Source organism: Taudactylus pleione, unplaced genomic scaffold, assembly GCF_031769625.1.
Source record: "Taudactylus pleione unplaced genomic scaffold, aTauple2 ptg000305l, whole genome shotgun sequence".
Classification (NCBI taxonomy): Eukaryota; Metazoa; Chordata; class Amphibia; order Anura; family Myobatrachidae; genus Taudactylus; species Taudactylus pleione.
This window is the reverse complement of record NW_028284706.1, coordinates 156,851-228,939: the sequence shown is the minus strand read 5'-3', so window position 1 is coordinate 228,939 and position 72,089 is coordinate 156,851. Positions and strand designations below refer to the sequence as shown.

Sequence of the window (72,089 nt, the reverse complement as noted above, 5' to 3'; positions counted from 1 at the left end):
TATGACCCTCAGGTTTTTTGGGTTTCTAGAATCCTGGCCCTCCTTCAGGCTGTATTAGATCTGGGACTCTGCCTGGCCTCTCTGAAAGTGAATGTCTCTGCTCTGTCTGTCTGGTTTTGGATCTTGATCTTTCTTCGTGTTTTGGATCTGTATTGGTTTTTCCATGTTTTGTGTTCTGGGTTTTATATTTTGGATCTGTATTTTTTTGGAAAAAAGCATAAAACACCTAAAATCACAGAATTTTGTTTTTGTTTGTTCCTACACTATTATTAACCTCAATAACATTAATTTCCACTCATTTCCAGTCTATTCTGAACACCTCACACCTCACAATATTGTTTTTAGGCAAAAAGGTTGCACCAAGGTAGCTGGATGACTATGCTAAGCGACACAAGTGGTCGGCACAAACACGTGACCCATCTAGGATTGGCATTGCAGTGGCAGACAATTTGGCAGTTTGAAAAACTAGGCCCTAAAGAGTACAAACTTGGCGCTGCTACTTTGTTGATGCATGTGTGACTAACGCGCACACAAACACAGAAAAATTTAAATATGTAAATTTTTTGGGGCACTTTGGAGGTTACACTGCCCTTTAACAGACCAGCCGGCCTTTGACATATGACACAGGCGCATGCTTGGTGCTGCTACTTTGTTGATGAACGTGCGGCTAATGCGCACACAAACACAGAAACGTAAACACTTTTTAAATGTTTACATTTTTGGGGGGGTTACACCACCCTTCAACAGACCAGCTGGGAGCACCCCTGATGGACAGAGCACCCCCTGGACAACACACAGCTCCTATGGACAGCACAGCCTCTATGGGACAGCAGCACTGCAGAGCCCCTATGGACTTTGGACAGAGGGCCTTATTTAGACCCGCTCGCAAGCGCTATGGACTCGCAAGCGGGTCGATGGTGTGCCAGTGCGCACGTGCAAGCCCCGGAGCGAGCGCAAAAAGCACTCACTCCAGCGCTCGCATCCAAAAGAGACGGCTGTCGATGTTGATCGACAGCTCGTCCCGTTTGGAAGGCGGGGAGGGGGGTGGCTGGGCAAATGGAGGCATTCCTGCAGGATCGCCTGCCGTTTGTGGGCGGCCCTACTGACATCACTCTATTAGAGCAGGAAGTCCACTGGGGCTCTATTAGAGCAGGAAGTCCACTGTGGTAACCCACAGCTATGCGAGCGGCCAAGAGACCGCAACTAAAAAAACAAGCGCCCGCTCTGATTCAGAGCGAGCACTCGCTTTTTGCGAGCGCCTCTGAATCAGGGCCAAAGCCCCTATTTACAATAACAGCACAAGCACAGCAACCCCCACCCTCCCTCTATGAACAACACAGCCTTTATGGGACAACAGCACTGCACAACACAGCCCAGCCAGCCCCTATGGACTTTGGACACAGCCCCTATGGACAACAGCAGCACCAGCACAGCAACCCGACCCTCCCTCTTCACTGTCCACAGCCGGAGTGAAAAATGGCACCCACACGGGGACCTTAAATAGAATCCAAAACCTGTGAGAATCCGACAGCGCGAGGATGACGTTTTGCCTTGTTCCGGGAACCGAGTCTAGTGGGAAAACCCGAGCCGAACTCGGTTCTCGGCTTGGATCGGGGGGGTTCGGATTTCTTAAATCCGAACCTGCTAATGCCTAGTTCACACCTTCCTTAAGGGTGTCCTATGTATTCAACCTCCCTTTGCCCCTCCAGTGGCTTTGTGGGATTTGTCAGTGGTTCTCCTTGCACTTCAGGGGTCTCCGTTTGAACCCCTGGAATCAGTAGACATCAAATGGCTCACTACAAAGACTCTCTTTCTTTTGGCTATTAAGTCTGCCCGTACGGTATCGGATTTGGGAGCACTTGCCTGTCACTCCCCATTTCTGATCTTTCATCAGGACAGGGCCGTCCTTCGAACTCGTCCTGGTTTCCTTCCCAAGGTGGTCTCTCGTTTCCACCTTAATGAGACCCCTCGGCAGGTGAGGCTTCCTTGGATATGGTCCGTGCTCTGAGGATCTACGTGGACTTTACTAGTTCCATCAGGAAAACAGATTCTCTCTTTGTCCTATATGGATTCTAAAAGAAGGGCTGGCAAGTTAATAAACAAACTCTGGCTAGATGGCTTCGCATGACTATCTCACAGGCTTACACGCAGGCTGGCCTTCCTGTGCCGGATACCGTGTCTGCTCATTTTACTCACTCTGTGGGTCTCTCGTGGACTGCTCGACGTGGCGTGTCTGCTGAACAACTATGAAAGGTGGCCACATAGTCTTCCACATGGGATTTCTTACGTTCTATGCCTTTGATACATTTGCCTCTCAGTATGCTTCCTTCGGACCCCGGATTCTCTTCTCAGCTCAGCAGCGTCCCTGCCCTTGAACAACTGCTTTGGTACATCCCCAGTGTCTCTCTGTGGAGCCCTATGGACCCTGAAGAAGAAAAGGAGAGTTATTGTAAAACTTACCCTTGTTAACTCTCATTCTTCGAAGTCTATAAGGTCCACAGGGCACCCGCCCTGACATTCCTAGCTTCTATGGGTTTCTTCTCTTGGTTACCGGTTTCCTTCTCTGTGTGAGAGTGTGATTCTTCTGTGTACCAGTCTTCCTTCTCTCCTATCCTGTTTCTGCCTTGGGATTGTTGACAAAACTGAGTGCCTTCAGGCTCTGTGCGGGGTATAGGGGGAAGGACCAGAGGATCCTGGGACAGAAATATCTTTTCTGTCCCAGGATCCTGGCTTCTATGGGACAGAAAAAGATTTCATGTTGGTGTCTGATCCTCCAAGTACCACCTCCACCCCCAATGTCTCCCTGTGGACCCTATGGAGTTCGAAGAAAGAGAGTTAACAAGGGTAAGTTTTACCATAACTCTCCTTTTTGCTTGATCTTGGTTATAATTTGCTCAGTCACATGTCTTGCCATGCTGCATATCCTGCTGGCAATAATGTAATTGGAAAGGGGAATTATATCAGGCTAAGCAGCAACACATTGCCCCAACATAATATAAACTATTTTTTTTACACAAGGTAGGGAAAAAAAAGCTTTGATGTGGGGTTTACCCAGTTTGACTATCCATTTTGACACATTAAACAAGACTTGAAGTACTTTTAGCACAGTTATCTCGCCCTGTAGTTCTCTAAACTTTGGTTGAAAAAAAAACGAGCAGCTTATTGTAGATTGAAGATAATAACTGAGATTTGTTTGTAGGTGTCTGATAATTTTTTATTGTTTTAAGCTCTCTTTATCAAGAACTTTGCCACACACTATGGTCATGGATCTTCCTTCGAGCCAGCTCAGGTAGAATCATATTTTGGATAATATTTCCGATTTCTTGCCTTTTTACTGGTATTCAAATTTTCACTAGTAGTCTGTTTTTGGCTGCAAGTGGCAAATATCTCACCATTGTTATTCTGCTATCCAACATTTTTTTTGAAGTAAGTGGTCCATTTTACTCGATTATGTGTAAACTTTGTAATCTCAAGTTATAAGCCTGATACTGTACCACAGGGCCGGCTCCAAGGTTCTGAGCACCCTGTGCTGGCTCTTGAGAGAACGCCCTAAGCTTGCGCACGACCGAATTTGGGGGCATGGCCTAATTACCATAGGTCATGCCCCTGTGTGACGTTATTTGGAGGCGTGCCCACATGGCACACCTCCAAATAACGTCAGGCTGGGGGTAAAGCCCAGCACTCCGTCACTTGCTGGGCTTCCCCCAGCCCTCTCCCGTCAGTGAATGGTTGCTCCGATGGGGGTCCCCAGCCTCCCGATTTGACCACCCGCGGGCCACTTCAGCCCGCGGGTGGAACAGCGGGACAGTACTGTCCCGCTGAAATCGGGATGCTGGGGAGGGGTGCCGCCCTCTGAGGGCTGGGGAGACCAAAATGATAAAAAATAGTAATCTAATGATTGAACAACAATGGTTCAATTTCCCTTTACATGCCATCAGACAACCCCACATATCAAAATGTTCACAAAAAATCATCACAACTCTTACCTCACTTGTGTCCAGATGGTCTGACTCTAAGTTTGAATCAGACATCCCCATGACATCAGACATCCCCACATAACCACTGCATGGTAGCAGACATCCCCACATACCCCTTACATGGTATCAGACATACCTTCATCAGGGCCGGCTCTAGGGGTGTTCGATCAGTGCGGTCGCAGAGGGGAACCACCCGTAGAGGGCGGCACCCCTCCCCAGCATCCCGATTTCAGCAGGACAGGGCTGAAGTGGCCCGCGGCTGGTCAAATCGGGAGGCTGGGGACCCCCACCGCCATAGCTGTGCGGCAGTGCCAGACCCCCAGTCTGAATGGATGCCGCTGATGGGAGAGGGCTGGGGGAAGCCCAGCCAGTGATGGAGTGCTGGGCTTTACCCCCAGCCTGACGTTATTTGGAGGCGTGCCATGCGCCTCCAAATAACGGCACACTGGGGACGTGGCCTATGGTAATTAGGCCATGCCCCCAAATTCCCTTTACATGCCATCAGACAACCCCACATATAAAAATGTTCACAAAACTCATCACAACTCTTACCTCACTAGTGGGCAGATGGTCTTACTCTAAGGGGTATATACAATTACCCACGGAGTTTACCCCGCCGACTAATTGTTGCACTGGTGGTGAGTCAATTAACGGGGACTCCACGCGCGGGAGTCTACGAGACCCCGCGTGCGAGTCCCCCGCTGTCGTGCTTTACCTCGCACCTCCTGTAGGTGCGAGGTAACAGCTGCACGAAGCCGCCCTTGTCAGCCTCGCACGCGTCGGAAAAACACACTGTTTCCACACTTCTCGTGGAAACAGTGTGTTCCCGCGAGCGAGGGCACATTTACCGGCGCGGGGAAAAAGCTATTTTATTGAATAGCTTAACACCGCGCCGCGGGACTTTCGAGCCCCAATTACTCGCAGGAGAAGTCCCGCGGGTAATTGTATATACCCCTAAGTTTGAATCTGACATCCCCATGACATCAGACATCCCCACATAACCACTGCATGGTAGCAGACATCTCCACATACTCCTTACATGGCATCAGACATCCTCACATACCCCTAATATATCATCAGATCTGCCCACATGTCCTTCCCCCAGCTATCACATTATATGCATCTCTGCCACCTGGGAGCCAAATTTAATAATTAATTAATGCGACACCATCACAAGGTGGTCGTGACCCACACTTTGAGAACTGCTGGTTTATAGATTACAAGAGACACAGGGACATTTTTTTCTGCTTAATATTTTGCGATTACTTTAATTACTTTAACACATTTATTTTTTTGTGTGTCTGAAGTGTTATTTCCTAATTACCTATGCCCCTCCTAGAGTATAGAAAATGCCAATTATTCCCCACAAACTATGCTTTTGTCACCATATTTTGAAATGTTCTTATTTCAAAATGGTGGGATTCCTAATGGGTCTCTAAGGTGGTTTTACCAAGTTTCCCTGCTTTATTTGCCTTTGGGACATCAGGGACATCAAGGCACATTACAACAGATGATACTGGCCACAGTAAACAGAGTTCTGTGTGGAGACGAATAACGTCAAGTGGGAGCCACAGCTGGACTCCAGGAAGGTGCTAATGTCTCCACTACACATCAAGTTGGGCCTTATGAAACAATTTGTTAAAGCTCTAGGTAAGGATTTATCAACCTTCAAATACCTTCAAGACTTCATCCCTAAACTGACTAAGGCAAAGGTCAAGGCTGGTGTTTTTGTGGGACTACAGATTAAGAAGTTCCTGCAGTGCAAGGAATTCCCAAAGATGCTCGCTCAGAAGGAGGAAGCTGCTTGGACCAGCAGTTCAAAGCTTCCTGGGCCATTACAAGGCCAAAAACTAAGTGGAGTTGGTCGAGACTTTGGTGATGAACAGGCACAATGGTGTGCAGGATGTCTCTCAAAGTCCATATTCTTGATGCTCATATTGTTCCAAAAAAGAAAGAGTGTATCTATTAGCGCTTATTGTAGAAACCTATTAAAATAGGATAATGGATAAATTACCCAAAGTGTGAAAAACAATCATTTATTACACACTTAAAATACAATGAAAAATGTATCACATACAATATCAAATTTCGTATACCAATATTGGCACATAAAATAGGGGTTCCAGAAAGAGCCTCTCACCAGAATAAGGTGCTGCGGTGGGCAAGTGCTAGTTAACAACAAAGGGTCCTGGCCTCAATAGCTCGGCACCACCGCAGGGAGCTTATAACAATCCCAGGATAACTGGATTCCCGAATTTCAAGTTCCTTCTTATTCCATAAAACACCTCCTGCAACGCATTTCGGATCTTCAATGATCCTTCCTCAGGCAAAGGTGGCTTGTGTTGTGGACATAGTGTCTAATTTATACCCTCTAATAGCTCCTCATTGGTCCTTCAATTCCCGCTGAAATGCGGGCACACGCGGCGATTACGTCACTTCCGGTGCTTACCAAAAGTCATCTGCGTTCCACCGATTACAACTTCCTCTATGACCGGAAGTTGTATGCGTTCCATAGGGCGGAAGTTGTTTTATTCATTCTAGTTTCACTAGGGAATGAGTTGGACTTCAATCGCCGCCATTTTGTAAGAGATTTCTTTATTATCCAGCTGGATGTTGTATTGACATTCTTACTTCACTAGGGGATGAGTTGGACTTCAATCGCCGTCATTTTGGAAGGGATCCGGTTGGATGGCAGGGAAATCCCTTCCAAAATGGCGGCGATTGAAGTCCAACTCATCCCCTAGTGAAGTAAGAATGTCAATACAACATCCAGCTGGATAATAAAGAAATCGCTTACAAAATGGCGGCGATTGAAGTCCAACTCATTCCCTAGTGAAACTAGAATGAATAAAACAACTTCTGCCCTATGGAACACATACAACTTCCGGTCATATAGGAAGTTGTAATCGGTGGAACGCAGATGACTTCCGGTAAGCACCGGAAGTGACGTAATCGCCGCGTGTGCCCGCATTTCAGCGGGAATTGAAGGACCAATGAGGAGCTATTAGAGGGTATAAATTAGACACTATGTCCACAACACAAGCCACCTTTGCCTGAGGAAGGATCATTGAAGATCCGAAATGCGTTGCAGGATGTGTTTTGTGGAATAAGAAGGAACTTGAAATTAGGGAATCCAGTTATCCTGGGATTGTTATAAGCTCCCTGCAGTGGTACCGAGCTATTGAGGCCCGGAACCCTTTGTTGTTAACTAGCACTTGCCCACCGCAGCACCTTATTCTGGTGAGAGGCTCTTTCTGGAACCCCTATTTTATGTGCCAATATTGGTATACGAAATTTGATATTGTATGTGATACATTTTTAATTGTATTTTAAGTGTGTAATAAATGATTGTTTTTCACACTTTGGGTAATTTATCCATTATCCTATTTTAATAGGTTTCTACAATAAGCGCTAATAGATACACTCTTTTTTGGAAAATTCTGTTTTGGAAGTTTGGTATTACTTCTATTTTGTGTTTTCTATAGCTGCAGGATTGTTTTTTGCGCAAATTGGTTTAACTCATTTTTTGATTAATGATGCTCATATTGAGAAATTCAAGGAGAACATGGCAGCGTACTGGGAGGAGCAAGGTGAGCGCTTCCACCAGGATATACTGGAGCTTAAACACTGCTACCAAGACTACATGAGGGGGGTGATTTTTGAAAGTGATGTATAATCGTAAATCTTGAAAAGCTACTCACTTCTAGTTCCTTGGTAGTCATGTTTGTATAACTTTATATTTTAATTTTCATACATACGTTGATTTTTTTTCTCACATTGTGTAAAAGAAAATGCTAATTTACCGTGTTTTCATCTGAAATAGGTATATTTCAAAGTATAAAATGTCCAGGTCACAAAAGCAAAGTTTGAGGGGAATAAATACCATTTTCTGTACTTTTGAGACATAAGCAATTAAGAAACAGCACTACTACCCAAGGACAAAAAATGTGTTACATAGTGTTATCTACACAATTTAATGTTCTTTGTAAGAAACATATTATGGACTAGGGGTGAGCGGGTTCGGATTTCTGAAATCCGAACCCCCCCGAACCCCCCCGATCCGAGTCTGATCCGAGTCAGGCTCGACTTTTCCCGCCTGACTCGGATCTGAACTCGAGGCAAAACGTCATCATCCCGCCTTCCGAGTCTCGCGGGTTTTGGATCCTATATAAGGTACCCGCGTCGGCGCCATTTTCTCACTCGGCTGTGGACAGTGAAGAGGGAGGGTGGGAGTTAGGGCTGTGTAGTGTAGTGTAGTGTAGTGCTGCTGTTGTCCACTACTTCAAAGTCCATAGGGGCTGGCTGTGTTGTGCTGTGCTGCTGTTGTTAATAGGGGCTGTGTCCACTACTTCAAAGTCCATAGGGGCTGGCTGGACTGTGTTGTGCAGTCAGTTCTCCATAGGGGCTGTGTCCACTCCAAAGTCCTGTGCAGTGTCCCAGTCCTAAAGGAGTGCTGTAGTGTTGTCCAGGGGGTGCTCTGTCCATCAGGGGTGCTCCCCCCAAGTGCTAAAAAAATAATATATTTTCTGTGTTTGTGAATTGTGTGCGCAGTAGCCGCACGTGCATCAACAAAGTAGTGCCAAGCGTGCGCCTGTGTCATAAGTAAAGGGCCGGCTGGCTTGACCGTTAAAGGGTGCTGTAACCCCCGAAAGTACACTCCAGTCCAAACCAAAAAAAAATTATTTTCTGTGTTTGTGAATTGTGTGCGCAGTAGCCGCACGTGCATCAACAAAGTAGTGCCAAGCGTGCGCCTGTGTCATAAGTAAAGGGCCGGCTGGCTTGACCGTTAAGGGTGCTGTAACCCCCGAAAGTACACTCCAGTCCAAACCAAAAAAAAAATTATTTTCTGTGTTTGTGAATTGTGTGCGCAGTAGCCGCACGTGCATCAACAAAGTAGTGCCAAGCGTGCGCCTGTGTCATAAGTAAAGGGCCGGCTGGCTTGACCGTTAAGGGTGCTGTAACCCCCGAAAGTACACTCCAGTCCAAACAAAAAAAAAAATTATTTTCTGTGTTTGTGAATTGTGTGCGCAGTAGCCGCACGTGCATCAACAAAGTAGTGCCAAGCGTGCGCCTGTGTCATAAGTAAAGGGCCGGCTGGCTTGACCGTTAAGGGTGCTGTAACCCCCGAAAGTACACTCCAGTCCAAACCAAAAAAAAAATTATTTTCTGTGTTTGTGAATTGTGTGCGCAGTAGCCGCACGTGCATCAACAAAGTAGTGCCAAGCGTGCGCCTGTGTCATAAGTAAAGGGCCGGCTGGCTTGACCGTTAAAGGGTGCTGTAACCCCCAAAGTACACTCCAGTCCAAACCAAAAAAAAAATTATTTTCTGTGTTTGTGAATTGTGTGCGCAGTAGCCGCACGTGCATCAACAAAGTAGTGCCAAGCGTGCGCCTGTGTCATAAGTAAAGGGCCGGCTGGCTTGACCGTTAAGGGTGCTGTAACCCCCGAAAGTACACTCCAGTCCAAACCAAAAAAAAAATTATTTTCTGTGTTTGTGAATTGTGTGCGCAGTAGCCGCACGTGCATCAACAAAGTAGTGCCAAGCGTGCGCCTGTGTCATAAGTAAAGGGCCGGCTGGCTTGACCATTAAAGGGTGCTGTAACCCCCGAAAGTACACTCCAGTCCAAACCAAAAAAAAAATTATTTTCTGTGTTTGTGAATTGTGTGCGCAGTAGCCGCACGTGCATCAACAAAGTAGTGCCAAGCGTGCGCCTGTGTCATAAGTAAAGGGCCGGCTGGCTTGACCGTTAAGGGTGCTGTAACCCCCGAAAGTACACTCCAGTCCAAACCAAAAAAAAAATTATTTTCTGTGTTTGTGAATTGTGTGCGCAGTAGCCGCACGTGCATCAACAAAGTAGTGCCAAGCGTGCGCCTGTGTCATAAGTAAAGGGCCGGCTGGCTTGACCGTTAAAGGGTGCTGTAACCCCCAAAGTACACTCCAGTCCAAACCAAAAAAAAAATTATTTTCTGTGTTTGTGAATTGTGTGCGCAGTAGCCGCACGTGCATCAACAAAGTAGTGCCAAGCGTGCGCCTGTGTCATAAGTAAAGGGCCGGCTGGCTTGACCGTTAAAGGGTGCTGTAACCCCCGAAAGTACACTCCAGTCCAAACCAAGAAAAAAATTATTTTCTGTGTTTGTGAATTGTGTGCGCAGTAGCCGCACGTGCATCAACAAAGTAGTGCCAAGAGTGCGCCTGTGTCATAAGTAAAGGGCCGGCTGGCTTGACCGTTAAAGGGTGCTGTAACCCCCAAAGTACACTCCAGTCCAAACCAAAAAAAAATTATTTTCTGTGTTTGTGAATTGTGTGCGCAGTAGCCGCACGTGCATCAACAAAGTAGTGCCAAGCGTGCGCCTGTGTCATAAGTAAAGGGCCGGCTGGCTTGACCGTTAAAGGGTGCTGTAACCCCCGAAAGTACACTCCAGTCCAAACCAAAAAAAAAATTATTTTCTGTGTTTGTGAATTGTGTGCGCAGTAGCCGCACGTGCATCAACAAAGTAGTGCCAAGAGTGCGCCTGTGTCATAAGTAAAGGGCCGGCTGGCTTGACCGTTAAAGGGTGCTGTAACCCCCAAAGTACACTCCAGTCCAAACCAAAAAAAAAATTATTTTCTGTGTTTGTGAATTGTGTGCGCAGTAGCCGCACGTGCATCAACAAAGTAGTGCCAAGCGTGCGCCTGTGTCATAAGTAAAGGGCCGGCTGGCTTGACCGTTAAAGGGTGCTGTAACCCCCAAAGTACACTCCAGTCCAAACCAAAAAAAAAATTATTTTCTGTGTTTGTGAATTGTGTGCGCAGTAGCCGCACGTGCATCAACAAAGTAGTGCCAAGAGTGCGCCTGTGTCATAAGTAAAGGGCCGGCTGGCTTGACCGTTAAAGGGTGCTGTAACCCCCAAAGTACACTCCAGTCCAAACCAAAAAAAAAATTATTTTCTGTGTTTGTGAATTGTGTGCGCAGTAGCCGCACGTGCATCAACAAAGTAGTGCCAAGCGTGCGCCTGTGTCATAAGTAAAGGGCCGGCTGGCTTGACCGTTAAAGGGTGCTGTAACCCCCAAAGTACACTCCAGTCCAAACCAAAAAAAAAATTATTTTCTGTGTTTGTGAATTGTGTGCGCAGTAGCCGCACGTGCATCAACAAAGTAGTGCCAAGCGTGCGCCTGTGTCATAAGTAAAGGGCCGGCTGGCTTGACCGTTAAAGGGTGCTGTAACCCCCGAAAGTACACTCCAGTCCAAACCAAAAAAAAAATTATTTTCTGTGTTTGTGAATTGTGTGCGCAGTAGCCGCACGTGCATCAACAAAGTAGTGCCAAGCGTGCGCCTGTGTCATAAGTAAAGGGCCGGCTGGCTTGACCGTTAAAGGGTGCTGTAACCCCTGAAAGTACACTCCAGTCCAAACCAAAAAAAAAATTATTTTCTGTGTTTAGCCGCACGTATATATCAAATCGATATAACATAAATGGAGGACCAAACTTTCTCCGATAAAAATAAAATAGAGAAAGATCAAGAACCACTTCCTCCTAGTGCTGAAGCTGCTGCCACTAGTCATGACATAGACGATAACATGCCATCAACGTCGTCTGCCAAGGCCGATGCCCAATGTCATAGTAGAGGGCACATACAATCCCAAATGGCAAAGTTCAGGAAAATGACCTTGAAAAAGACATTTAAATCAGCTGAAGAGAAACGTAAACTTGCCAATATGCCATTTACGACACGGAGTGGCAAGGAACGGTTAAGGTCGATCCCTAGTATGTTCATGACTAGTGGTTCAGCTTCACATGACGATGGAAGCCCTCCTCCCACTAAAAAAATCAAAAGAGTTAAGCTGGCAAAAGCACAGCGAAGAACTGTGCTTTCTAAGAAGATATCACAAATCCCCAAGGAGAGTCCAAGTGTGGTGGTGGTTGCGATGCCTGACCTTCCCAGCACTGGACGGGAAGAGGTGGCTCTTTCCACCATTTGCACGCCCCCTGCAAGTGCTGAAAGGAGCACCCACAGTCCACTTGCTGATATGCAAATTGAAGATGTCACTGTTGAAGTACAACAGGATGAGGATACTGGTGTAGCTGGCGCTGAGGAGGAAGTTGGCGAGGAGGATTCTGATGGTGATGTGGTTTGTTTAAATCAGGCTCCGGGGGAGACAGTTGTTGTCCGTGGGATGAAAAAGCCCATCACGGTCATGCCTGGGCAGAAGACCAAACATTCCACCTCTTTGGTCTGGCAATATTTCTATCCAAATCCGGACAACAACTGTCTTGCCATATGTACCATATGTAAAGGTGAAATAAGTAGGGGTAGGGACGTCAACCACCTAGGAATATCCTCCCTTATACGGCACCTGCAGCGCGTTCATAAAAAGTTACTGTCAAGTTCAGAAACTTTGGCTAAGACCGTAAGCAGTCCAGGGACACCTAAATCCCGTTGTCCTGTTGTATCCAAGCGCCTGCAAACCACACCGTCAACTCCCTCGTCAATTTCCTCCTTAGTCAGGATCGGAAGTAGTCCTGCAGGCCATGTCACTGGCATGACTGACTCTCCTATCCGGGATTCCTCTGGAGGATCCTGCATTGCTTCGCCTACTGCTGCCGCTGCTGCTGTTGCTGCTGCTGGGAGTCGTTCATCATCCCAGAGAGGAAGTAGGAACACCACTACTTTTACTAAACAATTGACCCTCCAACAGTCCTTAGCGAGGAGGATGAAGTACGACAGCAGTCATCCTGAAGCAAAACGTATAACTGAGGCCTTGACTGCTATGTTGGTGTTAGACGTGCGTCCGGTATCCGCCATTAGTGCAGTGGGATTTAGACAATTGATGGAGGTAGTGTGTCCCCGGTTCCAAATCCCGTCTAGATTCCACTTCACTAGGCAGGCGATACCGAGACTGTACAGAAACGTCAGAAAAAGTGTCCTCAGTGTCCTGAAAAATGCCGTTGTACACAATGTCCACTTAACCACGGACATGTGGACAAGTGGAACAGGGCAGACTAAGGACTATATGACTGTGACAGCCCACTGGGTAGATGTATCACCTTACGCAGCAACAGCAGCAGCGTCACCAGTAGCAGCATCTCAGAAACGCCAGCTCGTTACAAGGCAGGCTACGCTGTGTATCACCGGTTTCAGTAAGAGGCACACCGCCGACAACCTCTTAGAGAAACTGAGGGAAATCATCGCCCAGTGGCTTACCCCACTTAGACTCTCCTGGGGATTTGTGATATCTGACAACGCCACCAATATTGTGCGGGCATTACATCTGGGCAAATTCCAGCACGTCCCATGTTTTGCTCACACAATAAACTTGGTGGTGCAGAATTTTCTGAAAAGCGACAGGGGCGTGCAGGAGACGCTTTGGGTGGCCCGAAAAATTTCTGGCCACTTTCGCCATTCAGCGACTGCGTGCCGAAGACTGGAGCGCCAGCAAACACTCTTGAACCTGCCCCGCCATCACCTGAAGCAAGAGGTTGTGACGCGGTGGAACTCAACCCTCTATATGCTTCAGAGGATGGAGGAGCAGCAAAAGGCCATACAAGCCTATACATCCACCTATGACATAGGCAAAGGAGGGGGTATGCACCTGACTCAAGCGCAGTGGAGAATGATTTCCGTGTTGTGCAAGGTTCTCCAGCCCTTCGAACTTGCCACACGTGAAGTCAGTTCAGACACAGCCAGCTTGAGTCAGGTCATTCCCCTCATCAGGCTTTTGCAGAAGCAGCTGGAGAAAGTGAAGGAGGAGCTAAGACGGAGCGATTCCGCTCGGCATGTGGGACTTGTGGATGAAGCCCTTCATTCGCTTTGCCAGGATTCCAGGGTGGTCAATCTGTTGAAATCAGACCACTACATTTTGGCCACCGTGCTTGATCCTAGGTTTAAAGCCTATGTGGTGTCTCTCTTTCCGGCCGACACAAGCCTGCAGAGGTGCAAAGACCTGCTGGTGAACACACTGTCAGCTGAAGCGGAACGTGACACGTCAATGGCTCCTTCTTCATTTTCTCCCGCAACTGGGGCTGCCAGGAAAAAACTTAGGTATCCTAAGCAACCCGCTGGCGGTGATGCAGGGCAGGCAGGACCAAGTTTGGACATCTGGTCCGGACTGAAGGACCTGGCAACAATTTCTGACATGTCTACTGTCACTGCATATGATACTGTCACCATTGACAGAATGGTGGAGGATTACATCGGTGACAGCATCCAAGTAGGCATGTCAGACAGTCCATACCTGTACTGGCAGGAAAAAGAGGCAATTTGGAGGCCCCTGTACAAGCTGGCTCTATTTTACCTGAGTTGCCCCCCCTCCAGTGTGTACTCCGAAAGAGTGTTTAGTGCAGCCGGGAACCTTGTCAGCGAAAGGCGTAGGAGGTTGCTTCCACAGAATGTGGAGAAGATGATGTTCATCAAAATGAATTATCAGCTCTTCCAGGGAGACCAGCCTCCAGAAGGTACAGAGGGACCTGTGGTGGTGGATTCAAGTGGGGACGAGTTAATACTTTGTGAGGATGAGGATGTACACACTGAAGAGGGTGAGGAATCGGTGGATGAGGAGGATGAGGATGACATCTTGCCTCCGTAGAGCCAGTTTGTGCAGGGACACATTAATTGCCAGCTTGTTTTGTGGGGGCCCAAACGAACCAATCATTTCAGCCACAGTTGTGTGGCAGACCCTGGCGCTGAAATGATTGATTTGTTAAAGTGTGCATGTCCTGTTTATACAACATAAGGGTGGGTGGGAGGGCCCAAGGACAATTCCATCTTGCACTTCTTTTTTTTCTTTGCATTATGTACAGTTTGGGGCCTAGTTTTTCTAACTGCCATCCTGTCTGCCACTGCAGTGTCACTCCTAGATGGGTCACGTGTTTGTGCCGCCCACTCGTGTCGCTTAGCATAGTCATCCAGCTACCTCGGTGCAACCTTTTGGACATGAAAACACTATTGTGAGGTGTGAGGTGTTCAGAATAGACTGGAAATGAGTGGAAATTAAGGTTATTGAGGTTAATAATAGCATAGGAGCAGAGAAACCAACAAATTCTGTGATTTTAGCTGTTTTTATGCTTTTTAAAAAAAAAATACAGATCCAAAACACAAAACCCAGAACCCAAAACACGGAAGGGTGGTTTTGGCAAAACCAATCCAGATCCAAAACACGAAGAAAGATCCAGATCCAAAACCAAAACACAAAACACGAAAAGTGGCCGGTGCACACCCCTAATATATACACACACACTACCGTTCAAAAGTTTGGGGTCACCCAGACAATTTCGTGTTTTACATGAAAACTGACTTTTATTTATCAAATGAGTTACAACATGAATAGAACATACTGTATAGTCAAGACATGGCAAGGTTAGAAATAACAATTTTATTTAAAATAATAATTTCGTACTTCAAACTTTGCTTTCATCAAAGAATGCTCCTTTTGCAGCAGTTACAGCATTGCAGACCTTTGGCATTCTAGCTGTTAATTTGATGAGGTAATCTGAAGAAATTTCACCCCACGCTTCCTGAAGCACCTCCCACAAATTGGATTGGCTTGATGGGCACTTCTTGCGTACCATACGGTCAAGCTGCTCCCACAACAGCTCAATGGGGTTGAGATCTGGTGACTGCTCTGGCCACTCCATTACAGACAGAATACCAGCTGCCTGCTTCTTCCCTAAATAGTTCTTGCATAATTTGGAGGTGTGCTTTGGGTCATAGGACCTCATTCAGAGGCGGTCGTTAGTTGCAAGCGGTCGCACTGAATCAGGGCGGCCGCTTGCATCTTGAACAACTGCCTCCTTGTCGATAGCTAAGCTGTGGGTTAACACCCACAGCTCTAGTGACCAACATGGGTGATGGTCGCGATGGTCAAGACCATTGCGACCATCGGGGCTTACGACCAGACCCTAAGGTTGGGTCTGGGCACTCTTAAGCCCCAGGGAGCTTCCTGCTCTGATCGAGCAGGAAGCTCCCTACTGATATCAGCAATGATGTCAGTGGGGCCGCTCCCAAATGGCAAGCATTCCGGGGGGAACACCTCCGTTTGGGCAGGTACGCCACCTGCCTGCCTCCCAAACGGGGCGAGCTGTCACTCACCAGCGAAAGCTCGCCCCGTCTGCTGTGAGACTCCTAGCGATGGAGCGTCCGTCGCTAACCAGGTCTCGTGCATGTGCACGACGGAGCCGGCTCCATCGTGTGCATGCCCAGTGGGGCAACATCGAGTCGGTTGCGAACGCTCAGCGCTTGCGACCGACTCTGAATGACCCCCATTGTCCTGTTGGAGGTGGAAATTGGCTCCAATCAAGCGCTATCCACAGGGTATGGCATGGCGTTGCAAAATGGAGTGATAGCCTTCCTTATTCAAAATCCCTTTTACATTGTACAAATCTCCCACTTTACCAGCACCAAAGGAGCCCCAGACCATCACAGTACCTCCAAAATGCTTGACAGATGGCGTCAAGCACTCTTCCAGCATCTTTTCACTTGTTCTGCGTCTCACAAATGTTCTTTTGTGTGATCCAAACACCAGTGGCGTAACTATAAATTTTGCTCCCCCCTGCCAAAATATTTCTGGCGCCCCCCTCCCCTCATAAAAAAAAAGAAGACGACGTAATGTATAAAGATTACATATTTGTTATGGTTAAGAACTAAGTAAATTTAAAAACTTTGCAAGCCCATACATTATGATGCCGCTGGTTGGAATAGTAGTGGGAGGCAGGGGGCAGGTTGGGAGTAGCAGTGGGAGGCAGGGGGCAAGATGGGAATAGCAGTGGGAGGCAGGGGGCAGGATGGAATAGCAGTGGGAGGTAGAGGGCAGGATGGGAATAGCAGTGGGAAGAATTGGAGTGGAAGGACTCGCTGGGAAGGTCACACACAGTATGCTGAAGGAAAAGCTATGGGGGTCACCTCATCTCTGCTGCTCCCAGATCCCAGCCGCTATCTCTCTATCCATGAACAGTGCTGACTGCAGCAGCCGCCCTCACACAGAACAGCCAGTGTGAAAGGAAAGCAGCACCTGGCGTTTACTGCTTCTCCCATCCACACCGCAGCATGCCAGCTCCTACCCCTCTCCTGAGTCTCCTCCCCCTCTGCTCCTTGCATGGTTCAGCGGACCTCCAGGGAGCAGCTCTAGAGTACAGCGTAGACAGTATTACCTCCCCAAGTAAAAAACAAATACACCCTTCCCTATTGAATAAGTATACCATCCCCCTAGGTCTGATGGGCAATGTCGCTGACAAAGAGCAGGCGCATGCCTCGTCAGTGACATAGCGGGTACTAGATATTAAGTTTAGGGAGGGAGAGGTTAGGTTTAGGCACTACGGGGAGGGTTAAGTACCTGGGGGGAGGGGGAGGATAGGTTTAGGCCCTAGGGGGAGGGTTAGGCACTAAGGGGGGAGGGTTAGGCACTATGGGGGAGGGTTAGGCATAGAGGGGAGAGTTAGACACTATGGGGGAGGGTTAGGGTGCAGGGAGGGGGAGGTGAGATTTAGGCACTGGGGAGCAATGGTTAGGGGTAGGGAGAGGGAGGATTAGGATACTGACTGGCAGGTGTAGGTATCCTATCCCTGTCGGGATGCTGGCATCAGGATTTTGACCGCCAGAATCCTCAGAGCTGGCATCCCTTACTCATCCCAAAGGAAATGCTAGGTTAGGTAGGCAAGACATAGTAATGGGGAAAGGGAATGAAAACAGAAGTCCGCACAGACCAGGCAGTAAGGACAATGCGAATAAGCCTTGAATTTTATATAAAAAACATAACTGACAATATTTATTCTCCAGGAGCAATTAAAGAGATTTCGTTTAGATAACTTGGTAAAACAATGCACCACTAAATAGGGCGACCCTGTGACTGAAATTACACAGCCATCCGAGAGATAAAGCATAGGGAGAACACAGCCCCTGCGGGCACATGTATAATGGACACACACACACAATGAGGCCCATTTATTAATGATCGCATTTTGCAATGCGATCAGGGAATCCAGTACCGCCCATGATCGCATTGCAAAATGCGATCATAGTGGCTGAATGTATTATCCGGCACATGCTGGGGCTGCGGGGCTGCTGTGCCTATGAAACCTATTGGAAAGGCGGCTGCCAGCGGCAATGCAGGGATCGCAGTAGCTCCCTCCTTCATACATCCGGGGGATACTTAGTATTTGAGGTAAACCCCCTGAAAACAGGCGTTTTCGGGGAATTTACCTCAAATTAACTTTGATAACTGTGCCCCAATGACAGGTAATGCTCCCCCCCCCATCTCCCCTCCTCCTTCCTGAATTATTTACTTCCCATTACACAGTCACCTATACATCCATAATAGACAATAGTTACTGTACTCACTGCAGTGCTGTCTCCCATTCCCTTCTCTCCATTTTCCCTGACTGGGAGCCAGAGGTCAGGAGTCACGCTGGGAACAAGCAGGGACAGTGTACAAGCTACTTGCCACTATTCAAGTGTAATCAACAGTGTGTTAAATTGAATACACTTGTAAACTGGCATATATTTTGCAGACTGTGCCTGCTTGTTCCCAGCGGCAGCCTGATGATCTTTAAAGCAGGGAACAGGAAGAGAGGGACTCACTGAAGAGAGAGAAGGAGTAGACGCTCAGCTGCCATCCAGGCATCCAACCCGGCGCTTCAGTTCAGGCTGATCGTCTTACAGGTGCTGTAGCTAGTCAGCCCCCTGCCTCTGATGCCCCTTCACATGGATGGGACTGAATGAAGAGTGCTGCTCAGCCGCACTTTTCTCCATAGTAGGCTGCCGCTGGCTGTTTCACTGTGACAGGCGCAGTAGCAGCCAGCAGAAAACAAGAATTGTATCAGCAGCTGCTGCAGGGAGAGCGCCTCTCCTGCCTGGTGCCTCCATGCAGTGCAGGACCTGCTGAGCGGTTTGCACTGTCCCTGGCCCTGCGCCTCCCACTCTTAATCGCCCCCAAGCCACAGCAGGGTCTGCGTGGGCTGTTGTTACGCCACTGCCAAACACCTCAAACTTCGATTCGTCTGTTCATAACACTTTTTTTCAATCTTCCACTGTCCAATGTCTGTGTTCTTTTGCCCATATTAATCTTTTCCTTTTATTGGCCAGTCTCAGATATGGCTTTTTCTTGGCCACTCTGCCTAGAAGGCCAGCATCCCGGAGTCGCATCTTCACTGTAGACATTGACACTGTCGTTTTGGGGGTACCATTTAATGAAGCTGCCAGTTGAGGTCTTGTGAGGCATCTATTTCTCAAACTAGAGACTCTAATGTACTTGTCTTCTTGCACAGTTGTGCACCGGGGCCTCCCACTTCTTTTTCTACTCTGGTTAGAACCTGTTTCTGCTGTTCTCTGAAGGGAGCAGTATGCACCATGGTAGGAAATGTTCAGTTTATTGGCAGTTTCTAGCATGGAATAGCCTTCATTTTTAAGAACAAGAATAGACTGTCAAGTTTCACATGAAAGTTCTCTTTTTCTGGCCATTTGGAGAGTATAATCAAACCCACAAATATGATGCTCCAGATACTCAACTAGCTCAAAGGAAGGCCAGTTTTATAGCTTCTCTAACTAGCAAACCCGTTTTCAGCTGTACTAACATAATTGCACAAGGGTTTTCAAAGGTTTTCTAATAATCCATTAGTCTTCTAACGCGATTAGCAAACACAATCTACAATTAGAATACTAGAGTGATGGTTGCTGGAAATGGACCTCTATACACCTATATAGATATTCCTTTAAAAAACAGACATTTGCAGATAGTATAGTCATTTACCACATTAACAAAATATAGAGTGCATTTCTGATTAATTTAATTTTATCTTCACTGAAAAAAACAGTGCTTTTCTTTCAAAAATAAAGTTATTTCTAAGTGAACCCAAACTTTTGAACGGTAGTGTATATATATATATATATATATATATATATAAATATATATATATACATACACAGGGACCTAGTCATGTGACCAGCGGCCACAAGGTCACCGATCACAAACCCGACAGCGGAATGCCGGCTAGGGAATTATTATAGGTGTCGAAATACTGCAGCCTATCATAATCCCAACGCTGACACGCCGAGGATGACATCCCGAATGAAGGGGGCACCCTTAGCATTAGCCGCGGGGGCGGGGCTTAGGATTAGGGAGTTCTAGCGGGGTTAGAGTTAGGTTTGGGGGGATTAGGGTTAGGCACCCCTAAGGGGAGGGTTAAGGTTAGGCAGCCCAAGGAAGAGGTTAGGGTTATTCACTGGGGGGGGTTAGGCACCACTAAGGGAGGGTTAGGGGGGGACAGGGGAGATTAGGGTACTTACCTGCCTCTGTCGGGATCTTGATCCTGTCAGGCATCCGCTGTCGGGATTTGAACCGGTGGCTAAACAGCCGCTGGCATTTCAATCCCATTCCATATATACGTAATGACTGTATGTATATATTTTTATATGTCTGTATATATATATATATATATATATATAATGTCTGTATATGCACTGGCATCACAATGTGGGTGCGAGGGGAGCGGGCCGCACCGGGTGTCACCAGCTGAGGGGTGATACCAAAGTGCTGGCTCCCCCTCAGTGACAGGAGCCGGGTTCTGCATTACGTGCAGCACTTGGCTCCTAGCACAGTGAATGAGCCGGCACTCAAACAGGCTGGTCCCCGGGGCAGCCTGCACCTCCAGCTAACCCCGGTTTAACAAAAAAACAGAGGTTCGGCCCATGTGGCCACGCTCCCACACTCGCAAGGCTACGCCCTCTTATTTTCCGACGTGTGACTAAACTGAAGGATACCTGTCCCGGCCTGCACCAGGTGCGATGTCAGGTAAGGACGCCACTGTGTATATATTAGGGGTGAGCGGGTTTGGATTTCAGAAATCCGAACCCCCCCGAGCCCCCCCGATCCGAGGCCAATCCGAGTCAGGCTCGACTTTTCCCGCCTGACTCGGATCTGAAATCGAGGCAAAACGTCATCATCCTGCCTTCCGGGTCTCGCGGGTTTTGGATTCTATATAAGGTACTCGCGTCGGCGCCATTTTCTCACTCGGCTGTGGACAGTGAAGAGGAAGGGTGCGAGTTAGGGCTGCCTGGGCTGTGTTGTGCTGTGCTGTGCTGCGCTGTGCTGCTGTTGTCCATAGGGGCTGTGTCCACTCCTCCAAAGTCCATAAGGGCTGGCTGTGTTGTGCTGTGCTGCTGTTGTCCATAGGGGCTGTGTCCACTCCTCCAAAGTCCATAGGGGCTGGCTGTGTTGTGCTGTGCTGCTGTTGTCCATAGGGGCTGTGTCCACTCCTCCAAAGTCCATAGGGGCTGGCTGGACTGTGTTGTGCAGTCAGTTGTCCATAGGGGTTGTGTCCACTCCAAAGTCCTGTGCAGTGTTCCAGTCCTAAAGGGGTGCTGTAGTGTTGTCCAGGGGGTGCTCTGTCCATCAGGGGTGCTCCCCCTAAGTGCAAAAAAATAAAAAAAAATTCTGTGTTTGTGAATTGTGTGCGCAGTAGCCGCACATGCATCAACAAAGTAGTGCCAAGCATGCGCCTGTGTCATAAGTAAAGGGCCGGCTGACCTGACCGTTAAAGGGTGCTGTAACCCCTAAAGTGCACTCCAAACCAAATAAAAAAATATTTTCTGTGTTTGTGAATTGTGGGCCTGATTCAGAGCCGCTCGTAAGTGGACGCTCGTAAGCGGACGCTCGTTCGCTCCGAGCGATGTTCGCACAACTGCGCCTGCATATGGGTCGTAATGCGCATGCGCCAACCAGTCATTGCGGTCAGAAATCGAGCGCTCGCAAAATAGCGAGTGCCTGCTAATTTGAGTGACAGGATGAGGCGTTTGTGGGTGGCAACAGGGGAAGGTGCTTGAAAATGGGGAGAGGAGATCCGAACGCAGGCGTGCCAAATGGTCAAAACGGGCGTTTTAAGGGTGTGCATAATTAACAAAGCAGCGTCATCGACCACGTCACTTGGTTGTTTCTTAGCCTGAACTGTTCGCATGATTACGGTAGGAAACTCCAACCACAAGCACTGCGAGCAGTTCAGACGCCTTTCGATGTACTCGATTAATCAAATAAATAGCGGAGATGATGTAGGATGCGAGCGGCCAGGGGGCATCTTTACAAAATAGTGAGCACATGTTTCGTTCGCTCGCTCAGACATAGAGGCATCAACAGACCGCAAAGAGCGAGCGCTCAATTTAAATAGCCGGTCCCTTTTTCTGAACGAGCAAGTGCAAATAGTGTCCGGCTCTGAATCAGGCCCTGTGTGCACTGTGGCTGCACGTGCATCAACAAAGGAGCAGCACCAAGCGTGCGCCTGTGTCCCAAAAGTAAAGGGCCGGCTGGCTTGTCCGTTAAAGGGTGCTGTAACCCCCAAAGGGCACTCCAAACAAAATAAAAATATATATTTTTTTGTGTTTGTGAATTGTGTGCGCAGTAGCCGCACGTGCAACAACAAAGTAGCGCCAAGCGTGCGCCTGTGTCATAGGTAAAGGGCCGGCTGGCTTGACCATTAAAGGGTGCTGTAACCCCCAAAGTGAACTCCAAAAAAATAAAAATATATATTTTTTTGTGTTTGTGAATTGTGTGCGCAGTAGCCGCACGTGCATCAACAAAGTAGCGCCAAGCGTGCGCCTGTGTCATAGGTAAAGGGCCGGGTGGCTTGACCGTTAAAGGGTGCTGTAACCCCCAAAGTGCACTCCAAAAAAAATAAAAATATATATTTTTTTGTGTTTGTGAATTGTGTGCGCAGTAGCCGCATGTGCATCAACAAAGTATCGCCAAGCATGCACCTGTGTCATAGGTAAAGGGCCGGCTGGCTTGACCGTTAAAGGGTGCTGTAACCCCCAAAGTGCACTCCAAGCAAAATAACAAAATATTTTCTGTGTTTGTGAATTGTGTGCACTGTGGCTGCACGTGCATCAACAAAGGAGCAGCGCCAAGCGTGCGCCTGTGTCCCATAAGTAAAGGGCCGGCTGGCTTGTCTGTTAAAGGGTGCTGTAACCCCCAAAGGGCACTCCAAACAAAATAAAAATATATATTTTTTTGTGTTTGTGAATTGTGTGCGCAGTAGCCGCACGTGCATCAACAAAGTAGCGCCAAGCGTGCGCCTGTGTCATAGGTAAAGGGCCGGCTGGCTTGACCATTAAAGGGTGCTGTAACCCCCAAAGTGCACTCTAAACAAATAAAACAATATTTTCTGTGTTTGTGAATTGTGTGCATTGTGGCTGCACATGCATCAACAAAGGAGCAGCGCCAAGCGTGCGCCTGTGTCCCATAAGTAAAGGGCCGGCTGGCTTGTCTGTTAAAGGGTGCTGTAACCCCCAAAGGCCACTCCAAACAAAATAATAAAAAATATTTTCTGTGTTTGTGAATTGTGTGCACTGTGGCTGCACGTGCATCAACAAAGGAGCAGCGCCAAGCGTGCGCCTGTCTGTTAAAGGGTGGTGTAACCCCCAAAGTGCACTCCAACAAAAATAAAACATTTTCTTCTGTGTTTGTGAATTGTCTGCACTGTACGTGCATCCTCAAAGCAGCAGCGCCAAGCATCCGTCTGTCTGTTAAAAGGTGGTGTAACCCCCAAAGTGCACTCCACAAAGAATAGAAAATTCTTCTTTTTTTTCTGTCTTTCTGAATTGTGTGGGCTGTAGCTGCACGTGCATCAACAAAGGAGCAGCGCCAAGCGTGCACCTGTGTCCCATAAGTAAAGAGCCGGCTGGCTCATTTCTCAAAGGGTGGTGTAACCCACAAAGTGCACTAGTCTCTAACAAAAATAAAAAATTATTTTCTGTTTGTGTGCGCCTTAGCCACACATATATATCAATATAACATAAATGGAGGACCAAACTTTCTCCGATAAAAATAAAATAGGGAAAGATCAAGAACCACTTTCTCCTAGTGCTGAAGCTGCTGCCACTAGTCATGACATAGACGATAACATGCCATCAACGTCGTCTGCCAAGGCCGATGCCCAATGTCATAGTAGAGGGCACATACAATCCCAAATGACAAAGTTCAGGAAAATGACCTTGAAAAAAACATTTAAATCATCTGAAGAGAAACGTAGACTTGCCAATTTGCCATTTACGACAAGGAGTGGCAAGGAACGGCTAAGGTCTTTCCCTGTGTTCATGACTAGTGGTTCAGCTTCACATGACGATGTTAAGTTAACCTGGCAAAAGCACAGCGAAGAACTGTGCATTCTAAGAAGATATCACAAATCCCCAAGGAGAGTCCAAGTGTGGTGGCGGTTGCGATGCCTGACCTTCCCAGCACTGGACGGGAAGAGGTGGCTCTTTCCACCATTTGCACGCCTCCTGCAAGTGCTGAAAGGAGCACCCACAGTCCACTTGCTGATATGCAAATTGAAGATGTAACTGTTGAAGTACAACAGGATGAGGATACTGGTGTAGCTGGCGCTGAGGAGGAAGTTGGCGAGGAGGATTCTGATGGTGATGTGGTTTGTTTAAATCAGGCTCCGGGGAAGACAGTTGTCTGTGGGATGAAAAAGCCCATCACGGTCATGCCTGGGCAGAAGACCAAACAGTCCACCTCTTTGGTCTGGAAATATTTCTACCCAAATCCGGACAACAACTGTTTTGCCTTATGTACCATATGTAAAGGTGAAATAAGTAGGGGTAGGGACGTTAACCACCTAGGAACATCCTCCCTTATACGGCACCTGCAGCACGTTCATAAAAAGTTACTGTCAAGTTCAGAAACTTTGGCTAAGACCGTAAGCAGTCCAGGGACACCTAAATTCCGTTGTCCTGTTGTATCCAAGTGCCTGCAAACCACACCGTCAACTCCCTCCTCGTCAATTTCCTCCTTAGTCAGGATCGGAAGTAGTCCTGCAGGCCATGTCATTGGCATGACTGACTCTCCTATCCGGGATTCCTCTGGAGGATCCTGCATTGCTATGCCTCCTGCTGCCGCTGCTGCTGTTGCTGCTGCTGGGAGTTGTTCATCATCCCAGAGAGGAAGTAGGAACACCCCTACTTTTACTAAACAATTGACCCTCCAACAGTCCTTAGCGAGGAGGATGAAGTACGACAGCAGTCATCCTGAAGCAAAACATATAACTGAGGCCTTGACTGCTATGTTGGTGTTAGACGTGCGTCCAGTATCCGCCATTAGTGCAGTGGGATTTAGACAATTGATGGAGGTAGTGTGTCCCCGGTTCCAAATCCCGTCTAGATTCCACTTCACTAGGCAGGCGATACCGAGACTGTACAGAAACATCAGAAAAAGTATCCTCAGTGTCCTGAACAATGCAGTTGTACCCAATGTCCACTTAACCACGGACATGTGGACAAGTGGAACAGGGCAGACTAAGGACTATATGACTCTGACAGCCCACTGGGTAGATGTATCACCTTACGCAGCAACAACAGCAGCAGCACCAGTAGCAGCATCTCAGAAACGCCAGCTCGTTCCAAGGCAGGCTACGCTGTGTATCACCGGTTTCAGTAAGAGGCACACCGCCGACAACCTCTTAGAGAAACTGAGGGAAATCATCACCCAGTGGCTTACCCACTTAGACTCTCCTGGGGATTTGTGATATCTGACAACGCCACCAATATTGTGCGGGCATTACATCTGGGCAAATTCCAGCACGTCCCATGTTTTGCTCACACTATAAACTTGGTGGTGCAGAATTTTCTGAAAAGCGACAGGGGCGTGCAGGAGATGCTTTGGGTGGCCCGAAAATTTTCTGGCCACTTTCGCCATTCAGCGACTGCGTGCCGAAGACTGGAGTGCCAGCAAACACTCTTGAACCTGCCCCGCCATCACCTGAAGCAAGAGGTTGTGACGCGGTGGAACTCAACCCTCTATATGCTTCAGAGGATGGAGGAGCAGCAAAAGGCCATTCAAGCCCATACATCCACCTATGACATAGGCAAAGGAGGGGGTATGCACCTGACTCAAGTGCAGTGGAGAATGATTTCTGTGTTGTGCAAGGTTCTCCAGCCCTTCGAACTTGCCACATGTGAAGTCAGTTCAGACACTGCCAGCTTGAGTCAGGTCATTCCCCTCATCAGGCTTTTGCAGAAGCAGCTGGAGAAAGTGAAGGAGGAGCTAAGACGGAGTGATTCCGCTCGGCATGTGGGACTTGTGGATGAAGCCCTTAATTCGCTTTGCCAGGATTCCAGGGTGGTCAATCTGTTGAAATCAGACCATTACATTTTGGCCACCGTGCTCGATCCTAGGTTTAAAGCCTATGTGGTGTCTCTCTTTCCGGCCGACACAAGCCTGCAGAGGTGCAGAGACCAGCTGGTGAAAACACTGTCAGCTGAAGCGGAACGTGACATGTCAACAGCTCCTTTTTCCTGGCAGCCCCGCAACTGGGGCTGCCAGGAAAAAACTTAGGTATCCTAAGCAACCCGCTGGCGGTGATGCAGGGCAGGCAGGACCAAGTTTGGACATCTGGTCTGGACTGAAGGACCTGGCAACAATTTCTGACATGTCTACTGTCATTGCATATGATACTGTCACCATTGACAGAATGGTGGAGGATTACATCGGTGACAGCATCCAAGTAGTGATGTCAGAACCTGTACTGGTAGGAAAAAGAGGCAATTTGGAGGCCCCTGTACAAACTGGCTCTATTTTACCTGAGTTGCCCCCCCTCCAGTGTGTACTCTGAAAGAGTGTTTAGTGCAGCCGGGAACCTTGTCAGCGAAAGGCATAGGAGGTTGCTTCCACAAAATGTGGAGAAGATGATGTTCATAAAAATGAATTATCAACTCTTCCGGGGAGACCAGCCTCCAGAATGTACAGAGGGACCTGTGGTGGTGGATTCCAGCGGGGACAAGTTAATACTCTGTGAGGATGAGGATGTACACAACACTGAAGAGGGTGAGGAATCGGTGGATGAGGAGGATGAGGATGACATCTTGCCTCCGTAGAGCAGGTTTGTGCAGGTACAGATTAATTGCCAGCTTGTTTTGTGGGGGCCCAAACGAACCAATCATTTAAGCCACAGTCGTGTGGCAGACCCTGGCGCTAAAATGATTGGTTTGTTAAAGTGTGCATGTCCTGTTTATACAACATAAGTGTGGGTGGGAGGGCCCAAGGACAATTCCATTTTGCACCTCTTTTTTTTCTTTGCATTATGTACTGTTTGGGGCCTAGTTTTTCAAACTGCCATCCTGTCTGCCACTGCAGTGTCACTCCTAGATGGGTCATGTGTTTGTGCCGCCCACTCGTATCTCTTAGCATAGTCATCCAGCTACCTCGGTGCAACCTTTTGGACATAAAAACACTATTGTGAGGTGTGAGGTGTTCAGAATAGACTGGAAATTAGTGGAAATTAAGGTTATTGAGGTTAATAATAGCATAGGAGCAGAAAAACCCACAAATTCTGTGATTTTAGCTGTTTTTATGCTTTTTAAAAAAAAAATACAGATCCAAAACACAAAACCCAGAACCCAAAACACGGAAGGGTGGTTTTGGCAAAACCAATCCAGATCCAAAACACAAAGAAAGATCCAGATCCAAAACCAAAACACAAAACACGAAAAGTGGCCGGTGCACACCCCTATTATGGACATATGAAGTACTGGATTTTTACAATTGATATGGAACAATTTGTGTAGCCATTTCATGATATAGGGGCCTATTCATTATTGAGGGTAAATTAGCCCTTGATAATTAAGTATTGGACTGACCACGAGTTGCAACGATGAATCCCAAAATACGAAGCAATTCAAGATTGCTCCGGTGCAAGGATAGTTGCTCTGTAAAACAGCCGTCCCTGTGATACCTTCCACAGCTGATTCCACCACTTATTAGTAGAGGCAGGATTTACACTTCCAGGTCTGACCTGCATTGTTAATGCGCATGCATAAACCAGTTGTTACATCTTAAGGGGATGCCCAGGGCCGATGTATTACCAGTCCCTAGAATGCTTTCTGTATTGTATAGAGGTCACATAATGCTCAATGTGCTGTATATCTGCCACTAAAATATGCTGTGTATTATATATCGGTCACTAGAATGTTCCCTGTATTGAATATCATCACTGTAATGCCGCGTATCCACTAGGCGATTAAAATGAGTGATTGAACGATAACGACATCGTTATTGTTCAAACGCTCATTAATCGTTCACAAATCGGGCATGAAAATGTCAAAAATGACCAGCGATGCGCACTCCTGCTGGTCGTTTTTGACATCAATCACCGCCTGCTGGTCAATCCGCCGATAACGACAGATTGGACATGTTTGGGGATGAGGGATGTTGCCTGCACTGAACGTAGGCACTGCACATTATGAGGAACGACTGTACAATTACAATGTTGTAATCATACTGTCATTCCTCTATCTGCTAGTGGATACGCACCTTAATGCTCCATGTATCTGTCACTAGAATGCTCTATGTTTTGTTTAGATGTGTCTGTAATTCTCAATGTATTGCATTTCTGTTACTAGAATGCTCTGTATATTGTATAGAGGTTACTGTACTGTATATATGTCACTAGAATGATCTGCTTGTTGAATCATTAGAGGTAATTAGAATTGACTCTGTTTTGTCAGATGGGTATGGTAGGTGCTGTATTTGAGTAAAGTTGTTTGATATAGCAATTTGTCATATACACAGATCAGCTATAACATTAAAACCACTGACAGCTAAAGTGAATAACATTGATTATCTCATGACAGTGGCACCTGTCAAGGGGTGGGATATATTAGGTAGCAAGTGAATTCTCAGTTCTTAAAGTTGATGTGTTGTGATAACTTGATAGTCCTGGATTACTTACAAACCTTACTTGTTATAAAGAGCACTGAAATTATTCACACAAATACAGATTCTAAAATAAATGACAATGCTTTTACTTAAAGACAGCTTAATCATACATATATTTTTCCAGTGCAGACTTACAACAAAAAACATAGGTTATACCAACAGCAGTAGGGAATACTTGTAAAGGTGCTCATCCACTATCCGATTACACTGTACAATTGCATGGTAATCACATTGTAATCGTACAAATGCTCAGTAATCAGCCGCAAATCATGCACCAAATGTCGGAAACGACCAGCGATGCGCGCTCCCGCTGGCCGTTTCCGACATCAATCATCGGCCGAACATGCAGTCAAATCTGCCGATAACGACAGATTGGCCATGTTCGGGGATGATTGATGTGCCTACACTGAACGTTTAATCGTTCAGTGTAGGCTCTGCACCCCCTAGGGCAGAGATTTTCAACCTTTTTTAACTCGCGGCACACGAACAAGATTTTAATATTGCTGGGGCACACCATCAATCCTCCCCGGGGAAAAAAACACACACATTGGCCCCCATGGGAAAAAACACACACATTGGCCCCGACGGGAAAAAAATACCCACATATTGGCCCCTCAGAAAAAAAGCACTGACATTGGCCCCCACAGAAAAACAAACTCACACATTGCTGCCCCTACAGCAAAAAATGGCCCCTGCAGTAATAAAGAATTGTCCCCTACTGTAATTGTCCCCCATAGTAATTACACTCACCCACAGTACAGACATTACACACACGTTGGCCTCCACAGTCCAGTAATCACACACATTGGCCCCCACAGTACAGAAATCACACACATTGGCCCCCACAGTACAGTAATCACACATTGGCCCCCACAGTACAGTAATCACACATTGGCCCCCACAGTACAGTAATCACACATTGGCCCCCACAGTACAGACATTACACACACGTTGGCCCCCACAGTAATAAAACAAACACTTTGGCCCCATAGTAATTACACCCACATTGTCCCCCACAGTAATAAAATAAATAAAAATGCACTGGCCCCTACTTTGAAGGAGCTCTGTTCTCATCTCCCTCCTTCAGCGGCAGCAGTTTATGCAGAGGGACTGTCAGAGTGCCCGTCTTTCTATGTTACGGAGCATTGGAGCTGGAGCAGGAGCAGCGCTGTCCTGGGTGGGTGGGAAGGCAGGCGAGGAGCAGCACTGGGCAGGTGGTAAGGCGACGTGACATGCGTGACCTATGAGTCATAGGTTGTGGGTCGCGTCGCGTCTGGGCGCCTGGTAAATCCCAGCGCTGTTCAAGTCCGGTAATAATGATTGCAGCAGCACACTTGGGAACTCGGGATCGGATCATCGCGGCACACCTGGGAAGCGGTTGAAAAACGCTGCCTTAGGGGAACGACGGTACGATTACGATGTCGTAATCATACCGTCTTTCCCTGATCTGCTAGTTGATGGACACCTTTAAATAAATTTGTGACACCCAGTACAGAATAGCAGGATAGCAGTCAGCCAATACTTCATACATAAGTAACGGCATCGGCACCCCCAACCCTCGTTCTGTGCTCTCTCCTCTCTTCCCCGACTGCTGCCCGCTCCCTCTTTCTCAACTCATATTTATACTTTATTTTTGTTTATACTGTACATCAAATCAATCCAATTAATCCAATTAATATTTGTACATAGTAAGGCCCTCATTCAGAGCCGCTCATTAGCAGCAGTACGCTCGTAGCGTTCCGAAGTTGTGCAACCACGCATGCGCCGGTGTTACACAGCGCATGTGCGCATGGCTGATTGCGATCTTTTTTTAAGTCGTTCGTCGAATAGCGAACAGGAAGTGACATGTCAAATGTGATTGACAGAACAGACCGTTTTTGGGCGGTGATGGGGGTGGAGATGGGAAAACGCAGGCGTGTCGAGGCATTTTGTGGGCGTCTCTAAATTATCTCATGCGAACGGCAAATGTGATCGGAACAAGTCATACGTTACTGTCTGATCCACTTTCCGTTCAAACTGCTCGCACAGCTTGTGGTCTGGTATACTCTACCACAATGTCGATGGTCTCGTCCCCCTCCCCGTGCCTCTTCGATGTTTCATCGATGTTTCAATTTTAGCCACAAAAGCAATCAACTTTGAATAGAAAACTTGCTTGTAATGTGTTTAGCAACTAGTTTTTTTTTTGTAGCACAAAACTGTACGCAGGTGAAATACTCAGCTGCTAATTTCAGGATTAGACAATCAATTAGTGTACCATTTTTTTTTATTTTTTTTTTGTTTTTTTATTTTGGTTTTCTGCTATTGCAACAATATTGTCATCATGTTTGTGTTTTTGCAACATTTTTAATGTTCCCGGAAATTTCACATCCATTTTTTTTATGGAAAAGTGTTCCTTTAAACTCCTAAATGGTTTTTAACCCTTTGGAATCTGATTTCTTTTTGGGGGGGGGGGCCGGGATTACCTAAAAACCATTTTTAGAATAATGTCACAATACAATGGAGAAGATTTTGAATTGTATTTATTTTTTACACACATTTTTTGATTTTCAAGGGCATTTGCCAGTTTGCAGGTCTGGCTAACGTAAAAAAAAATGACATAATTAAATAAAAAACAAGAGTGGCATTTGGCCAAAATAAAATAACACACATTAAAAACAATTCACAAGAAAGGAGAGGGAAGTTTTGGCCCTTAAGGAATATGGGGCAAGCACAGAAGGATTGTGGGAAAATTAGCCAGTGCTGTCATCGCTTTTTGCCCCGTTTGGCTGGGGTAGGGTGGGAGCCTGACCGGGTCCGGGATGTCCTTTGGCTGGCCTCTCCAGAGGCAGATGTTGCGGCCTCTGGACTAGGCAGAGGGCTAGGCACATTTGGAGGGATGGCTGTTGTTGTGCCAGAGGTAGAGGATCCTGATGTTCCGGCAGGAAGGGAGGCCGGCTCCGCCATGTGCTGGCGAACGAGCTGCTCCAGGGCATTGGCAATTCGGATGTTGGCCCTGGTATTTTCCGCCAGGGCCTGACCAATGGTCACGTTGGCCGCAGCATTTTGCTCCATGGCCTCCGCCACCCGTAGCAGACTGGCGTCCATCCTCAACAGAAACTCTGTGTGGTGATCCGATTTAAAATTGAGATCCGTGAGGAGGGCCACTGCCTGCGAGGGGGATTGCCCTGGACTGGCTTCTGCAGGGTCTCCAGCCAGATCTACTGCTTCCTCCCCTGCAGAGCCAGCAGAAATTCTGCGGCCAAGGCTCCCCTCTGGAGCAGACTCATCCGCCTGTGTCTCTGTGAGAAAAATGAGAAAAGAGGAACATTACAATCTACATATTGTCACAAACACATTTCTGAGTTGGTAACATAACAACATTTACCTGGGACAACATGAGGAGCCGCAAAGTCTGGCATGTCCGTATTCATGTTGGACACGCCAAACACCTCCTCATACTGCACACACCCCTGTGCCAGCTCTTCCAAGTCATTCAGCTCCAATGACACAGGGGTGGGACCCCCACCTGTCCCCCTTGCATGCCTAGCCCTCTCTGCCAGTTTTTGTTTCAGCTGATATTTATAATCGGTCCATCTGTGGGTGAAAAAAAATGCATTATTCCTGCAGTATTTGGGCCTGTAACCACTTATATTAAAAATTTAGTTTTTACGTACCAGCGTTTGACATCCCGGGCTAGACGTTCAAACTCACCCACCCTATTGACAGCACTGGCTATCTCCTCCCACATTTTCCACTTCTGGCTTGAACCCATATTCCGATCTGCCTGTGGCAGGGTGTCAACACACATTTGTACCAAAACCTCATTCTCCTTTCTTGTGAATTGTGGCTGCCTTTTTTTTGGGGTTTCTTTCGTTGGCCTACTTGGCCCAGCAGCCTCTTCCATGGCATCCTCCACACCTTTTTTAAAAAACATTTTTTACATTTAGATGTCCAACTTTCTCTAAATTCGGGTTCTAATTAATCCTTTAATCAGAAAGAGACAAGTACTTACCGGGCGCCTCTTGGCCATCGTTTTGCTGGTCTGTAGCCAATTTGATCCAAACAACTTGAACTACACCAGACCGTTTTGGATTTTCCGTGACGTATTTATACATGCATCCTTATTTTTGGTACGCATCATTGATTGTGCGCTCCTATGATCCGTCCTTAATTTGAGCGGGAAAATAAAGACTATTTATGGCTATGGGCGACTCGAGTCGAGGTGGCGGGTGTTGATTGTTGGAGGTATCGTGTGTAGTAGTGGATTGTTGGCGGGATTAGTGGTTGTGAGGCGGATTTTTGGAGGAGGAGTTGGTGATAGTTTTTTTGGGGCTATTTTCCGTTCGTTTTTTTTTCTTGCGGATATTTTGTTTGTTGGTTTTTTTTGGAGTAAGTATTTTTTTCAAGTCCTTTTAAAAATAAGGGATCTACAAACCGAATTTCTTAATTTTTATATTTAATTTTGTTTTTTTCAGTTATTTTGGCTTGGCCCCATAGAAGTTTTTGGACTGTGGCTTATTGTTCGACTTTTGGTAAGTTTGTATTTTTTCATTATTTTATTAATTTGATGTATTGGTCTTCGCATATATTTCGAACATTAATGCCTTATTTATATTTTTGTCTATCATGTATTAACACTAAATATAGCGTAAGTTTTTGGCAAATATATTTCCTTGGTTTTTCCATGTAAAAATGCTAACTATTTAGCGCACTAATGTTTCCTTATTCTCCATGTAAAAATGCGAACTATTTAGCGCACTAATGTTTCCTTATTCTCCATGTAAAAATGTGAACTATTTAGCGCACTAATGTTTCCTTATTCTTCATGTAAAAATGCAAACTCTTTAGCGCACTAATGTTTCCTTATTCTCCATGTAAAAATGCAAACTATTTAGCGCACTAATGTTTCCTTATTCTCCATGTAAAAATGCAAACTATTTAGCGCACTAATGTTTCCTTATTCTCCATGTAAAAATGCAAACTATTTAGCGCACTAATGTTTCCTTATTCTCCATGTAAAAATGCGAACTATTTAGCGCACTAATGTTTCCTTATTCTCCATGTAAAAATGTGAACTATTTAGCGCACTAATGTTTGTTTGGGTATAAATTTGCCCATTCTTGTTTGTCCTCTCAATGTAGGGTGCATTTTCTAAATAATGTGTGCTCCCCCCTATCTTTTAATGCATTTTTGGATTTTGAAAAGAATCAAATATGGCCCACAAAAATTCTAATCTGAATTTCAATTTTGGAAATGTAGGTTGGTGCACTCATGACAATACCCCGGTATGTAAGCATCTTTGGATTTTTTGCCTAAAATAAGTATATTTTTGGCTTTACATTTTCAACAAACATTAACTACCTGGCTTCCCATTTCAGGTTGATGTTGGTCGTATTGTTTTGGCCATGCTTCCGGAACCCGACCAACCTCAACCTCGTCCCAGGCGTAGGCATCGTAGGCATGCAAGGTCCAAGATATTTAGAACACGTGTCACCCTTTTTGGAATGCCCGATGATGAGGTTTTAAGATGATACCGTCTTCCTCCACAAATCATCATAGACACTCTCTCATTAATAGAGAGTGATCTTGAGTGGCAAATTGACAGTCCTACAGCAATACCACCACTTACGCAATTAATGGCGGTGTTACATTTCTGTGCCTCAGGATCCTTTCAAACCACGGTGGGAATAGTGGCCGGAATCTCCCAATCCTCATTTTCAAGGATCCTGAGGGCAGTGATGGAGGCCCTTTTCAAGCACCTCCATCATTTTATTAACATGCCATTGGATATGGGTTCCCTTAGTGTGGCGAAGGCCAATTTTTACCAAATAGCTGGCTTCCCACACATCATTGGGGTTGTGGATGGTACTCACATACCACTTCAGCCTCCAGCACGGCTGGAGGCCATTTTTAGGAACCAAAAGCACTATCACTCACTGAATGTAATGGTGGTATGTGATGCCTCCCTCCAGATCCTGTCCCTGAATGCAAAATTACCCGGGAGTGCACATGACTCATTCGTCATCCGGCAATCAGGGATTTGGCATAAATTAAACAACCTACAAGCTGGTGATGCGTGGCTTCTGGGTAAGTGGAGACCTTTAGTTGTAACCAATGCAAAGCTTGATACACAGTGATCCTGATTGTTGTTTTTGTTTTTTCACAGGAGACAGTGGCTACCCTTGCACGCCCTGGCTGCTCACTCCTTATTTGGCTCCCACACCAGGGCCACAAAGTGAGTATAATTCCGCACTTACAGCCACCAGGCAGGTGGTGGAGCACTGTATCGGCCTTTTAAAAGGCCGATTCAGATGCCTCCACCGCTCTGGTGGCGAACTCATGTATTTGCCAGCTATGGTTTCGAAAATTGTGGTCCTGTGTGGGATCTTTCATAACATCGCTATAAGGAGTGGTGTCCCAATGCAGCCCGAGGATGCCTTGCCTGAGGATGGCCCCCCCGAGGTTGGTCGGAGGTCAGTATGTGGGGGGGCCATACGCGATGATGTGGTGGCCCGTTTTTTCAGGTAATTATTGACAAACATTAACTTAATTGACACAATGTCGACATGTACCATTGTAATGTTCCTTTTTGAAATTAATTTTTTAATTTTAACTTTTCTTGGCTTCCTTTACACACCTCGACAAAACGATGCCTACTACCTGCTCCACTAAATTGTGTACATGTGGCCACATTGGATCTTACTTTGGAAACAATTATTTCATCGCCTCACTTGTGGCTTTATGTTGTCCTGCTACTTATTTCATCAGTTCTTGATTGTTGAATTTTTTGTTGGATTTTGGTGTTGGGGTTTTTGGGGATTGTCTTTTCACTGTGTGAATTGCTTGACACAATTCACTTTCTGTATGTGTTTGGTGTGTATTATTTTTTTGTTTGCCATTAAAAAGACTGTTTTTCACTAAATTCTAGTCACGTGTAACCTGGCACAAAAAAGGCCAACTTTCGTAATGCCTAATCCTGTAATGTCTGAAATGTTTCCGTGTTTGAACCTGCTTTTTGGCTTATCCAAAACCTCAAAGGTATTATGTTGAATCAGTAGGTTTAAAAAACTAGGCCTAAGCTGTTTTTATGTAAAAAAACATTACCCACCCAAAGAAAAACAAGAAAATGTTTGATTTGGTAATAACCTATTGGTATGTTGAGGTGTTTAATGTGGCAGCTTACATACTTCCTAACGCTTTGTACAATCTAATTTACCTTACTTTAAAGAACATAATCAAATAGTGGACTTATGGAAGGCTAAACAATGTAATTGTTTCTGACAATGAATGAGACTCGTTAAAATACAACGAAATTTTATTTTACAAACAATAATTTTGCCAAAAAAACCATGGAAAACAAAAAATTAGTGCCGAAGGGCCGCCGCCATGTGGTCAAGGACCACTAACATGGCAATCATGTGGCCACGCAAGGTGGCCAATCCTTCCTGGATACAATGCATCCGCCTCTGGTCCTCTGTTGGAAAAAACAAAGAGAAAAAAGCAAAAACCTTACATTAGAAGTGTAAAAAACCAATTCCGCCCAAATAAAAAGTGTAAACAAAGATCCAGTTGTGCTGAAAAAAACAAAGTAATGGAAAATGCAAAGATGGCAGAAATACTAAATTACAAATGAACACACAAAAAGGCAACCACAAACAATAAGAAGTAGCCTTGTTAGGGTAAACAATAACTACACAAGTATGAGTGTTTGGACATGTGTGATATGTATCATGGCTAAAAAAACAATACATTGTCTATCAAAATAAAAAGGTCAACATGACAAATGGTAAAATTTAGAACAGGGAAACCTACCGGTCATCAGGATTTGGGGGTTTGTAGGCCCAACATCCTCCTCTTCCTCGGAGGTGGGACAGTGACGTAGGCTCCATGGAGGGGAGATCTGTGAGCTGGTTGATGGCGATGAAAAGCGCCGGGGGGGGGGAGGGGAGGGTGAAGAAAAGAGAAGGGGGGAATGGAGTCGGGAATTTGTGGGGGGCTCCAAATTCCAGAGGGAGGTGCCTCAGGAAGTGGCCGGTCAGGGGTGGAGGAGGAATTGGGAGCAAATTGAGGAGTGTCTGCTGTGCTGGGCGTTGGACTGAGGGCCCGAGCCCGGCGTCTGTGCCTGCGGCGATGGCGGATTCTGCGTTCAGCCCCTAAATGAGTAGCGGAAAATGTTTGTAATTTTTTTTGGGGTGGGGGATTGGGCCAAAAATTAACAACTACACAAATGTTAGAACATTTTAAAAATTTAAAACATGCACACGCAGGCCTTTCCAAAAAATCACAACAGGGCTAGACTGAAAACATGCACACGCAGGCCTTTCAAGAAAATAACAACAGGGCGAGAATGAAAACATGCACACGCAGGCCTTTCAAAAAAAAACCAACAGGGCTAGACTGAAAACATGCACACGCACATAGGGCCGCAAAAATTAAAGGAAAACAAACAAACAAATACTTACTTTCAGCTATCCGCTGTCTAAAACAGGCCAGCAAGCGTGGCATGCGGCGGCGCAGATCCGACCACCTGCGCTCGAGCTGCCCGATCTGTCGGCATGAGCCGAAGGAGCGCAGGCGGCGAACCTCCGCATAGGCGGATCGCTTCTGGCGGTTGCTGATGGGGGGAGGCTGGCTTGTGATCCGCCGGTCCATCACCTCCGTTAGGACCAAAAGCTCCCGTCTGGTAAACGCGGAGGCTCTCATGATGGCAAAGGTTGGTTTTTAAAAAAACTGTTTTAATAAAGGCCAGAGAAAAAATTTGATTGGCTAATGTAGTTGGTAAATTAACAGGAACCATTCTATTGGTTAGTGTATGAGTCATGTGTCCTCCAGGCTAAAAAATATAATGTGAGTTATGATAGGCTTGATGCTGTGACATTCGTAAGGTAATTTAAATAAAGAAATGAAAAAAGTAAAATCTGCCTAGCACAAACACAGGAAAACAAGAGGATCATTGGTTCAAACATGTATTTTTTAGAAAGTTACACATTGTTGAAACCGTACGTATTCTGCGGGAAAAATGACACACGGACAAGATTAAAGTTTATTGAAAATGAAAAAAAAAACGGATTGCAAACAGATGAAGAACAATTAAGCTAATTAAAATATTGATTGGCATGAAACGATTAAAGTAGGTATGCAGAATGAACGAGCAGGTAATCGAAATCTGACAGGCCCACTTCCGGTTTGTACTTGTGCGAGCGTTCCCTGCAACCAAATTGGGAGATGGACGGTCGCAATTTTGCTCGCTCATTAGCTAGGGGAGGGGTCGCTTACGAGCGGCTCTGAATCAGACCCTAAGTCTTTATTGGCTATCTATGCCTTAGACATAATAATGAAATAATTCCCTATTATCTTTTTGTTCCCATGTAGAAATCTGACATGATTGCCCATTTAGCCTTCATTTCTGCTTATTGCAGTTAAATGCTATCTTAGGCCCTCATTCAGAGCCGTACGCTCTGAGCAGAGCGCACGCTCTGAATGAGGGCCGGGCTCCATTTTCATGGAGCGTCCTCCTGGACGCTCGTATAGCTGTGGGTCACCACCCACAGGCTATACGAGCGTGCTTTGTGATGGCCGCGATGGTCGAGACCATCGCGACCATCGAAATTGCGAGCCGGAGCCTGCGGTTGAGGTTTTCAACCGCAAGCTCCGGAGTGATTTTGGCTCTATCAGAGCCAAAATCACTCCCACTGACATCACTAGTGATGTCAGTGGGCCGGCTTCTGACGGGAGGCGTTCCCGTGGGAACGCCCCCGTCAGGGAGGCACGCCCCCGGCACGCCCACCAAAGGGGGCGTGCTGTCAATCAACATTGACAGCACGCCCCCTTTGATCGGACACAACGAGCGAAGGACTTTCCTTCGCTCGTCGCGTCTGGCGCATGCGCACGACGGAGCTCCCTCCGTCGTGCGCATGCTCAGTGCATAACATCGACCCACTTGCGAGCGGACAGCCGCTCGCGAGTGGGTCTGAATCAGGCCCTTAGTTAGCTCATTTGTTTATAATAACTGAGACTTGCTGTCAGCTGTTCTGTGCATATTAAAACTTATACATTTTAAACCCATAATTCTTATTGCTAAAACAATGTATATAGCAGTTTAACCTATACATATCTCCGCAGTTAATCACACCTGCATGGAAATAAAACACTAATCTCTACACACTTTTTAATACATCATTTAACATACTTTAAGCTAAGATAGAAAACAAAATGGCTGCCACATCAGACACACACCTGTCTACTTTAGAGAGGAAAGGGAAGGCCTTATCCTCTCTAGGCCTGGGGTCATTCGGCAAGTGCGGCCTTCCTCAACTCGCACAACAAATATATATATTCGGAATCATTTCTATATACTCTAAATTGCAGTGCAGGAAAATAAAACATAAGCATGCTTATATATGTGAGTTGCTAATGAATATGTATGTCCACACATTCCTGTTTTATCAGTTGGAAGCAGGAAAAATGGGTAAGCGTAAAAATCTGAGCGACTTTGACAAGGGCCAAATTGTGATGGCTAGACGACTGGGTAAGATCATCTCCAAAAATGTCAAGTCTTGTGGGGATGTTCCTGGTATGCAGGGGTTAGTACCTACCAAAGGTGGTCCAAGGACAACCAGTGAACCGGAAACAGGTTCATGGGCACCTAAGGCTCATTGATGCACGTGGTTAGCCAAGGCTGGCCATCTTATTTGATCCCACAGAAGAGCTACTGTAGAACAAATTGCAGAAAAATGTAATGCCGGCTATGATAGTAAGGAGGCAGAACACACAGTGCAGCGCAGAACGCAGACCGGTCAGAGTACCCATGCTGATCCCTGATCACCACTGAAAGCACCTACAACGGGCACATCAGCATCAGAACTGGACCGCACCTACAATGGGCACATGAGCATCAGAACTGGACCATGGAGCAATGGATGGTGACTTGCTCTGATGAATCACCTTTTTTTTTATAATATGTGGATGGCATCATTTACCTGGGGAAGAGATGGCACCAGGATGAACTAAGGGAAGAAGGAAAGCCGGCGAAGGCAGTGTTATGCTCTGGGCAATGTTTTGCAGGGATACCTTGGGTCCTGGCATTTATGTGGATGTTAATTTGACACGTATCACCTACCTAAACATTGTTGCAGACCAAGTACACCCCTTCATTGCAACTGTATTCCCTGATGGCAGTGGCCTTTTTCAGCAGGAAAACTGCAAAAATTGTCCTGGAATGGTTTAAGGAACATGACAAAGAGTTCAAAGTGTTGACTTGGCCTCCAAGTTCCCCAGATCTCAATCCAGTCCAGCATCTGTGGGATGTCCTGAAAACAGAAATCGAAGCCATGGAGGCCCCACTTCGCAACTTACAGAACTTCAAGGACCTGCTGCTAACGATTTGGTGCCAGATACCACAGGACACCTTCAGAGGTCTTGTGGAGTCCATTCCTCAACTGGTCAGAGATGTTTTGGTGGCACGAGGGGAACCTACACAATACAAGGCAGGTGATTTAAATGTTATGTCTGATCGGTGTATTTTATTGGCTATTTAAACCAAACCAACACTAGAGAAACTATGCCTGCAGGTTTTTTTTGTCATGCTCAGTTTTCCGCCGTAGTTTGCTGGTACACTTGCTTTTATATGTCTCCAAGGCTGAAACTTGCTAACCATCCCTTGATAGGCCTTGTGGTGTTTTTAATTCCCCTGGGGCAATCTAACATGGAGTGCCTGCCTCTAACATGAAGGAGAAGCAACCAGCAGCTTCTTAAATTTGAAGCTGTTGCTCCTCCATGTCAGTTACACTGGAAGTGTGGTACCTGACAATAACATCACAACTAACCATCACACTTCCAGTCCCAGGAGGAGAGAATGCTACCCCCACTTTTTACGGTAAATGCTTGAGTATATGCTATTCTTGTTTGTCAAATAACTAAAGTTTTAGCAAAATGCCATGTATTAGGGGCTAGAATAGGATAAGATGATGTGGAATCAAGCACTACGGTAATATGGAGAGATTAAATCACCTGGCTGTACCTGGCTGAATAAGACAAAGGAATGTTAGAGACAAGTGGAAACTTGAAACTGACCTAGCTACTAAAGAAAGGTTAAAAAAATAGAAGAGAGAGAGAGATTTGTGTGGGGGAGGAACACAACGGAAGACAACACAACTGAAAAGATTTAGGCAGCAGATCCTGCTAAAAAAAAAAAAAATCTGTTAGTCTACACTAGAATGGCCTGTGCATGGGACTTTCAGTTTCGTGTGCTGTTATTGGGGGACTCTGGTGTGGGGAAGACATCCCTCCTGAGGAGGTACACAGATGAAGACTTCACAGACACCACTGGACCAACTGTAGGTGTCGATTTCTGTTCCCGAATAGAAGAACTTGAGGCTGGTGTTAAAGTCAGGCTGCAGTTCTGGGACACAGCAGGGCAGGAACGCTACCGGTGAGATGAATTTACATATGTATATAATTAAAAATCCAAAGGGGTAGACAGAATGGAAAGAATCAATACTCTACACTCCACTACGTAATATCTGTGCAGAAATAAACAGGTTTAAAGGTGATAATTGTCTAGAAAAACAAATTGTACAAAAGTATAAATCTTCTGTTCCTTAAATGTTCTTAAACTGTAGCACTGTTACTATCTCTAGATATTCTCTGTCTGTCTCAATGGCTTGTTCCTTTTTCCACCACAAAAGAAGCAATATCAATACTAACTAGCGGATTGTAGGGTCATACAGAAACATGAAAAACTGTGCCGCAGCAGAGCATAATCGGCTTTGTGACATCAGGCAACTACTTATACGGGAAGTACATGGATCTGCGCTTCAGGATAGCATCTCCTGATGGGGACAGATAGGCAGATCAGGAATTTCTGGTTATATGCCCACAAGTTTTTGTTTTGAGAGATGGATACTTAAATGAGAATCAAGGTAAGGGGTGCATTTACTCATAGAGTCCAACTGAGTATGCTGTCAGAATATCAACACCAGAATGTTGACAGGGACTGTATGTCAGCATGTACAGAATGTCAGCACTGTGAATGTTGAAAGTGACAATGTCGACACCCAATTCTAGGATTAGGGTTAGGCTGCAGTTAGTGTAGATGAAAACTGCATTCAAAATCACATTGATATGCCGACTGCTGATGCCTTAATATACTACACCTGTACAGCTGTAATGTGGGGAAAACACACTTACATTTATTTTATCACTTATTTATATAGCACTACCATATTACATTATGTAGCACTGTACAGAGAATATTAAATCATTCACATATCGCTGCAAGGAAGCTTAAAAGAGGCAGTATGAAAAAAGGAAATAAATTTCACTTCCGCAAAACACTTTTATAAAGGGGAACTCCTATATAAAACTATTAACATTATGGGGTCTACGTATGAATAATCATGGACCAGCCGTGATTATTATCTATCCATATGGTCGGGAATATTTTCATATTTAATGAAAATATCCCTGCTGTGTACAAAGGAGAACTCGCAGGGATAGCGGTTGCGGTAACCGGTGTCCCTTCAAGTAATATCCCTGGCAAATTGTAGAAGTCTTTCACAGAAGTGAAAGATTTCTCAGAGGGAAGCCGATACTGCGCATGCGCACAGTGTCAGCTGCCGGAGAGAGATCGAAATACCCTTCTCCTGCACTAGGAGCCCCCTTAGGCTTACAGCAGTTTACACTAACTGAAGATGGTGCAAACTACAGAGGCTACACTCCGAAAAGCTTCCCTTTTTGGAGTTTAGTACATAGGGGTCAGATCATAGGCCCTGATTCAGAGCCGGACGCTCTGACAGAGCGCTCGCTCTGAATCAGGGCTGTCCCTCCTCCTTTTTGGAGCGGCCTCCCGGCCGCTCGCATAGCTGTGGGTGACCACCCACAGCTATAGCGAGCGGCCAACATGACGGTCGCGATGGTCAAGACCATCGCGACCATCGGGCTTGCAACGAGACCCTGCGGTAGGGTCTCGCTGCCGCAAGCCCTGGAGTGCTTTTGGCTCTATCAGAGCCAAAAGCACTCCCACTGACATCACTAGTGATGTCAGTGGGGCCGGCCCCAGACGGTAGGCGTTCCCATGGGAACGCCTCCATCTGAGCAGCCACGCCCCCGGCACGCCCACCAAAGGGGGCATGCTGTCAATCACCATCGACAGCATGCCCCCTTTGGTGCGAGACCCATAACGACGGCTTGGCCGTTGTTATTCGGGTCTTGCGCATGCGCACGATGGAGCCGCCTCCGTCGTGCGCATGCGCACTTGGGCAACATCGACCCGCTTGCGAGCGATCGGCGCTCGCGAACGGGTCTGAATCAGGCCCATAGCCCCCATCAGTGTCAAACACAGGATTTCTAAAGGGGGGATTCCTAATGCTTGATTTTATGAGTTTCGGCTTTTCTATGGCCTTTGTCAAGGTGTGTGACAAAGGCCATATAAAAGCCGAAACGTGTTGGTGGAGAAATGAAAGCAGCTATACAGGTGAAGGGTGGACATATTGGGAGTAATCCAGGCACCTTACCCGGGAGGCATCTGGGGTACATCTACCTATATACATGTGTGGGTGTGAGAGATCTACACCCCCCAGTATCTTTTTTTATCCATATACCCTTATGGAGGAAAAGTCATCCTAGAAGAAACAGTGTTTAATCATCAGGAAAAAATCCTGGAGTTGGAAATAGTGGAACAAGAAGATAATATCTCCTCCCCTAAGATAATTTGTCTGGAACGAGTGCTGAGTGACAGATTTCTATGTCCCGGAGGGTGCACACAGAACGCAAGTACTTTGTGTGTATATGACTTTTTGAGGTTTGGTGACTACCTCAGCGTATCTGGAAGACGCATTATTGATTTGAAGCGCTTGTATCTCATTTTCTTTATTGAAAACCTGGTAATGTATGGGAGCAAATGACAGTCGATCATATGGTTTTAAACACTGAAAAAAGGACAAAAAAATTGTTAAAATTGGTTACATTTGTGTGTTTTAACCAATTTGTCTGAACAACCATTTTTGACTATTTTCCAGTGTTTGTGAGCAACTGGACGATTGTCATTTGCTCCCATACATTACCAGGTTTTCATTCCAACCAGCCAGATTGGACCGATATCTGACAGAAAATTGTATAGTGGATGCCCAGCTTAAAAGCCATTAAATGCAGCAGTAGGGCCATCCTGTCTGAGCTGAATGTTTTTGTTTCAGATGTGGGCACCATTCCAGAGTATGGGAGCAAGTCCGGGAGTCTGGGGTAGCAGCAGAAGAACCTAGCACTGCCCTGGACATAAATACACTGGATAGTGTATTATTATATGGCATACATACCCGATTTTTACCTCAGGCTCCCGCTGCCCCGCAAACATTACTATTACTCCCGCTTTTTCCATTGACCCCTTTAAAATAAGGACTGCGCATGCGTGAGGGGCGGATCCTACAAATGGAGACATCACAACGTGTGATGTAAAGGCCGGCCACTGCGGGGTTATGGGTAGCGGTGGCCGTCTATTTACACAGTACCTCTGATGGCGACGGAGGCTTCAGCAGCAGACGTGACGTGATGGCCTCTTCTACCCCCATGCAAGGTGGCCCTCACAGCATACTCCTAACAGTGGCCCTCTTCAGGGGCTGGCCCTTCTTCTGCCTGCGGCTGTCAGGCTGTCCCTCCGGTCTCCTCGTCGGGGTCTTTCTATTTATGGGCATCAGCAGCAGCTTGAAGTCCTCTGTGATGCTGGCTCCTTCCCTCTGGTCCTGACAGCAGGCTCCTTAGTTTAAGTCTTCTCGTCCGCGGGCACTACTCTGGGCAGCCGGCAGTTCCCAGCAGCGGCAGGTCAGGTGTGTGTGTGTGTGTGTGTGTGTGTGTGTGTGTGTGTGTGTGTGTGTGTGTGTGTGTGTGTGTGTGTGTGTGTGTGTGTGTGTGTGTGTGTGTGTGTGTGTGTGTGTGTGTGTGTGTGTGTGTGTGTGTGTGTGTGTGTGTTTTGAGATGTTTTCTAGATCTCCTAGGTGATGCACAGGTTAGTTATTACTGGCTGACACATGTTAAAAGATCCACAGGTGGTGCTAATTATTTCATTTGTGATACTTAGAAGAACATGCAGCATTAGTAATATTCTATTATATTACTATTTCTGTTGTGGTCATAGTGTGGGCTCAGGAGGGGGGTTTCCAGGTAACCCTGCCCCCCCCTGCGCGCGTTTGCCTATACCCATTGACAATAATGAGGACCGCGATCTGAAGTGATAACTAGCACTTTTCTGGAGATTTCTGTGAGATTCCCAGCATTATGTCATTAGTACATAGCAACAGTCAGAGCTGTAACTAGAGTTTTTGGTGCCCTGTGCCAGAAAGAGCATTGGCGCCCCCACCTCCATTTTTCAAATAGGGACATAAGATAGTGCACATAAAAAAGGGCCATGGCCTCATGGGGAAGGGCCAGCAAAGAGATAGGGGAGGGCAGGAGATGCTGGGATAAAAGAGGAAGCTAGAAGTGAGAATGATAATAAACAGGAAAATTGACAGGCCCAAACAGGGCCCCCTGCCCTGCGGTGCCCTGTGCCATGGCACTGGTCACATTACCCTAGTTACGGCCCTGCCAACAATACATAAAGTTATGCACAAACTGCAGTTTCTGCATAATTTTATGTATAAAACAGCTTGATAAATAGGCCCCTAAATTCAGAATATTGACACTGGCTTGTGAATGAAACATTACCATGGTCATGTTAAAAATTCAGTAAGCAATTTCATTACCAATAAATAGTTTTGTTAAATTTATCAGTAAATTAAAATAAATATTCATATACAGTATATATTTTTACAGGATAGTAAATGTTATAAAGGGAGACGTAGGGCCTGATTCAGAGATGTTCGTAAATGCAATTGCAGCTGCGATTACACACGGAACACAGCTTCAAAAATATGCTTCAAAAATATGCTCATGCTTCCAAAGCATAGCCGAGCATAGGGACGCCCTCTGCTTCCTTCTCATATCCGTCCGACGACGTACAAGAGCATAATCGCAAAACAATTGCTGCGCGTGCACAATGTCAAATAATCACTTGTCTGCGTAAAAATCTCTGAATCAGGCCCATAGTGCACAGCCTATAACAGCAGTTACATTTAACAGAACAAGCAGCTGCAGCACTGCAGGGGGTGGAGCAGTGGAAAGATGGGGGCAGGACCAGAAAGGGTGGTGCAGACTGAAGTGATATGTCAGGTACAGGCCCCCATACACCTACAGACAGGTTGTGTGATCCTGCGATGGGATCAGAAACACTGATCGAGTAGGGTGCAGCAGAAGGTCAGTGGGACACATGGAGTTGGCTGTCTGAGTGACCTAGAGTATTAGCAACTCCTAAGTGAAACACTTAAAGAGCGTGCCTGTCATCTCCATCTTATACTTTACTACAAGTTGATGCAGCACTGAGCAGTTTATGCTCAGATACTACACCGTCGTTCCCTGCTTCCAGTGTGCATGGATTATTGGGTCTCTGCATGCTCACATTTATATACTGTAGTCTGTACAGGTCCTTTACCTGCTTGTGTATTAGTTATGGGGAAATGTTTTAGATTTGTGATTCCCAAGAGGAAACCCACCATGTCTACTGATATACATTACATCAATGTTTATCTGCCAATGGCTGCCCTTTGATTGTGTAACCCTAGTTCAATGCTGCATTACAATAAGATGAGAGTCTGACCAATGTGAGGATTCTCACAGAGAAAAGGCCAGAGAAGTCTGACAAGCAGTGACAGTTATACAGGGGCACTATTCTCCCTGAGTACCAGCCAGACTAGTTAAGCGAGAAAGACCGTTGATAGCGCCCCATGAATTTAGAAAGCAGTTGCTGAGGGTGGCCCAGGAAATACCTTAGCTGGGAATTTAGGGGTAATAAAAGCTAAAGCCAGGTAAGCCCACAACTTTTATTTGCCTGGCATGGGGGCTGATGTTGCTAAGTCTTGCCATTCCTGTATCACATGTCAAAGAGTGGGGAAGCCTACACATATCCCCACTGATACTTTTGATGGTAATTGAGGAACCCTTCTTGTGAATTACTGTGCATTACTGGGTGGTAGATTATGCAACACAGTGTCCAGAAGCTAAAGCCCTATCCCCCACTAGGCCAGATATGGCAGATTCCCTACCAACCATATTCTCTCAGGCAGGTTTTCCCAGGTAGATGCTTACAGATCAGGGGATCCAGTTCATGTGTAAAATAATGCAGATGCAGCATCTTGTAGCCAGTCCCTATAAACCTCAGACTAATGGTTTGTGTGAACACTTTAATTGGACCGTTAAAACAGATGCTCCAGATGCTTGTGGAGTCCCAAGAATGGGACTGGTAGCAATACCCAGTGCCGTAACTAGGGTTGTGCAAGCAGTGCCACCTCACAAAGCACAGTGCCCACCTGCCCCGCATCTGGCTAGCAGGGTCCCTGAAACGGCACCCTACAACCAGAATCGCTGCTTCAGTGCTACCGCAGCATACACTCCAGGCAGGCAACCTACAGCTCTAACAGCCCCATCACCTTCCCCGAGCATCGTGAGGATACTCTGGCTGGCACAGGACACAAAAAAGATTTATTATGGCCCTGGCAATACCTCCCGCACCATTCATCCATGTTTTTCCCTATTGAGTTCTTGTATAAGAGAATGATACAGGGACTTTTAGATCTGATAAGAGTCCTGGGAAGGGGAGTTAGCTACACCAGAGGACCCAATGATAGAGTATATCTTGAGGTTTAGGGATAAAATCCACATTCTGACAGGGTTGATGCATGGAAATATGGCACCTGCTTAGACAGACCCGCATTGGTACAACTGCAATACTCGTAAGATTATGATGTAGGTTAAAAAGTGTGGATGTTAGTTCCTATGATCCAGAATAAACTCCAGGCTACCAGGGAGCGACCATATCTCCCAGGGAAGTAGCCTTAATTTTCCAGGTGGAGCCTAACATTGCAGCAATATGACTCCACTGTCCAGCACAAGAAGGAAAGTCAACATGGCAGCTCAGATGGTTTATCTTGCCAGGGGGAAGTTGTAAGAGATGAGCTGGGGCAATAACTGGTGGGTTATTTCCCTTTGCCCACTCTTAAGGTGAAAGGAGTGAGGCAAGAGGCCAAGTCCAGTGTAATATTTTACATATAACATAAAAAGTGATTTATAATGTTTAATCTCCTATGAGGTTAATTAGTGCTGGCTTAATAAATCTTTGAGTACAGGCAAGGCAATGATTAAACTTAAAGTATGAATTACTATAAAGGATTTTCTCCCATATTTGCTTTAAAATTCAAATAGGAAACTAGGTTAATTTACTGGAATTTATGTGGATGTTACTTTAATACATACCACCTACCTAAATGTTGTTGCAGACCAAGTTCACCCCTTCATGGCAATGGTATTATTCCCTGATGGCAGTGACCACTTTCAGCAGGATAATGATTCCTGCAACACTACAAAAATTGTTCAGGAATGGTTTGAGGAACATGATAAAAAGTTAAAGGTGTTGACTTAGGCCCTGATTCAGAGCCGGACGCTATTTGCGCTCGTTCGTTCAGAAAAAAGGGGTGGCTATTCAAATTAACCGTTCGCTCTTTGCGGTCTGTTCACGCCTCTATGTCTGAACGAGCGAACAAAACTTGCGGTCATTTTTTGGGAAACTACGCCCCCTGGCCGCTCGCATCCTACGTCATGTCCGCTATTTATTAGATTAATCGAGTACATCGACCAGCGTATGAACTGCTCGCTATTCTTGTGGTTGGTTTTTCCTACCACAATCTTGCGAGCAGTTCTGGCTATAAAATAACCCAGTGACGTGGTCAATGACGCTGCTGTATTAATTATGCACACCCATAAAACGCCCGTTTTGACCTTTAAGCACGCCTGCGTTTTGATCTCCACTCCCCGTTTTCAAGCACCTTCCCCTGTTACCACCCACATACGCCTCCTCATGTCACTCAAAATAGCAGGCATTCGCTATTTAGCGAACAAATGATTTTCGGCCGCACTGACTGGTTCGCTCGTGCGTATTACGATCCGTACGCATGCTCAGTTGTGCAAACATCACTCGGAACGAACGAGCGGCCGCTTACGAGCGGCTCTGAATCAGGTCCTTAGCCTCCAACTTCCCCAGAACTGAATCCGATCAAGCATCTGAGGGATGTGCTGTAATAACAAGTCAGAGCCATGGAGGCCCCACCTGGCAAATACAGGACTCAAAGGATGTGCTATTAACGTCTTGGAGCTAGATACCACAAGACACCTTCAGAAGTCTTGTGGAGTCCATGCCTTGACGGGTCAGAACTGTTTTGGCGACACGAGGAGGACCTACACAATATTAGTATTAGGTAGGTGGTATTATATGGCTGATCGGTATTATATATATACAGTACACACATACACAAGAGATGTGTGCAGACCCCACTGCTTTGGTTTTTGATCTGGATCCATCAAGTGTTTTGATTTTGGATTCGGATAAAAATCAATATAAAAAGCTAAAATATCCCAATTCAAAACCTGAGTTCGATTTTGAAATCCGAATTCCGAACTGGCAACAGAGCCAAACCGTTCTCTCGAACCCCTAAATTCGGGTGTGTCTCCAGATACGCCAATCTGAGAATCGCCGCCCGTGACTTTTACACGTTAACTCAGCACATGTGGTTAAATACCTGAAAGCTGCCACCAGCAAAAGTAACTTTAATGCTTCAGCATAAGGTGAGCTTTTGCTCTCACCTGCATACACACTTAGAGAAATAGGTAACGTGGGCCAAGTTTAGGCCTTGGGTCGTAAAAACAAAGTTCCAGAACTAGAATTAATGTTTTAATTCAAGAATGCCTTCAAAGCTTAGTTACACAAAGTTACAAGATTATAATAATATTAAATAAAAGGTTGCACACAAGTTACTTACAATTTCGAAAATAAAATAAAAGGGAAGAAACAAACCACATTGTTGTCTTAAGAGATTTGGGGGACAGGGCATCCCCTAGTTACTAACTCTGATTCAATCTGTACCACACGATAGCCCCTCAGAAATGAACACTGACCCAGAAGTCGGTTACAGTTTTATGCCTGTTTCTCCAGGCAGCTCTGGGTTACTCCCCTCCCCCTTGGGGTAGTTTAACCCTTCCATTGCTTAGGTGACTGAAATACAGTGTTTCTTGGTCACTTGAGCAGGGGTTAGTTCATTTCATTAAACATTGCTCACTCCATCCTATTTGGAGCGCAGAGATAGGCCTGTGTTCACAGAACTGGACACTTCTTACAGATGGCTAGGGAAAAGATTTGACACCTCGCTGGTCAGTCTGTCTCTCTTTGGCCTGTAAGCCTGACCCCCTGTGGGGTTATAACCAGACTCCACTCTTTGATCCCTGCTTCAAGTGAGGAAACCACAGACATTAACTTATTTTATCAGAGCCTGGTCAAATGGCTGGTGATTTCCAGGGTCATCTATCTTACGTGAAATCTACACGTTGACACAATTATAACTGAAGCAGGAACCTCTCTTCACTCTAGGTTCAAAGGCTCGTCACCCTTCACACACGAGTAACATTACAACCAAGTCAACAAAAGGGCAAGTTACATGTTTATACCAATTACGTATCCTGCGCAGTTATGCCCATGTGGATGCAAAAATCCATCTTTTTGCGACAAGTGTGCAAAACAAAAAACATCCAGTGAGTGTCAGTTCCCTGTCCAAACTTGTTTTGTTAATGATATATGACACAAAAGAAAGGCCAGATGGCTTCAAGTTGACAGTAACTCAAATAACCATGCATTACAATATTTTAATTCAAAAGAACATCTCTGAACACACAACATGTTGTATTTTGACATGGATGGGCTACAGCAAGAGAAGACCACATCATATATCACTTCTGTCAGCTAAGAACAGGAAACAGGCTGTGGTGGGCACATGCTGACCAGATCTGAAGATTGGAGAAAGGTTCCCTGTTCTGATGAATCTCAACTTCTGCTGTGACATGCAGAAGTTAAGAGTCCGAATATGGCATAAACACAAATCCCACAGTTTAGGCTGTTGGAGGTGTAAGTGGGGGGAATGTGTTCTTGGCACATATTAGGCCCCTTAACCTCTTCCCTACTGAGGATTTTCTCAGGTCTGTGCTGAACCCACTTTTTCAATTTGTTTTTATTACACAGTACACACACAAATGACACTTTTTTTTTGTTTTTTCAGAAGACTTTTAATCTTCAAAAATTACTATTAGTATTTTTGTTCCTTCTAAAACATCAATAAACAAGAAATATTTTGTGATTCTTGCTTTGGCCTTAATTCACCTTTCCACAACAGAACTCTAGGTTTTTATAATAAAATCTTCACTTGAAAAGGAGAGACCATTTTTTCTCTAGTTTTCACAGACCACATTAAATGAGGGGACTAAGTTTTTGCCTTTATGGGTTAAGGCAAGTCATGCCTTCCCACCATATGTGGAAAATATACTGGTAATCTTCAAAAAATAGATACCAGGAAGTCACTTAATTTGAAAGAAAGGACACCGGTCAAAAATCTTGATGCCTATGTTTTCTCTGCATTGTAGAAGGTTAATTGCATTAAATTCTATGGACTAGAATCTCTTGTTAAATCAATGCCTCAAAGATTTCTGGCTGTTCTGGGCCAAAGCAGGGACATACACTGTGTGCTAAAACGGTGTGCCTAATAAAGTGTACCAAATTCCATAGTAGGCTTTTAGGCACTGTATAATTATCAGAAAGGGTATTGCAATGTATTCACAACTGAACTTTCTGGGGCATATACAATTGGGCGTGAGGTTTAGCGAGGTAAAAACCTTGCGCCCAATTTAGAAATACCGTGGGTATGCATGCACCCGATACCCACGGTATTCAATTCCAAAAATGTCAGTTCTGAAAACCCTGCGCCGCGTAATTTAAAAAAATTAATAAAAAATCTTCACTTACCTGGCCGGGGGTCTCCAGTGGTCCCAGCGGCCTACCCTCTCTCTTTTTACTGGAGAAGGGGCTGCTGGGAGTCCCAGGGGCTGGTGAGAGAGGCAAGGGCTGCTGGGAGATGTAGTTCTCCCAGCGCCCATTCCGGAGGGACACACAAACACTGCGGGGCCACACTGACAGTGGGACACACACACACTGACATACTCACCGCTGCTGCAGAAGAGCAGGTTCCCGACGCAGGATAAAGAAGACAGTGCTGCAGGAGGTAAGCAATTAAGGACTAATTAAGCTAATTAGATACTTCCAGTTGCTTAATTAGTCCTCAGGGGGGTTTGCGTGAAAAAAAAAACCTCCTGGCGCGTGTTTGAAATACACACCTAATAGAATAGCAAAAAAAAACGCACCTGCAGGAAAAACCTTGCAGGTGCGGGATTTTTGCTAGTCTCAAAGCCTATTGAATATGCCCCTCTTTGTCAAATACTGTAAGTTATATGAACCAAGTGCAGTTAGATCAGATCTAAATATATGTTATAAACAAGAAAAAACAAGGACTTATCAGTTGGCCTGAACTGCATGCTGGTCAAAAGAAGGGAGGTATGTTTTGTATGTTGGACACTATAGCACCCCACTATGCATTGTATACTGTAAATCATGAGGCATAACCTCACTTCCCACAATTTCGTTATTTATTGACGGCACAGCGATCTCCTCTAGTACCCAAGTGTGCTGCCTTGGAGTTCTCCTTGACTCTTCCCTCTCCTTCAAAACACACATTCAGTACCTTTTGCGGTCCTGCCATTTCCATCTAAAAAAAATATTTCCAGCATCAGACCCTCTCTCACCCTGGATGCTACGAAGACCCTCATCCACTCACTGGTCATCTCCAAACTGGACTACTGTAACCTCCTCCTATCTGGCCTCCCTGACTCCCACCTCTCTGTCGCCACTCCAATCTGTCCTCAATGCTGCTGCCCAGCTCATCTTCCTCTTCAAACTTTCTACATCTGCCTCCCCTCCCCTACAAACCCTACACTGCCCCCTCTTCCCCTTCAGAACATAGTTCATTCACACCTGCTCGCTAAGATGCAAGCGCTCGCTGCTGCCGCCAATGGTATGCAGTATGTATGCATTGTGCGCATACCTTAGCGAATGTTCACAATGCGTTCGCTCGTAGCGCATAGACAGCCCAGCAGAGTGAGTGACAAGGGAAGCCGTTTGTAGGTGGTAACAGGGGATGGCCATTAAAAACGGGGAGTGGAGGTGCAAACGCAGGCGTGCCTGAGCATCTCAACAGTGTTTTAGAGGTGTGCATAATTAAAAGACAGCATCATAGTACACGTCACCTGGCTTGTTTTTACACTGAAATGCTTGTGGCAGGGTAGGTCAACCTCAAGTGCTGCGATTGCACCTGATGTACCAATGGCTGTATACACTTCCTGGACATGATGTGCACAAGTGGGCGTCTTAAGACAGGCTGGTGGGTGTCTGCATACACTATGTGATTGCTCTCTAAGAAATACTGGGCGTGCTAATGCATTGCAGTGCGATAGCACTGCCTACACAATTTGCATACACAACGTGCGAGCGGCTCTGAATCAGCTCCATAATTCAAACTTCTCACACTCACTTACAAAGTCCTCACCCAATCCTCTCCCATTTACATCTCTGACCTTATCTCACTATGTACACTTACCCGCACTTCGCTCCACAAATGCATGCCGCCTCTCCTGCCAACTGATTACTTCCTCCCACTTCTATCGCCAAGAATTTGCCTGTGCTGCTCCCCCTCCTCTGGAAATCTCTCCATCAGACTTTCCACTAACCTTCAAATGGGCTCTCAAGACCCACTTCTTCATCAAAGTCTTCTCAGTTCTCATCCTAACCCACTGCATGATCCTTCCCGTCTACCCCATCTGTGTCACACGTCTGTCTGCCCCCCCCCCCCCCTTTAGAATTTAAGCTCACATGAGCAGGGCCCTCTTCCCTCATGTGCTTCTCCTTCCCATACTTATACTATAATTTACTCCCAACTCCCCACAACACCTAACACTTGGTTTCTGACGCCCTGCTGCTTATTTCAGCATTATGACCGCTAATGCAGCAATGTTTATAAACCATGTCCTGCATTGTTTGGTATGGTGTTCTTGTGTGTCCATTTGCTTTTGCACTTTGTAAGGCGCTGCAGACTAGTTGTGGCGCCATATAAAGTATAATAATAATAATGAGGGCTGCATATTTCATACGTTAAATATTCTCAACCAATGTGTTTGGGACAAATTTGTGTTTCACTCTGCTAGACTGGATGTGTCATTTTTCATGAGGATAAAAGTTGTACATAAATACTGAAGTTGTACATATGTTAGACCGACAGACATTTTATCTAGCAGCCAGTCACTCTACAGCACACACAGAGTTATCTCACATTGTATTGGCCCAGATATCTGTGCTTTGCTCCCAGGGAGGAGACATTTCCCCACCCCTTCCCTGTGAAGGAACAGAGGAAATGGCTGTTGGTAGGCTGTGCATACATTGCCCGATGCGCCGACATTTAACTTACAAAATATTGCATCGGACGGGCATGCAGGACAATCCGGCATGCTCGACCGATCGATATTTTACCTTCAGTCGCCCGCACATACAGTACAATCGTCCTGATAATTGTATAGTGTATGCCAAGCATTAATTATAGGATAAATTTAATTGGAAATTAAATAAAAAGTTAAGATTTGGGTTATTATTTCTTGTTTATTTCAGTTTTGTCACAATATTTTGATACAGGTGCATCACAAAAACATGATTCATGATACAGGTATATCACACGAAATAAATTAGGCTGGGAACCACTAGTACACTTATCAGATAGAGTTCTGCATTATAGACCTGTGCTGAATGGGGTTTATATGTGCCAGGACCAGAATGTGAAAGAAGTAATAACTGTATATTTTCATGGATAATTGTGAATGTTGCATTGGGCATTTGGCACTGAGGTCCAGACACTACTCCTGCAGAGTGCCCTGTATATTCCCACTTCTGTGTTTATTTGTAAGTATTATAGCGTGTATGCATGTAATTATGGAAGAATACATTCATGCGTGTTTATAAAGGTGTTCATGCCAATGCTTATGAATTATTGTCAAAAACATAGTTTTTATTGAAAAAAAAGGTCTCTTGGTCTGGATGCGATTTGTAATAGTGCATACAATTAATAAATTCCAGTCTATTAAATAGTGTTGCCTCTTTAAATTCATTGTGACACGAAATGACGTGCTCTGCGCGTGACGTCATAATGACAGAATAGGATCCGTTTGTAGCAGCTGTGAGCTCTCTTGCATTGGAAATAATTGTATTCAGACAGCAGATTTGCATTATACACCATGGCAACAAAAATAAACTAAACCAGAAAGAAGCCAGAAAGAAAAAGCAATGTATTTAATAAGTCACAGTAAGGCATGTAACAAGTCAATAAATTAAAGTGATCTAAAGGAGAAACCCTCTTCAATAAGGTGCCCTGACACTATGATAACAAAGACACACTGATTTGTACTGTATCATTGAGCAGGGATTCCACTTATGTCTATGCACCAATCAATCTTTCCCTCTCTTGTTTCTAGGGCAGTGACACGCTCCTATTACAGGAATGCTGCTTGTGTTATCCTTCTCTTCGATCTCACTGCACATAAATCTTTTGAGCATATACAAAATTGGTATAAGGAAGTAACAGAGCGTACTCAGCCCCAACCTCTACTCTTCTTGCTACTGGGAACAAAAAGTGACATGCAGCAGCGAAGTGTAACTCGGGAGGAGGCACAGAGTTTGGCAGACTCCATAAAGGCTCCATATCTAGAGACTTCTGCACGAACAGGCAGCAATGTTTCTGCAGCACTCTCCCTGCTATGCCGAGAGCTGCTCAGAGCTGCGAGGGAAGAGAACCAGTCGTCATCAGTGGAGCACAGCAGTGGGGGATGCTCAGTAGGGGAGGTGACACAGGAAACGAAGAACATACTATGTACATGTTGAGAATACAAGTGGAGCCTGCAGGAGCCAGTACAGCATTACAGTAAGCACACAACTATTATGCATAGTTAGCTAACGCGGCTTTCCAACTTTTCTCCTGACACACAACAGTGTTATATCTGTGATAAATCCACAGAAAGATCCAGCAGAAGCGTTCATTACATTGATAATCTTTAATCAAACGAGTCTCTTTCTTTCATATATACAAAAGATAAAGACAGTTTAACACGTTCCCTGTTGAGAGGGTTCTGTAATGCAGGACTAATAAAACCAAGTCCACATTACTAGATGCGTGGCTTCTGCCCCAACAAATAGGCTCTTCTCTGAAGAGGTGGCGTCTGCACTAGTTTCCTGCAGAAGGAAGGAGTCCAAATAGGAGTGCCGAGCACGGATATACCAGTCAGGAAGATCACTTCTTCTGGGTTTTCTTAATTAAAGCCATTCTCTGCGGAAGACAGAAGCATAGTATGCAAATATGGATTCAGTTATTGTTAAGGAGGTGACACAAGGGGTTAAATTGCAACAGGAAAGGTGACCCTCATCATTTGAAAGTAGTAACCTTTATATATAGATAATTCTTCTTATATTTTCCTTATATATGCTTTGTAATGTATAGATAGAAAGTACACTAATGTTTTCCTTTACAAGAGGAGTCACTGGATTGAATATAAAAACCTGATGTGACATATGTTCCTATAATTAACATTTATGTCCTTCAACAGGATGATGTCCCATCTCAAGACTGAAGGACGGGTACTTTTACTGTTCTTTTATAGTAATCTATCAATGGATGGAATTATCTGGCTTCCATATACACCTACAATCTTTCCTTTGGATATATTAGAACAGAACAGTTCATCCTGGTACACTAGCATAACTTTTAATATACATTTTTGGGTTTCTTGAACATGTAAGACCTGCGGCATGCACTTTTGGTGTTCTAGTGTTAAAACTGGTTAGAAATAGGTATGGCCAGATATTGTAAGGAGTCAGTGACGATCTTGTTACCTGTTTGTGTGCCTCAGTTGTACACGCCTTCTTATACGGCCTGATCTCTTCTGATCCAAATCCAGGAATCCACATATTCCATTGTCGCTCTGAGATGGGAGGAGAAACGTTAAACTAATTTCTGACACATTTATAAAATTTACCCCTAAATCAATAGTTCCGCCACACTGCGCCTAGCAAACTTTAAAGATTAAACTCTTGTTTACCAAGAAACCTCTACCTTATGTTACTAATCGCACAGCTTCAGAGAGGACTCGGAGACATAACACACAGCTAATGCAGTGACTGATGCTGATGTCTGTGACAACAGTTACATTTCAGTTTGGCAGCTCTGACTCCTGGATTTTTCTCTAATGCTACAGTGCTACTGCCCATGTAAGAAAAGTAATCCGATTGGCAACGAGAACATATTTGATGTGGTGTACTAAACCGTGCATAAGAAATTTACCACGTAGCATATCTTGCATGTGTTTTTTGTTTTTTTTTGTTACGTTTTTGTTAGAAATTACATTCCAATAAAAATAAAAAATACAAGTGTGGTCATATTATGTGGGGAATAAAGCAACTCCCACGGTAGAAAATATTTCTTAATGTACAGAAGTACAAGAAAAAAAAAAGTGCTTTTGTTAAATGTTGCTTTAGAAAACTTTCTTAAAATTTAATTGTGTGTCTATTTACAACATGTATACATTTATATTTGAGATCACAGTTTAGTACTTTGTGTTTATTCTGGTTTCTACAAGTATTCACAGTAGCCAAATGCATACATTCTTCATGGAACAGGCCATATTGCAGACTGGATTCCACTTTCCCACATACTTATGCTGGATTAATTGCTTTATCAACTCAGCAAGCTCCAACTTTCACCATCTTAACCTCCTGCGGTGTGACTGGGTTTATACCAATGGCTGACAGATATTTCTGACTGTCTTATGCTGGGCATGCAGTATACAATTATCTGTCAGATATCTGTCCAATCTGGCTGGTTGGAATGAAAATATGGTAATGTAAGGGAGAAAATGACAATCGAACATTTGTTCACAAACACTAGTAAACAGACAAAAATGGATGTTCAGCCAAATTGGTTAAATAAAACAAATGTAACCAATTTGATCAATCATTTTTGTCTGTTTTCCAGGGTTTAAAACCATATAATCATTTGTCATTTGCTCCCATACACTACCAGATTTTCACTCCAAACAGCCAGATTGGACAGATATCTGACAGATAATTGTATAGTGTATGCCCAAGCATTACTATTTGAGACCAGTTGGAATTCCACCATCCTCCATTATATATTCAATTGCTCTTCATGATGCATTATGAGGTTTTAATTGAAGCAATATTTATATGTTTTTTACTTTGTAATAAATGATATGCCTTTTTCATTTATCTGGCCAGCAAGTTTGACTTCATTGTGAATACATTTATTATATTCCATCACTCAGCCACACCCCTTAACCCAGGGGTTCTCAACCACGTCCTCAAGGCACACTAACAGTCCAGGATTTAATGATAGCCATACTTGAGCACAGGTGACTTAATTAGTACCTCAGTTATTTTGATTTCACCTTCTGTGCTCAGACATGGATAGCACTAAAACCAGGACTGTTAATGTGCCTTGAGGACCGAGGTTGGGAATCACTATCTTAACCATTCGCGCTGTGTTCTAAACTATTCCTTGTATTTGTATATTTCGCATTTCCCAGAATTTACAGTATAGGAGTAGCGCTGGGACAATTTGCTCTGCTGCGTAGCGTATTTGGGATAAGATTGTGAATAACACCAAATTCCACCAATGCCAATTGCAAATCGTCATGGGCAAGTATGGAATGATACAAAAGTTTTAAAAAATGTAATCACCTCCATACTACACTCATTCATTACTTTTTTTTAACAAAGATCTCTTCAAAATAAAAAATATATATATATATATTTTTCAAAATAAAATTTTATCTATACAGGTACGACAGTCATACATTATATTTAATCTCTTTAATAGGTATTTCTTAACATGTGGGAAAGTGTCTATGTACACCAGCCTTTCTGTGAGAACAATTAAAGAAACAAAAATGCTGGGAACCACTAGAGTCTATGATGTCTAACTACAGAAAACAGTGGTTTAATCTGAAAAAGATAAAAGGGATTAATTCAACACTAAATAGTTTCCTGGGAAGTAAATGGGGGGACATGTATATTGCTAGATTGAATAAACGTCCCTTCCTCTACTGATGTGTGTATTAGGCTGCCATTTCAAATATTTTCTTTTAATTGCATGGGAGCTTTTACAGTTATTTACCAATGCTCTAATATGTTTTTAATCAACCTGAATATTGTGTTTACTAGTCTACTAGCTGTGGATTGTGTTTCTTTTGTAAAAATTTCTAACATCAGAGTTAATCAAAAGATATTTGATTTCTTTGGATTTGGTAAATGCAAATTCATAAAATAAAAACAATTAGAGCTGTTAGGCAAAGTAAGGATCACATACCTAGATGGAGCTGAACATCCTTCACTTCCAGCGTGTTTGATTTGCGATGTCTTGCTAGCTGGCAGGCTGCAGAGACCACGCTCTCAATGAAATCATCTGCTATTTGCAGGAGCATCTACAAGGAAAGAATTCATAAAACACTAAATTGATAAAAACTAAATATAAAACAAACTGGAACTTGTTCCTGTTATGTAGATTTCTGCTAACCTCTTCCACATCTTCATCCAGCTGTTCGTTTGGGTCCACTTCTCTGACCAAATCGTGAAGCTTCTTCTTGGTTAGAACCTGTCAAGCGGAAACACAAATAATTTGGATATATCCCTTAACTTTAGGTAAATCTTCGTAGCCAAGACGGTAGAACCTATCTTAGTGTTTCTCTTGCGTACATTTCACGGATCTTCTCAAAGGAGCACAGGTTCATATATTAGATTGTAGAGAGGTTAATTATTAAACATGTACTCTTCTGAGAAGATCCATTAAATATACATCACTGGAAAGACCTGGACACAACATTATCCTCCAGTAAATGTTTCTTCCAACTTGTTTTACATTCTAACACTTACAATGAATCTGCATATGTTCACATATATTAAATGGCGATTTTTGCAAAGTAGCTTCTTGTAGATAAATTACAATAATGGAAATAAGATATTTGTGGAAATAGGATTTTTAAAATGGAATTAAATTATCAGTATTATGAGGTTTTATTCAATTTTAGTTGTACCGTATATACTCGAGTATAAGCCGAGTTTTTCAGCACATTTTTTGTGCTGAAAAAGTACCCCCTCGGCTTATACTCGAGTAAAGTGTAGCGCTGACCGGACGGAGTTCGGTCAGCGCTACACAGCACAAACACACAGCCGTCGGAGCTGGCAGCTGTGTGTTTGCTGTAATCAGCAGCCGCTGAGAGTCTGTCAGACTCTCAGTGGCTGCTGCTGCTCCCACTGCGGGAGCCATCTTCCGGCTCCCGCAGTGGGTAATGGGAGAGACGTCATGAGTAATGACGTCTCTCCCATGCAAAGCGGCCGGAGGAGCTGTTAGCGGCGGGACCAGGAGCGGGAGTTTCAGGTAAGTGATTTTTTTTTTTATTATTCTTATTACGTCTCTCTCTACTGGGGGGGGGGGGGACTACTGGGGGCGATTACTACAGGGGGCACTAAAAGGGGGGGATTACCACTGGGGGAACTACCAGGGGGGGATTACTACAGGGGGCACTACCAGGGGGGGATTACTACAGGGGGCACTAAAAGGGGGGATTACCACTGGGGGTACTACAGGGGGGGATTACTACAGGGGGCACTAAAGGGGGGGATTACCACTGGGGGTACTACCAGGGGGGGATTACTACAGGGGGCACTAAAAGGGGGGATTACCACTGGGGGTACTACCAGGGGAGGATTACTACTGGGGGCACTAAAAGGGGGGGATTACCACTGGGGGGCGCTACCAGGAGGGATTACTACTGGGGGCACAACCAGGGGGAATTACTACTGGGGGCACTACCAGCTGCTGCCATTTCCTACCCTAGGCTTATACTCGAGTCAATAAGTTTTCCCAGTTATTTGTGGTAAAAGTAGGTCGACTTATACTCGAGTATATACGGTAATTAGATTCACTTCTAGAAGTATCTTCAAAGTCTGAATAATTAAAAAATATTTAAAATGCATGTTTTTGAAGAACAAAGGGGTTATACAAGATTTCCCCTAGCCCGAAGGTTTCCAAACGCAGTCCTCAAGGCTCCCCAACAGATGAGGTTTTAGAGAAATCCATGGTTGAGCATAAATGACTTAATTAGTACCTCAGTCAATTTGATTTAACCACCTGCGCTCAACAATGGATATCTCTAAAATATGAACTGTTGGGAAGCCTTGAGGACCGCGTTTGGGAACCTCTGCCCTAGCCCATAAAGTACCCTTAAGCTTGCGGCACCCTCACCTGGTTAGCATCTGGGCTTGCACGACCTCCTCCTGACGCGGCCCCAGACACTTTGTTACTTGCAGTACTGTTAGCCATGGTTTGCTCCTGTTTTACTGGGGTTGAGGTAGACATGGAGGTGGAAGAGGAGAAGCTGGACAGGTTGATGAGCGTGGATGCACCAAATTGGTTCATAATCTGGAGTGCTTTCCCCCGTAGCTCACCCAATCGGGATACGTCGGACCGCTGCTTCGGAGTGTGGGGCCCAGGCCCAAGAAGCTGTGGCAGATATAAAAATGATTGTGGCAACCATTCTTACTCAGAGAAGAGCAACTTTCTTGGAATGAATAAATCTTGTTAAGTTAGTACCCCAACTAGAAAAAAAATTATATTAACTTGTGATTATTTTAATATCCCTATATTGTACACAATTTAGTAATCACAATGCAGATTTTATTTTATGACGCTTTGTTTTACCAGCACTCATTGGCTACTCCGCAATGATGTTAAGCATTATCATTTAAAAGAAGGCCATCACATCTGGGTTGAACGTATTTGGATGGGAATTATGTAGTTTCCAACTTATTAGAAGTCTGGATATGAATTCGGCAGAACACCAGAAACCCATACTCTTTCACACAAACCGAACAGTAAAGCTGGGTACACAGCATACAAAGGACTGACGCAGCTATGCAATGTAGCGATACATCGCGCGCACTGTACACACTGCACAATCCTGCGTAAGCCAGCATGATGTATTGTTACATGCTGCATGTAGCTGCGTGCACCCTACACACTGCACAATCCTGCGTACGCCAGCATGATGCATCATTACATGCTGCATGTATCGTCCCAATTGACATGCAGAACAGCAGATTGGACGATGCATGAACGACTGATCTGGCATACACACTATACGATGTGTACGACATAGTTCTGATCTGCGTTGTGACAACATATCGTATAATACATTGTATAGTGTGTACCCAGATTTAGAATAAAGAGACCATGTGTGTCATACTGACACTACTCCACACCACTCATCTAACTAACCACTTGCTAATTAATGGTCACAAACAAACTGGTCTCCAATGCAAATGACATACTGTGTAAATTATTTGCATAGACCTCAGTGCATTTTGGTCTTCAAAAACAATGGGTGTAACTGATGTAACAGTCTGTAATTGAGACACAATGTAAAATAAAATTAAGTTACTTGAAAGTGATTTTCTGGGGGAAAGGTCTATTTTAGAAATTCTCAGCAGAGTTAACAAAACCTGGTGTTCTCCTGTTTACTTCTTCGATATTACATCAAGGAGCCAATTCAATTAGCCATGTGTTGACCGAAAATTACTTAACTCAGTTAAAAACCTGCTGCCATGACTTTTTACTATGCAAATTAGAAATTTGAAACTATACAGGTCTCAATAGAAGTTAACACTGATTTGAGTTTGTAGCTCTAGACTGTGTGAAAAGTATGGAAAAAAATCCTTATTTTAAAATGTTGGGACATAGGGCCTGATTCAGACGCGCTCGCAAGCGGGTCGATGGTGCCCTAGTGCGAATGCGCACGACGGAGGGAGCTCCGTCGTGCGCATGCGCGAGACCCGAATAGCGACGGCTAAGATGGTCTTGACCATCGTGACCATCTTTTTGGACGCTCGCATAAGCTGTGGAGGCCGCTCCAATTTTAGGTAGGAGGGCCCTGATTCAGAGCGAGCGCTCTTGTCAGAGCGTCCGGCTCTGAAACAGGCCCATAGTGCAGTACTCCAGGGACACCCTATCCCAATGAATATTAATGTATTTAGAGGTTTTTACTATAAACATATGGCCAAAAAGACACATTTTCAAATTATTTTTTCTAAAAAGCAGAAAAATGTGTTATATGATATAGGATATGTATATTGAGGTGTTTTGATGAAAAGGAGTTTATGAACTTGCAGATGAGAGTTGCAAGTGTTTTATGGTTTCAAACTTGTATATACACATTTAAATATCACTGTAGAGACTCTATTGTGCCAAAAAAATACTGCAAACACTTGTGTTTGCTGAAATACATTTGCTAGCTATCCTTTTTCCATAATTTTTAAAAGTTGGAAAAATTACCATTTTACACCATTTAACTGACTCCAATACTTTGCTTATGGCCTTCTACACTGACCTGCTTCATTTGCCATTTTGTGGGGTTTCAGCAAAATTAATGTGCTACATCTGCAACTTGCCATTTCTAATTGAATTGTGTTGGCTTCATGAAATTATCCCCCAAAATGCATGTGATGTTTATCCACAGCTAATTGAAGTGGCCTACAAATGTGTATGGTATGGCAGATTTAGCCATACAGCAAACATTTTACTGCTTTAATGATAGAGCCAGATCTCTGCTCTGTGTGATAGTTTTAGATTTAATTGTAATATACAAGAAAACATAAGCAAAAGTAGGGGGGAAAGTACTAACATAAAAGGTTACTTCTCAATAGGACAACCCTATTAATTTAGACCAGGGGTTCCCAACCACGGTCCTCAAGGCACACTAATAGTCCAGGTTTTAAGGATAGCCATACTTAAGCACAGGCAACTTAATTAGTACCTCAGTTATTTTGATTAAACCATCTGTGCTTTAGCATGGATATCACCAAAACCAGGACTGTTAGTGTGCCTTGAGGACCGAGGTTGGGAATCACTGATTTAGACCAAACTTTAACTAGTTTCCAGTCTTGTGACACCATGGGCCAAATGTAATAGGGTGTCTGTTTTGGTAAATTGCCAGTTTTGTGCTAAACTCGCAATTTTTCATCACTCTCCAATGTAATAGGGTGTCAGTTCAATAGAACTCGCATTTTTTCAGTTACTAAAAATCCTCGTGACCAAACTTGCACCTAGATGTTTTCCCATTGAAAACAATCAACTCGCCCAATGTAATAGGGTGTCTGATTTAGACTCGCAAAAAAAAGATAACCAAAAGTCCCCAAATAATAGACCTGCTTCAGGATAGCGAGTATATCCTGAGCAGGTCAGATTAACACAGAAACATGCACATATCCATGAGATACGTGCATGTTACTGCGTGTACTTATGCAAAACTTTTTCTTTTTTTTTAAATGCCATGCAGCAACCCCCCCAAAAGCATAACCAGCCTCGGGCTTTATAAAGCCTGTCCTTGGTTCTAAAAATACAGGGGACAAAATGCGTAGGGGTGCCCTGTATATTAAAAATCAGCACAGGGCTTTGCTGAGCCGGCCATGGTTGTGGAAAAATAGGGGATAAAATTACTAGGGGTCCCCTGTAAATTCCATAACCAGAACCGGACTCACTCTAGCAGGGAGGTAATGCCACAGCCAGGGAAAACCTCTCACCGGTTTTCCCAGCCAAAGCTTTACCCTTGACCACTAATTGAGGTGAACCTTCTGGTTACATCAGTAGATACAACGTCACGGTTCACACCATAGACTTTAATGGAGATTTCTTCCCATTGAAGTCTATGGGGAGACAGGCTGACAGCACACAGCTAACCAGCGTGCAGCTCCGACAGAGAGACCACCGCTGATTGGCTGGCGGCTCCTACAATGACTGGGCACACGTGTGCTCCAGTCATTCGCGCGGAGTAAAGGTATGTGTACACACATACCTTTTTCTCAGTACGGCTTTGTTTCAGGAATTTTCGGTTTGTTATTTTAACCCCACGGATGCCTACTTGGAACAAAGAGGACGTGAACTACACATAGGAGAGGTGAGTATGGATTTTTTTTTTTTTTTTTATAGGTACCCCTATGGATTACTACGGATACTGGGTGAGTATGTGTGAGTGTGCAGGTATGTTATAATAAACTTTTACATTCACGGTGTGTGCTGTGTTTATTTACATATTTCTTTGGCTGTGGAACTACTGTTACCAGCGGGCCCGTAATGCCCCGCATGTTGGTATTTGTGGTTCTCCAAATACCAGCATGCAGGGAAGGCTTGCTGTGACGTGTAGTACCACAACTAAAGACAATATTTAAACCACTATTTTACACTACACTAAAACACTATCAACCCGGGACCTGCCGCCCTGGGGTGCCGGGGATAGCCCCTGGCTTTCAGTCTAGGCCTGGGGTACTCCCCAGGGATCCCCGTCCTGGGCTGACTAGCGGTCAGGGGGTAATGCTTTGGCCGAGGAAACCGGTGAAAGGTTTTCCCTGGCTGTGGCATTACCCCCCACTAGAAAGAGTCTGGAGCTGGTTATGGAATTTACAGGGGACCTCTACTCGTTTTGCCCCGTTTTTCCACAGCCAGGGCCGGTTCAGCAAAGCCCTTTGCTGGCTCTTAATATACAAGGGACCCCTACGTATTTTGTACCCTGTATTTTTAGAACCAGGACAGGCTTTATAAACCCTGGGGCTGGTGAGGCTTTTGGGAGGGGGGTGTACGTAATTTAAAAAAAAAAAAAAACAGACACAGAAGCCATCATGGATCTCACTGATCTGTGATGGCTTCTCTATAACTTGCGCCTTTCTACTGCTACTCACATTAAAAGGTGTCAGTTTACATAGTCCTTAAACTCGCAAATGGAGTAGCCTCGAGCTGAAAAGTTCGCAGGCTATTGAATTTGCGAGTCACAGCACAAACCCGTACCTTTAAAAAATGCGAGAAGGTGCGAGTTTTTATTGTTACTAAAACCCTATTACATTTGGTCCCATATATGTGGTTGCTTATAAAATAGTATATCTAGCTGTATTAGAGAGAAACAAAATAAGATTGTATATATCATCCCATTTTTTAACCAGGTGTGGCCAAGGCATCATAAGAGACTCCAATTGGTCTCTCATAATTACAGCATCTTAAGTGTAAACTGGATCTAATAGCAACTGGCAAGCCAGCTACTATTACATTTGCTGTCCCTGAATCTACTTGAATCAGGCTGACTTGAATCAAGCCTCTGCTGCCTTTTCCTAGCATATATACAACTAAGGGGCTGTATAATGACATCACAGGATTCCCCAGTGCTGTACACTCTGCATACGTAGTATACAGAATTCACTTTGTACCAAGCCTATGACTCCCCCAGGCTGTAACAGTGTGTCCCCAGTAATGTGGCACAATTGTAAGGAGCTCTGCCACTTATGTACAAATATTAGGTAATGTGGACACTGCGGAATGACTGTTAATAAACTATTCATAGGTAAGGCATTGTTCAACTTGCCCAAATACTATTTTTGAAGATACTCCTAATTCTGTCATATTGATGTATGAAGCCCTATAACACCTGTAGTGACCTACATTAATAGTAATGCATCTAGTAGTACATGTTGAAGTGGATTTTTAAAGAGTTTGTCCATTCTATGAAATCTATGCAACCCCTTTGCCTAGATATTAGCTGGACTTTTTTTTTTACTGACCACAAGCAGCTTCCTCTGCACTCAATAAAAAAATAATCATGCTCCAAGCTCAGAGTTATAAGCTACATTTAATGGAAGAGGTCAAAGATTTGCATCCAGTATGTTCTTAACATCAAGGCAGCAGCGATTACTGCTCTTAAGAACAGAAGCAGCTGGCCAATAACTGAGCTTTTTGGGGAATGAGATTCTAAAGCACATTGTAGTTTTTCTTAAAACGTCTAAAACATATATGCAGAAAGAAAATAAAAATGGAACAATCAAAGGGCTCGATTCAATTCAACGAGAATTGAATAGCGCTGGGAATGAGCTCCCTGAGCTATTCAATTCAGCCCGACTAAGTGTTTCTTCTCGCACCCCTCCTGGGATGCAAGCAGAAATCCGACAAAACTTCTGGCACAATGCTGTTTTCTACCCTTAGTGCCGCAGAAACAGCATCGCACCGGGCAGTCTAGTCAGAGAATGCAGATTGTCGCTACTAAATACCATGTTTAGGGCGCGAGAACGGCCATTCTCCGACATAACAGCGCACTGAATTGAATAGCTCCGGAAGCTTCTTCCTGGTATTATTCAATTTGCATTGAATTTAATTGAGCCCAAAGAACGCAAAAATGGTCTATGGGGGAATTCAATTCTCACCGTGGAGATGTAGCCTGTGTAAAGTGCCCACAGCTATTCAATTGACAGCATCTCGCCCAGCACCAGGCGATGTACCTTACTGTGACTAATGCCCGGGGCTCAGGAGGTATGGGTTTACAGCACAAGCAATTGAACAGCTCCAATCACTTAACCTGAGAGCTACATCCCCGCGATGAGAACTGAATTCCCCCCTATGTGAATTCCAGGCTATGCATCTGCTACTTTAAAAGGTAATGTCCTGCTCTGTGATTACTTTTAGACTACAGTGTACATATCATGCAGGTTATAAAATGTACACTAAATATTACAACCTTAGCAATATCCTCATCTCAGTTTATATGTATTAACTGCAAACCACATTTCAGAAACATGGTTAGAAAGTAAACCTGTGCTCTAAGCATTTGAACTGTGACCGTAGGTTAACCTATGAGCTGAAGACACTGAAACCAGGACAATAAGCGACCCTCGAGCTGTTGTTGTACTACACATCCCAGCATGCCTTGCATGGTTAAATAGCAAAACTGTGGCAGGGCATGCTGGGATGCAACAGCTGGGGGGCCGTTTATTTCCCACCCCTTCAGAGCATGCTGCTGCCAGTTCATGCAATGTCCACACTGCTTCATACCTACCCAGATGATGGCTAACTTCATGCACTCATCAAATGTGAACTTGTTACCTGTACAGAGCTGTACACAGTAAATGTAAGATATGATTACCTTTGTGTTGCCTGTTCACTAATCTGCTCAATATGGAGTTATGTGCAGGTGCATACTCTTTGTTAAATGTAAAGGTTCAAATTTACAAATAAAAGTCCTTGCAAAATGCACTATATAAGAGAAAGGTATCTATTCTGTTTCCCCATTAAGAACATAAGTAACAGGCAAACCCCTATTCTTATGGTCAGTTTTGATGTTAATGCACACAGTTTAATAGAAAATTATTTTGTACTTAACATTAATTGTATAATCACACTTACAGCACAATTTTAACTGAAGTCTAATCTTCAAACTAAACTATTCTATTCATAGTTTACCTCACAGTATTAGCTCCTAGCATGCTGCACTATTGCAGATACTCAGCATAATTATATAGTGAAGCATGTTCATTTTAGTATACACACATTATTGCATTGAGGAAGGTTAATAAGGCTGTACAGCATAGAGATACTACGTATCACTATACAGTGGCTCATGCTCACACCCTTCTTACTTACAGCCAGCTGAGTATCTAGCTCTGTAATGACATCGCACACGGCGGTGGGACCGCTGAGCACACACGTCATGGTCACCGGCCTTCTGCGGACAACAACAGCATAAGTTTTGTAAAAAAAAAAAAAGTGTGTGAGTGTGCAAGATAGATATACAACAAAACATACTGGGCAACATCTATAGAGAGAGGAAAATTCATGTTGGAGCAAAACTTAAATCCCACAAAACAAATTAGCATACAATATAGTGAAAACAAGAACTTAACATCTTTAGAAGTATTCAACACATTTTTTTAACAAATGTTACATAAAGGCAATTAAAGAATATGTGCCAAATGTAACAGGGTGAGAGTTTATCTTCAAAATGGGAAAACATCTGGATGAGAGTTTAAATTGTGAGCTTTTTTGGTCTAGAAACAGGCGAGATTCCATGCTCTCAGATCCTATTACATTGGCCCAGTTTAAAAAGTGTCAGTTTTTTCTGCTAAACTCTCACCGATACATTTGGCCCTGTATAACTATATGTATATACAAACACTAATTTGTATCAACCTATCCAAGCCCCTTCCCCTTTCTCATGTGTCAGCTCCTGTGCAAAATAAACAAAAAAGAGTAAAACAGCCAGGAGAGACTATTAGTGTGCAGTCATTATGTTATCAGTATAAATGCCATGCACGTCTCATTTCTAGCAATCAGGGAAGTCTAAAAATGTGTCTAAAAATTAAAAAAAAAAGTAGATATATGATGAGTTTTTTTTTTCTTTCCTTTACAAATGTTGCCCAGTATTCCGCAGCCCCTGCACCTAGGGGGACAGCCTGACCTCCCCTAAATTCCTATATACAACATCGAGACCTCTTGTAGCCTCTGTACACCTGTGTAACAGTGACTCCAATAACAAAGACAACAGCGACAGGAACTTGCTTCTGTGTCCTCACTGTTTGTTACTTGTGTGTTATAGGACTATACACATCCGGGCACAGAGAGCAGTAACACAGGCAGCCAGCCGGCCGCCCTGTGCCTACAAGCCAGCACGGTGCGTGTTACCGCCGCCAGGGGCAGCGCCTCCCAGGAACGGAACCCCACACATGCGAACCCGCTGCATGTCACACACGGGATCCCGGGCAGCGGGTAACTGCTCTATGAGGCAGCGCTCCGTTGCAGAGAGGGGCGGCCCGGGTGTGGCGGGCACAAGGTGACGTGGCGGCAGCGCTGGTCACTCACACTCGCAGGACGCAGCGCTCTCACCTACTACTCCCGTACTCTCCGTTCTCTCTCACACGCACCGGAAATACGTCACACACATGCGCAGTCACCGCGGCTCGCAAGCCCCTTGTTTCCTGTATTTCTCCGGACACCTCCCCCCAGCCCAGTAATAAACATGTAACCGCCTATTACACACACACTGCGAGCTATGTGCGGTATAATGCTTTAGTATCGGGAGGGGAAACTCGGGTGTCAGCTATAACAGCCACAGCGCCCCCACCCGGCATACACATCACACAGCCCGTTCAACTCGAGGCGTGAGTGTGACGAGCGCGCTGGGTAACGTCCCATGATGCCCGGCTCATCTGCATAAATTTACATATCGCTCATCCAGTCACTGAGATAATGTTTTATCAGCTTATTAATAACGCAATTTTAGTGCATCATTGATGTTACACATTCTCCTTATCTATCTCTAAAGACAGGTATAGTATAGCATGATCCTTGTTCAAGTCTCCCTGACTCCGGGCGCGGCTGTGTCACTGCTGGCCGCTGCCTCGGTAAGTGTCAGGTTAAAAAGGGCTTGTGCCGTGCATGGCACATCATGGTCTCCTAGTTTGGGGACTGTGGTGCGGAATCGATATCAAAAGATTTCGGAAGCATAATTTTTGTTACCAGGACTGCTTGTGAGTGACACTCCGGGCGTCCTAACTATGTGGTCTTGAAAAACAGATAAAAACGACAGAATCATTTGATAGAAACAAGTTGAGGTATAACCATGTTCGACCAGGAAAGAGAATCAAACGTTGGAGCACTGTTTGTAGCCATTAGTTGGTTTGATGCCTAGTTCAAGAAGTGTCCATCTTTACCATGGCATGGTAGTACCATTGGTATTTTACAACCATTTGATGATAAAACCTTTGCTATGCACAGTGCATGCACCAAAACAGTCCAAGATCTGCATATTTGCACATAAGCTGAGCAGCGAACACTAGTATCAGATGTTCGCAGCTGCATACAAGCGTTTCATGGTGTCAGTCATTGGCTGTACATCGGAAAGCTGCATCCAATGGCTGACAAGTGGCTACCATCAATAATCCACAATTCAATAGAAAATGTTTTCTCCATGGGACTAGGAACATCAATGCTTTCTAGCCATCAGATTCTGATGTCCACCCCTAACTGATAGTTTTCAATGTTAACTAGTGTTTCTACGAGCTAGCAGTGGGGGCTCCAGAGGTGGGACTGCAGCGCAGTTCAAAATTTAAATAGGGGAGTCACACCAACTGCCACCCCAAACATCACTGTCTGGGACTCACTGGCAGTTGGTGTGGCTTCCCTATTTAAATTTTGGACTGTACTGCATCCCCACCTCTGGAGCCTCCACTGTTAGCTACTTGAAATTATAATATGCTTATAAACGTCTGTATTCATCTTTATATAAACTTCCTTCCAGTGAAATGCATGCACACTGGCCTCAGAGTAAATTAGTGCAGATCAAACAAAAGAGAGTGAGATACAATATTATGAAAATTGCCATTAGCGGTCTTTTAAAACTATTGAGTGTTAATATGTATCAACTATATAAATTGCCATTAACGTTCTATTATAACTATAGAGGGTTAAGAACACCCACTATTCATATAGATTATTACTCCAATTTATGTATGGGGCTAATAATTAATAAAAATAAATCAATATAAATTATTATATATTATAACACTGATGCCTCTTTATATACTGCAATTTTATGTGGACTTATATTTGTATTTATATTGTATTTATTGATATTTTTGATTGTGGACTGTATCAGTTTTTATGTTTGAACCATGAATTAATCAAGCCAAATTAATGTAATTGTTAGAGGGGTATATAATGCAATGAGTGTGGCACTAGGACACACCCACTGATGAAGTTTTGAATGATGATCTGGGCGTGTTCAAGAGTAAAACTCGACGTGGTAAAGATTACCTTGGAGCGAATCGAAAGTGAGGGCAGGAACACACGTGCGGCTTGCAGTTTTCCGTAGTCCTTGTCAGCGTGTTGTGCTATACAGCGTCGCTGAGAGGCCGGATGACAGAGAGACTGGGAGCAGTGCCAGGAGGGTCCGTGGACATCATCAAACTGTACCAGACTTGTTTACAGTGGTCTATTTTAAATTTACATGTATGACATTTGATGCTTTTTATTATATAAAGTTTTTACAATTCTTCACGTTGTGCATCCCTTTTTCCATTCCTCACAACTATATATACAGGGGCGTATCTACCCCTTGGCCAGGATGACACAGCAGCTCACCCTCGGCCATTTTCCTTTGGCTTCATAGCTTCTGCACATGCGCAGAAGCTGCCCCTGGAGATTGAAAGGGAAATGCTGCTGATCAGAGCTGTGCTCCGATCACATGGCAGCCGACCCTGCAGCCAAATCTGCCCGGCTGCAAGTCTCTTCAGGGAGGACGGAGCCAGCCCAGCGGGAACTCTCCTGAGTTCCTGGTGGCCCAATCCGCTGCTGAAGGATTCCTCTGCCAGCATCCATCGTCCAGTGTTAGCCTGGATTAGTGTCTTCCTTATGCTGCTGCCCCCGCGCCCCTCCTGCTGGCGCCCCCAAGCCACCACGAGGTCTGGGGAGGGCTGTTGTTACGCCACTGGTTGCACCACCCTAGTTATGGCCCTGACACGCAGTGAGTGAATGACACTGTCAATTA

General features: G+C 44.9%; 2 protein-coding genes and 1 non-coding gene across 5 annotated transcripts; 2 read left to right on the top strand and 1 right to left on the bottom strand.

Moving 5' to 3' along the window:
* The first annotated feature begins 40,773 nt into the window (after window positions 1–40,773).
* RAB42 (RAB42, member RAS oncogene family) lies at window positions 40,774–56,355 on the top strand. The gene is made up of 3 exons (XM_088442167.1): window positions 40,774–41,055; window positions 55,149–55,594; window positions 56,274–56,355. The coding sequence occupies exons 1-2, from the start codon at window positions 40,841–40,843 to the stop codon at window positions 55,552–55,554; spliced, it is 621 nt and encodes a 206-aa protein (XP_088298293.1). The 5' UTR covers window positions 40,774–40,840; the 3' UTR covers window positions 55,555–55,594; window positions 56,274–56,355.
* TAF12 (TATA-box binding protein associated factor 12) lies at window positions 54,273–69,539 on the bottom strand. Of its 3 annotated transcripts, none has more exons than XM_088442166.1 (7): window positions 69,428–69,539; window positions 68,189–68,270; window positions 60,986–61,243; window positions 59,258–59,335; window positions 59,051–59,165; window positions 56,560–56,648; window positions 54,273–55,996 (listed from the first exon to the last, which is right to left on the bottom strand). In XM_088442166.1, exons 2-7 carry the CDS (start codon window positions 68,255–68,257, stop codon window positions 55,961–55,963), a joined length of 645 nt encoding a protein of 214 aa, XP_088298292.1. In that variant the 5' UTR covers window positions 68,258–68,270; window positions 69,428–69,539; the 3' UTR covers window positions 54,273–55,960. The 3 variants fall into 3 exon arrangements, with proteins under 3 accessions (XP_088298292.1, XP_088298290.1, XP_088298291.1); XM_088442164.1 differs by having other exon boundaries at window positions 68,189–68,267; window positions 69,428–69,519; XM_088442165.1 differs by lacking the exon at window positions 68,189–68,270 and having other exon boundaries at window positions 69,428–69,532.
* Window positions 69,540–69,959: 420 nt separating this feature from the next.
* LOC148511495 (U11 spliceosomal RNA) lies at window positions 69,960–70,095 on the top strand. The gene has a single exon (XR_015868724.1). It is a non-coding gene; the product is annotated as a U11 spliceosomal RNA (small nuclear RNA).
* The last annotated feature ends 1,994 nt before the right edge of the window (window positions 70,096–72,089 follow it).

What these genes read in the sequence shown, in the direction of transcription:
- TAF12 (XM_088442166.1), bottom strand. Translation starts at nt 68,257, where the DNA reads ATGACGTGTGTGCTCAGCGGTCCCACCGCCGTGTGCGATGTCATTACA. An exon ending in AGCTAGATACTCAGCTGGCT is followed by an intron (nt 61,244 to 68,188) that starts GTAAGTAAGAAG and finishes TATCTGCCACAG; the next exon opens with CTTCTTGGGCCTGGGCCCCA. An exon ending in CAACTGAGGCACACAAACAG is followed by an intron (nt 55,997 to 56,559) that starts GTAACAAGATCG and finishes TGTCTTCCGCAG; the next exon opens with AGAATGGCTTTAATTAAGAA.
- RAB42 (XM_088442167.1), top strand. Translation starts at nt 40,841, where the DNA reads ATGGCCTGTGCATGGGACTTTCAGTTTCGTGTGCTGTTATTGGGGGAC. An exon ending in GCAGGGCAGGAACGCTACCG is followed by an intron (nt 41,056 to 55,148) that starts GTGAGATGAATT and finishes TCTTGTTTCTAG; the next exon opens with GGCAGTGACACGCTCCTATT.